General features: G+C 41.2%; 1 protein-coding gene and 1 long non-coding RNA gene across 2 annotated transcripts; one reads left to right on the top strand and one right to left on the bottom strand.

Annotated features, from left to right (window-relative positions):
• Positions 1-22,107: 22,107 nt before the first annotated feature.
• mc5ra (melanocortin 5a receptor) lies at positions 22,108-68,142 on the bottom strand. Its single transcript, XM_077196659.1, has 2 exons — positions 68,020-68,142; positions 22,108-24,685 (listed from the first exon to the last, which is right to left on the bottom strand). Exon 2 carries the CDS (start codon positions 24,611-24,613, stop codon positions 23,624-23,626), a length of 990 nt encoding a protein of 329 aa, XP_077052774.1. The 5' UTR covers positions 24,614-24,685; positions 68,020-68,142; the 3' UTR covers positions 22,108-23,623.
• On the top strand, positions 52,013-52,928 carry LOC143702609 (uncharacterized). The gene is made up of 3 exons (XR_013190468.1): positions 52,013-52,144; positions 52,231-52,317; positions 52,395-52,928. It is a non-coding gene; the product is annotated as an uncharacterized LOC143702609 (long non-coding RNA).
• Positions 68,143-72,089: the final 3,947 nt, after the last annotated feature.

The raw sequence follows: 72,089 nt of genomic DNA, 5'->3' as shown, positions 1-72,089 counted from the left end.
AGGCGGAGAAAGTCAAAACTGAACTAATTGACAGAACACAGACAAATTCCATTCATAGTTTGGACCGACCATAAGAACTTAGAATACATCCGCTCCGCTAATAGGCTAAATTCCCGGCAGGCACGCTGGGCATTATTTTTCGGCCGATTTGATTTTAACATCTCGTATCGCCCCGGTAGTAAGAACGGTAAGCCCGATGCGCTCTCACGGTTGTTTGAAGTAGAACCTGGATCCACCTCTCCAGTAGCCATCGTGCCCCCCAACCGGGTCTTCGCGGCGGTTACTTGGGGGGTGGAGTCCAGGCTCCGTGAGGCGTTACGCGACGTCACTATTCCCGCGGGGTGTCCAGCAAGTCTGTTGTTTGTGCCGGAGCCGGTCCGAACTAGCGTACGTCAGTGGGGTCACTCATCCAGTCTAACTTGCCACCCGGGAGCTACTCGAACATGTTCGTTAATCAAGCAACGGTTCTGGTTGCCTTCGATGGCGCGGGACGCTCGAGAGTTCGTTTCGGCTTGTCCGGTGTGTGCGGTGGGTAAGGGCTCGAATCGACCCTCAGCAGGGCTACTCCGGCCACTGTCTATCCCTTCAAAGCCCGGATCACACATAGCCATGGACTTTGTCACAGGTCTACCCCCAACTAGTGGCAATACCGTGGTCTAGGGCTGGACAATAATTCAATATCAATATATATCGCGATTATTTTTTTTTTTTCGATAACGGTGATATGATTTTTAAACACATTTTCGATATTTCAATATACATAGCAGCATTTGTCACTGACTGACGTTAGGCGCGCAGCCGTCAGAAAGAGCAGAACACAATTGGCTACTTTCCTGATGACGTCCACCACAGACACGCAGCCACTGCTCAGAGCAGCGGATCTCCAACGCGGCAAGTTTCAGCCACAGAATGAGCGCCCCTGACCGCAATGCAAATGTGACTGAACGAGCTTCCACAAGTGAGGAGAAAGCATACGAAATAGTTGATAAGAGAGGAAAGACTAATTCAGTGGTATAAATTCAGTGGTGTTTCGGTGTTTCAGCGTGCTGCAAAATGTGCCGGAGTGTGACTGCCGAGTCCGACTAGCAGCGGGAACACATCAAACGAGGATCAGGAGATAGACTGTGCCGATGCGCGCGTCCGCGGCCAGGAACATCGCGTCCACACTCTAAAAATAGCTCACCGAAAGTTCTAATGAGCAGGTATCGCTCCCTGTGAATGTCCTGACGCGCGCACACACACGCACACGACACACAGAATCCAGTTCTCTTTCTTTAGCGCTTGAATAATAACACACACATTTATGCCAAAATGTCCGTTATGTCAATTGTATCCTCACAAGAACAGTCTAAATGAGTTAAATAAAATCTTAAATGAAAGTTAAGAGTAGCCTAAATGAGAAAATTAAATGCGTAAGATCCTTTCATCAGCGACAGATCTTAAAGGGAAAGCAGCCAATTCTGTCTGTCAGTTAAGTTAACCAAAGAACAAAGGGGAACAGAGCAAATTACTCACTGATGTTGTCTAAAGAACTTCTGTAGCTTTAATAAGGATTAATCTATATTTAATTTATAATTTATGCAGTTCAGACTATTTGATAACCTTATTCAATTTCTGTATATTTCAGTTTTATTTACACACAAAACATTAATGGTGAACATTTTTGACTTTATAAAATGATTATCTCAAGTCTTGAAAAAAGTAAGACATGTTTTTGTTATACATAGTTTAGTAGCCTACTTTTATTTTTGGCAGAATTTATCATTATAAGCAACTTAATTATTTCCTGGATTTTGTAACACCATAGTCCCTAAATTTATGTAAATGCAGGAAATGGGATTTAAATCGGAAAAAAATTCCCCCATTTCGTGTACCAAATGTTGCACAAATGTTATAGCAAATGTAAATTTAAAAACAGAAATGCATTGCCATTTTACATATTACATTGTCATTTTGCATATTACATTTCAAACGGAATATTGCTACCCACATGCTTTCATAGTCTTGTAGCAGGTATTGAGAAGAGAATATTATTGTTATGATGGGTTATTTCATTGCTTCATGTAGTTTGTTATGGTGCAGTAGCGAAAGACTCCTGCAGATTTCATAGACTTGACAAATTCATTTTTCAGAAGATTGTAGGAACAGACATCTTTTATGGGCGTTCTTGGCAGTTTTTCTGAGGCTTTTATATTGTTCATATCGATATCGGAATTATATCGTATCGACCGAAATTAAGAAATATATCGTGATATAAAATTTGGCCATATCGTCCAGCCCTACCGTGGTCCTTACTGTGGTCGACAGGTTCTCGAAGGCGGTTCATTTCATTCCCCTCCCCAAATTACCTTCAGCGAGGGAGACAGTGGCAATTGTCTTAGACCACGTTTTTCGCACCAATGGCCTCCCGGTGGAGGTGGTCTCTGACAGGGGTCCCCAATTGGTGTCTAGGTTTTGGACAGAATTCTGTCGACAGTTGGGGGTGACTGCGACAGACTAACGGTCAGGCTGAGCGAGCAAATCAGGACTTGGAGAGAGTCCTGCGCTGTGTGGCGTCGACAGAACCGTCGACTTGGAGTTCTAGATTAACCATGGTCGAGTACGCACATAACTCTCTCCGGGTCTCGTCTATGGGTTTGTCGCCCTTCCAGTGCTGTTTAGGCTACCAGCCCCCGTTATTTCTGTCACGGGTCAGGGTCTGTCACCGGTCCCTCTCTGTTGTTTGTTTTGGTCCTGTCATTTCTGCAGCTTGTGACGGTGGCAATTAGCACAATCATGAGCTGATCTTCCCCACCTGTCTCTCGTTTCCTCTACCCTTTATATACCCAGCTGTGTCTACAAGTGTTTGTCAGTGGATTGTTTGATGTCGCGTGTGCGTTTCTTGTCTGTGTGTGTTCGCTATTCCTCTTACCAGTATCTGTGATTCAGGAAGCCTAGACGTGGGGATCGGTGCAGGTCTGTTCGCCTGCTGGATCCTGTTCTCATCTCTAGCTGGATATTCCTGGACTCTCCCTGTCGGTCGGTGGTCTCCTCCTCACTACACGTCCGTATGAGTGCGGGCTGTCCTCACCAGAACCACCTATCAGAGAGACTTCACCTTTATTTCACTGTGTCACAAGGACGTTACATTGTTCACAAAGTTTTGTAATAAACTTTCTTCACTTCTAACCTCTGCTTTTGAGTCCTCATCTCTATACCCCAGAGCTCATGACAACAATGTGACAGAATGCCCCCCTCCCGGAAGGCGTGTCCTCACGCTGCAAGGAATTCACAGGGGCGGGAGGGTTGGCATCCTGGAGGCAGACGAGGGCGAGGCCTAGCAGGACAGGAGGCCTCCAGGGCGAAGCCGACAGTTCAGGTGGCCCGGGCGGCTCCGTCAGTTCAGGGGTCCCGGGGGAATCGGCCTTCGTGGCCTTGCCATCAGGGCCAGGCTTGGCCACTATGGCCGGGGACCCATACAGGGACAATGTGACACAGATTTACGTGCAGTTTATAATATTTTCTGTGCATTTTGCATTTTAAATCATGTTTTAATAATCTTTTGCTGTGCATATCACTGTAGTATGTTGTTTGATTTTACATTTAAAGTTAATATGTTTTAAATGTACTAAATTGCAACTTTATCATTACAAATGTGTAATAACAAATATATTTAAATACACGATATACAAGTTTCAGTTCAGTATATTTTAGTTCAACATAAGTGCTTGTCAGTACATTTGGCCATTCACCCTGACCATATTTCAAATACAATAAAAATAATTATGAAATAACAAAAAGATTTTAAAAAAAATCAATGCATTCTTTTGTGCAGCATCAATAGTGTGTTACTAGACTACTGATAGGGATGTTACCAGAATCACAGTGGCTGATGGTCTATTTTAGATGAGTGTGAAACAACTCATTCCTTGTGCACTGAATATTTATTTATGAACATTAACATTTATTCCAGCACTATAAATTTATTTCACAATATAGGCTCTCTGTCACAGAACGCCCACTCACGCCACCCTCTGGTTTCACTCGATCTCTCTCCCCTGAATACTAGCACTACACTTCCCAGCATCCCCTCCGTCATTATCACCCTTATCACCGTCACCTGTGGATCATCATTATCCCCTTTATATGAACTGGTTCTTCCATTGCCCAGTGCGAAGTCTTGTTTTCACCCATGAACATTACCAAGCATTCTCTTTGTCTGTCGGTGTTATCCTGTTATCTCGACCTCTGCCTGAACCTCGGACTCGGTGAACCTTTGCTGCCCGCCCTGACCTCTGCCTGTGTTAGACCTTGTGTTTTGGATTACCCTTTGGACTTCTGCCTTACCTCGTTACTTACTTGTGTTCAATAAAAGTCTTGCATATGGATCACTCTGCCTCAGCCTCTGCGTCACAGAAGACTTCGCCACAACCAGATCCAGCAGACTTTATGCACTTGGCCAATGAAGTTTCAGCGCAAGCGTCTGAGCTGGTCACTCATCGTCAACAACTGGTTAAACTGACTTCACTCACCGAAGAGCTTGTGAGGTCTGTGCACGCATTAACTCCACAGTTTGCACCCGCTAATCCGGCGCCAGCCGCCGCAGCACCCGATCCTCCTCTGCTGGCCGTGAGCACCTCTTCCGGTCATCCCAGAATGTCACTACCTGAGAAGTTTGACGGATCACCAGCCACCTGTAAAGGATTTTTATTACAATGTGAAATCTATTTCAATAAGTCCCGAGAGCACCATACCGACCAGAGTCGTATCTATTTCGTATGCTCACTTTTGACTGGAAAGGCGCTGGAATGGGCAACGGCGATGTGGACTGGAGGTCAGATTTCCTCTTTCACCTATGAAGTTTTTAAAACTCACTTCAGGGAGGTGTTTGAACATCCCGCGGGAGGAGAGGATCCTGGGGAACTGCTCCTGTCATTACGCCAGGCTCACTCATCTGCGGCGGATTACACACTCACTTTCAGAACACTCGCTGCACAGACGGGTTGGGATGAGAAACCGCTGAAACTCCTATACCGTCGAGGACTCAATTCGGATCTCCAGGGAGAATTGGCATGCCGTGATGATGGAAAAAGTCTCAATCAAATCATGGAGCTCGCCATTCGACTAGACCATCTCATTCGGGCTCGTCGCTCATCTCACAGAGTTAATCAGTTCACTTTTCCCTCTGTCAGCACAGAGTATGAACCTATGCAGATTGGTGTCACACACATTTCCGTGGCTGAACGGGACAGGAGGAGACGTCTTAATTTTTGCATGTATTGTGGTCAACCTGGTCATTTGAGAGCCGCGTGTCCTGTGAGACCTCCAATGAGATCACCCCCGATGCATACATCTCCTGAGCCTATTGCGGTGAGTCCCAAAATTCCTTCCTTTAACTCTCTCATCTTGAAAATTTCGTTAATCCTGAATGGAGAGACTGTTGAGACGAGGGCTTTAATTGACTCTGGTGCTTCTGGGAATTTAATAGATCTTACGTTCGCACAAGCTCATTATTTGTCTCTTATTCCTTGTGAGTCTCGTGTGGCCATGACCGCGCTAGACGGGCGCCCCCTGGGAGCAGGAGAGGAGCAGTACATCAAGCCACCCCTCACTCTCAATATCGGACCACATCACACAGAGGAGATACAACTATTCACGATCGATTCACCTCAGTACCCAGTGATTTTGGGATTTCCTTGGCTAGAACGTCACAATCCACTCATTTCCTGGTCTGAGAGGAGGATTTCTCAATGGTCTCAGTCCTGTCGGGAGAACTGCTTGCCTGCTGTCCAGGGTCCTGAAACGAGTCATGAACCTGCAATAGAGTCGGATCTTCAAGGATTACCAGAGGTATACCATGATTTAGCTCTGGCGTTCAGTGAAAGTGAAGCCTCTCACTTACCTCCACATCGAACAGGAGACTGTGCCATCGAACTCTTACCTGGGGTTGTTCCACCGCGTGGGAGAGTATATCCGTTATCTCAGCCGGAGACTGAGGCTATGAGGAGTTACATCGAGGAACAACTCGCTAAGGGTTTCATCACTCGTTCCACCTCCCCAGCTTCAGCGGGATTCTTTTTTGTTAAGAAGAAGGACGGTGGGCTTCGACCGTGCATCGATTTCCGGGGTCTAAATGAAGTGACCATCAAGTATCGATATCCTCTGCCATTAGTGCCCGCTGCCTTGGAGATGCTTCGCACAGCTCGATACTTCACGAAGTTAGATTTACGGAATGCATACAACCTCGTCCGTATTCGAGAAGGTGACGAGTGGAAAACAGCTTTCTCCACCACTTCAGGTCACTATGAGTACCGGGTTATGCCGTTCGGACTGTCCAATAGTCCCTCCGTGTTCCAGGCATTCGTCAATGAGATCTTCAGAGACATGCTTAACCACACAGTTATAGTCTACATTGATGATATCCTGATTTATTCTGAGACTCTCGAGGAACACATCGGGGATGTTCGAGCTGTCCTTCAGCGCTTAATTGACAACCAACTCTATGCCAAAATTCAGAAGTTCGAATTTCACCAGACCAGAATCGCTTTCCTGGGCTACATCATTAGCGCAGACGGGGTTTTCATGGATGACAGCAAGGTCCAAGCCGTGGTAAACTGGCCTCAACCCACATCTATTAAGGAGTTACAGCGCTTTCTGGGATTTGCGAATTTCTACCGCAGATTTAGCCGTGGTTTCAGTGTCATTGTGGCCCCTCTCACATCCCTTCTCCAGGGGGGAGGAAGGCAATTCCGGTGGTCCGCTGAGTGCACTACGGCCTTTGAGCGGCTTAAAGCGAGTTTCACCACAGCGCCCATTTTGCATCACCCTGATCCGGAAAGAGAGTTTATCGTTGAAGTGGATGCTTCAAACACAGGAGTGGGTGCCATTTTATCTCAACGTCACGGAAGCCCGGCCAAGATGTTTCCTTGCGCGTTCTTTTCCCGCAAACTCAATTCGGCAGAGCGAAACTATGATGTGGGTGACCGCGAACTTCTGGCTATGAAGGTAGCATTTGAGGAGTGGAGACACTGGCTTGAGGGCGCGAGCCAACCGTTCTGCGTACTGACTGATCATAAAAATCTGGAGTACATCCGTTCTGCCAAGCGTCTTAATGCCCGTCAGGCACGTTGGTCTCTGTTCTTCTCCAGATTCAATTTTAAAATCACTTACAGACCGGGATCCCAGAACGGGAAGGCAGATGCTTTGTCTCGTCAGTACGACAGTCCTAATGAACCCTCCAGACCAGAATCTATCCTACCATCCTCGATCATTGTTGCTCCTGTACAGTGGGATATAATCACTGAAATCGCTGCTGCCCAACAGGAATACCCCGCCCCGCCTGAATGCCCCCAGATCGACACTTTGTTCCTCCTGCCCTCCGTCACCGCGTCTTACAATGGGTTCACTGCACCCCCAGCGCAGGACATCCGGGAATCACTGCGACTCATCAGCTAGTTTCCAACAAATTCTGGTGGCCGTCTCTACAATCTGACATCGTAACTTTCATCCACCAATGTACCACATGCAACACTGTTAAGTCCTCTCATCTTAAACCAGCCGGTCTTCTACAACCTTTACCCGTTCCTCAACGGCCCTGGTCACACGTTGCAGTGGACTTTGTGACTGATCTACCACCTTCTCAGGGCTTCACCACCATACTGTCTGTAGTGGACAGGTTTTCGAAATCCTGCCGTTTCATCCCCCTGGCGGGGCTGCCCACTGCTCTACAAACTGCTGAAGCTCTCCTGAATCATGTGTTCCGCCTCTTTGGTCTCCCTGAGGATATTGTCTCGGACCGCGGACCTCAGTTTACCTCTCACGTCTGGAAGGAACTTTTCTCTAAGTTGCACATTAATGTGAGTCTTACTTCAGGCTATCACCCTCAGTCCAATGGACAGGTAGAGAGACTTAATCAGGATCTCCTTCGTTTTCTCCGTACCTATTGTCACCAGAATCAGCATGACTGGAGCCGCTTCTTGGTCTGGGCAGAGTATGCGCAGAATTCCTTGGTAAAACCTGCTACTGGTGTAACCCCGTTCCAGTGTGTTCTAGGATTTCAACCTCTGTTATTCCCATGGACTGGAGAACCCTCCAATCTTCCCACAGTGGATGCGTGGTTACGTCGAAGTGAAGCTACCTGGGACTCTGCTCATGTTCACTTACAACGGGCCGTTCGTCACTACCAGCGGCACGCAGATCTAAGGAGACGTGCTGGGCCTCGATACAGACCTGGCCAATGGGTGTGGCTCTCCGCCCGAGACCTCCGCTTAAAGCTCCCCAGCAAGAAACTATCCCCCCGCTTCGTTGGTCCCTTCAAGATCCTTCGTCAGATTACTCCTGTCTCGTTCCGTTTGGACCTTCCCATTCATTACCGCATCTCACCTACTTTTCATGTCTCTCTTTTTAGACCCGCCATGGCCCCCAGGAGAGAGGAGTCCCAGGAAGAGATCGCTCCCGTACAGGCACCCCCAATTGAAGTCGGTGGAGCCGAGGTCTACCGAGTACGAGAGGTTCTGGACTCCAGACGCCGCGGCGGGGTATTACAATATCTCATCGACTGGGAGGGATACGGTCCAGAGGAGCGTTCTTGGGTCAGAACTCAAGATATTCTAGACCCTACGTTACTCACAACATTCCATCGTGACCATCCTGGCCGGCCTGCACCCAGACCCCGAGGTAGACCCCGTCGCGGATCAAACCCTCGCTTCCGGAGCCGCTCGCAGGAGGGGGGCTCTGTCACGGAACGCCCACTCACGCCACCCTCTGGTTTCACTCGATCTCTCTCCCCTGAATACTAGCACTACACTTCCCAGCATCCCCTCCGTCATTATCACCCATATCACCGTCACCTGTGGATCATCATTATCCCCTTTATATGAACTGGTTCTTCCATTGCTCAGTGCGAAGTCTTGTTTTCACCCATGAACATTACCAAGCATTCTCTTTGTCTGTCGGTGTTATCCTGTTATCTCGACCTCTGCCTGAACCTCGGACTCGGTGAACCTTTGCTGCCCGCCCTGACCTCTGCCTGTGTTAGATCTTGTGTTTTGGATTACCCTTTGGACTTCTGCCTTACCTCGTTACTTACTTGTGTTCAATAAAAGTCTTGCATATGGATCACTCTGCCTCTGCGTCACACTCGTACATTTCACAAAATGTAGACTAATTATTAAAACTTTTCATCAGTATTCCTCCGCTAACCGTTATGCACAGCATGCTTTTTGGGAGCTAATGAAGTCCAAAATAAAATGTATTCTGCTTAAGTAACCAACATCAGAGTACAACAAAAGGGAGGACATGGAATAGACCAATTGCACAAAAATTAAAGCGAATGTACTGCATTGTCCTGAAACTTTTTGGTCTCCCACATTTTATATTACTGTTGAAAAGTGTGTCATTAAATGGCGTGAGAAGATTTAATGTAAATTACATTAATTTTGTTCTGTTGTTTACACAAAGCTATCATATGGATTCACTCTACTTAGAATATTGAGTATGAGTCACAATGAACAATTGTATGCTGTTTTTGTCCTTTTTGGAGCTTATACTGACTTTTAAAGTGCATTTTTATGATGGTCTAATGGTTTATGGTTGATCCTGTTTTGTTCAGTTTTTCTGAAAGTAAATAACTCTCCCCATAGAAAAGCTTAAAGAAACAATTTTGTTGTATATTTGAAACTATTTTTCCTGACACCAGAATGCTGATGTACAGAACACATACTGTGTAGCTTTACTGACTGCAGAAAGTAGGCTTCATTATTTTTTCATAACTGTTTTTTTTTTTTATATTAAATTTTGTAGTTTTTGTTCTTATTGTGATAGGACTGTACAGAAATGACTGGAAGCAAAGTGGGAGAGAGGGGGAGACTCCGGGATTGGGAAAGGTCCACGAGCCGGGACTCGAAGCAGTTGCCCGAAGCAATGTGTGTGTGTGTGTGTGTGTGTGTGTGTGTGTGTGTGTGTGTGTGTGTGTGTGTGTCAGTGTTTTAACTAAAGAATCTAAATTGAACAACATGAGGGTATTAAAAAATTTTAACTTTCAGATGAACCAGTGACATGACAAACTCATTACATGCTATATATATATCATTAGTATATATCATATATCATTAAAGCTGCAGTCGGCAAGTCTGGCAGATTGAGTGGACTTAGGCAAAATTTTGAATGTTTACATCTATCATGTCCCTCCCCAACTATCAACGAATACCCTCCCACTGAGTTTGTGCTCGTCAGTGCGTGTGCAACAGATTTTCTGTGAACACGCCCGTCTCATCAGCATCCATCAACACCATGGAGTATTTGGAGCTAGTCAGATAGCACATACAATAACAGTAGCTTTACTACTGTTCTTACTCTGGTAAGAAAGATAGAGTAGCATGATTCTTCCAAAAAGCTGAACTTTATCCCTTCATCTGGACATGTTTATACACCTAACGTTACGTTCACACGGATTTCAGTGCAAACAACGCTAACAAACCTGCCCAACAAGTACATACGTTAGCTATCCATACCAACACATTTGGGCAAACATACTTAGATTACTAACATAACACTAAGAAATAAAGTAACTGATTGATAAAGCACAATTACCTGTCGAGAAGAAATGTTGCAAGCTCTGCTTCCAGCTTGAACCAAATTAAATCACGTAACGTTAAATCTCTCCACCTTTCAAATGCCGATCCGATGTTGATCCTGGTTTATTTACGGGCACGGTCACTTTCTTTCTTTACTTCTTTCTTTTCAGCAGGTGTTCTCTTTTCTTGTGTTGATTTTGACCTCCTAGCTCTTGAGGTTAACCGAGGAATTGGAATCTTTTCCGCCATCACTCTTCCTTACTGCGCGAACTTCAGGCGTGTGCATGTGATTGTAACGTGCGCGCAGGGTGGCGTGTGCATGACCTGTGATTGACAGTCAGATCTCACACCCCCCTGCGCTGATTGGACCCGATGATCCGGGAGCGGTGGATTTTTGCAAAACAAATAACACGCTCCAGGTGGAGTAAGAACCTCATTTTTTTTCTAAAACCACTTTATTAATGTTGTTCTGTCGGATTATAGTGTCGATTTCACTGAATATGATCAAATAAATGTTGCCGATGGCAGCTTTAAATCTTCTCAATATATATATATATATATATATATATATATATATATATATATAAAGAAAATGTAATGATTTAATATAATTGATTTAACGATTTAATATACCACATGTGATAATGAGCTGATGAGTGGAATCAGGTGTGTTTGATAAGGGAAACAAAGAAAACGTGCAGTGTTGGTGGTCCTTCAGGACAGGTTTGGGAAACACTGGCTTAGAGCACCTTTAAGGGACATGCTACTGCCAGTGCGGGAGAGAGACTTATTGTTTTGAGTTTGCCTTGTGCTGTTTTTTGTTTGATTTAGTTTTGTTAAGTGCTTTGACTGTCATGTTAATCTTGCCTATTTTGACTGCCCTAAAAACTTCTTATTTATGAGCTTTGAAAGTCTGGTTACACTTTATTTCGAAAGTCACTTTAGACATTCTACTAACTATAAGTAACTTTTCAACTACATGTCAACTAACTCTCATTAGAGTATTAGTAGGCTGTAGTAGACTGTCAGTAGACTGTTAGGTTACTGTTAGGTTATGGTTAGGTGTTAGGGTTCGGGTTAGGAGAACAAGTTGACTCGTAGTTGCTAAGTTACTTATAGTCAGTAGAATATCTGTGTGGGGACCAACAAAATAAAGTGTTAGCAGATATTAAGCAGACAGTCTACTAATACTCTAATGACAGTTAGTTGACATGTAGCTGCAAAGTTACTTATAGTTAGTAGAATTTCTAAAGTGACTATCGAAATAAAGTGTTACCGAAAGTTTTAAACAGCTCTTCAAAGCTGGGTTAAACTGGAAGGAGGAGAGGGGTTAAGTAAGCATGTCACGTGACATACATTTACATTTTGTCTATACACTCTAGGTTAGGGATTTGTGCCACACTCAATTTTATTTTTTTTGGTTTGAGTAGTTAAGTTACGTTTTTTTTTCTTTGATCTTTTTAGTTTAGGATTAGATAGTTCCATATCCTAAAACTTGCCAGTGTGTTTTTCTTTTGTCTCTTGATTGGTTTATTTATCTTTGCGTAAATATTGTTTTTCTTTATTCATATGTAAAATAGTTTTCACTTTACATTTATTAAATAGTTAATTTGACTTCTCGTCTCGTGTCTCTCGTTCTTCTCATTTCATTCAGTGCTTATTGGTGACAGGTGTCCGAATTGGTTTAATGTTCCCCTTCTCAATCCCTAGATTGTTATGAACCAAAGAAGGGTTGTAACATAATGGGGTTCATCCGGGATCAAATTGAATTAATATCCAAATATTGATTAATGATCCTGAATTAATAAAGAACCCGTTTGTGACACCGTCTCTTGTATCACTGGGTGTGTTGAGAATTTGTATGTGCAGTTGCACAGCGTCGTAAAGATGGTTTTGTTTATTTTGGAAAGGTGTCTTGAAAGTCCCTCACTAGAAGAATTAGATAGTTGTAGGAAGGTTGATTTGGTGATGATAGCTATTCATTTTCAGATTTCAGTAAATAAGAAGTCTCTTAAAAAAGATTAAGTCTGTGGTATATAATCGATTAGTGGAGATGAATGTGCTTGCGTTGCCGGAGAAGGTAGCTACAGTTGGGGACAGTGTGGAGATGGATACATTTGGTAGGAGTGAGAATGAGAGTGAGGAGGAGCTAATGCCTACGGCAGAGGCTGAGGCTAGGGCGGGGTTGCCTCAGTTTGAACCATTCTACCCTATGTCTGTTTGCTCAAAAGGGTAAACGAGACTTAAGGTCCGTTTGGCCTGTTTGCAACTTGACTCGCAGGAGAAGGTACAGGCTTGGGAGGCGGAGATGCATTTGCGGTTACAAATTCGTAAACTTGGGATCGAGGCATGGAGAAGCAGGTGAAAACGCGGCAGCTGGAGCTTAACGCAATGTGAATAGTGGGAGGGACCGCTGTGCTGCCTGATGTCCCTCGAGTTAGTCCCGCTGCCACTGTTGTCCGTGCTCCCTTTGTAGTGTCTACTCTTATTGTTTCCTCAGCGTCTGCTTCATCCGTAGCAACCGAGTCATTCAATGTTGGTAAAAATATTACCACATTTTCATGTCAAGGTAGATTCCTACTTTAGTGCCTTTGAGCGCATTGCTATGTCTTTTCGTTGGCCAAAAGAATGTTGGGCTTTGTTACTGCTGTTTAATGGGTAAAGCGTTGGAGGTTTTCTCTACTCTTTTCTTAGAGGATAGTTTGAACTATGACGTTGTAAAATTAGCAATTCTACGTGCCTACGAGTTAGTTCCAGAAGCATATATTTAGAGGCCTTAAGAATAATTCTTCTCAAACATTTGTTGAATTCTCCAGAGAGAAGGCTCTTCTTTTCGATAAATTGTGCAGTGCAGTCCTAAGACTGATGATTTTAATTCCTTAAGAGAATTAATTCTGTTTGAGGAGTTTATGAGATGTTTATCCGAACGTGTGGTCGTCTATTTGAATGAACAGAAGGTTAGTTCGTTGGTGCAAGCTGCTGTTTTAGCAGATGAGTTTATGCTCACTCATAAGGGTGTATTTTTTTGTGACGCGCACTGAAAAGAGCGACTGGTAGTCCGTCTCAAACTTCGGGTGTTCGGGAGAGGTCTGGTATGCCGAAATCGAAAGAGCTAAGGGATTGCTTTTATTGCCATAAACCCGGACATTTGATTGCTAATTGCCCGATGCTTATGCATAAGCAGCGGTCTAAGAACCCGAAAAGTGTTTCATTAGTAAAGACTGTACCACTGTCTGAACTATCATGTTGTACTGAGGTCTTTGATAAACATTACAAACCTTTCGTTATGCCAGGATTTGTTTCGTTACCTGGAAAGGAAGAGGATCGAAGAGAAATCTGCATTCTCCGAGATACAGGGGCCATGCAGTCAATTATGCTGTCTGATGTTTTACCATTCTCTGATGAATCATATTGTGGCTCAAACATTTTGATTTGTGGGATAGAAATGCAGGTAGCGTCTGTTCCTTTGCATAGTGTGCATTTACAATGTACACTGGTTTCAGGTGTTGTGCGAGTTGGAATTCGTAATTCACTCTCTGTAAAAGGAATTACACTCATCTTTGTAAACGATTTGGCTGGAGGCAAAGTTTTTCCTGAAGTGTTTTCTGCTTGTGCAGTTACTCGTACTCAGTCAGTTAAAACAGTGGGCGAAGTTGATTTGGCTGACTCACTGATGGGATCTGTGTTAGGGGATTCAGAGAATTTGCTAGAAAGTTTTAATCTGTTAGATCTGCCTGTCACTCATTCTCAGATCACTATTGCACAAAACGATGATCCCTCTTTGAATAAATGTTTGTCAGCTGTGATTAGCTCTGAGGCTGCTAAGAAAAGAAATACCACATACTTCATAGACAATGGTTTACTTATGCGGAAGTGGTGCTCCTAGGTTGAAGAGGACATTGGATTGGAAGATTGTATATCCAGTGGTAGTTCCAAGCAAATATTGTTCTCATGTATTGTGTTTGGCACATGAACATTTGCTTTCTGGACATTTGGGGGTAACGAAAACTTACCATCTTCAGCATTTTTGTTTGCCTGGTTTGAAGCGAGACGTTGCAAAATTTTGTCGTACATGTCATACTTGTCAAATTGCAGGAAAGCCAAATCAGGTTATCTCACCCGCTCCACTATCTCCTATCCCGGTTATAGGAGAAGCGTTTGAAGAGGTACAGGTTGATTTTGTCGGACCATTACTGAAAACAAAAGCAGGTAATCAATATCTGTGTATGATAATGTGTAGAGCGACCAGATTTCACGAAGCTGTTCCATTGCGGAAGATAATGGCTCCTGTTATTCAAAAAGTTTTGACTAAGTTCTTTTCTACCTTTGGACTTCAAAAGTTGTCCAAACAGACCAAGGTACTCTATACAATATCTACAATATCATGTTATGGCGCTCAGGTTACGAAACGCACCTGCTAATTTCCAGTGATTGATTTAAACCGCTCTCTAGCTGGGGTACCAAATTGTAAGGCATATTTGGATGACTTGTTCGGTGATTTTTTTTTTCTTTTTTTCTAATGACTGAAAAGAGCATTTGTGTTTGTTGTGTACTGTGTTTGAACGTTTATAACATTCGTATTGAACCCTTAACCTCGCTAAGTGTGTGTTTGGTCAAGCCACTGTGGCCTATTTAGGAAAGCATGTAGGAAATGGACGTAAAGCCGGTAGAAGAAAAAGTTGCGGCTATTACTAAGTTTCCTGTACCTGTTAGACGGCGAGAGTTAAGATGGTACGGATTTTTAGGTATGGTTGGTTACAGAAGTTTTTGTAAGAATTTTGCTATGGTAGTAACTCCTCTTACTAACCTCCTCAGCCCTAAGCAGACTTTTGTCTGGACTGAAGAGTGTCAGGTTCTATTTGAAAATGCTAAGGCTTTGATGTGTACCAGTCCAGTTCTGGCGGCTCCACAATTTGATCGTGCGTTTAAGCTGGAAGTGGACTCGAGCGCAGTAGGCGCTGGAGCAGTCCTGATTCAGGAGGGTAAGGATGGTGTGGACCATCCAGTCTGTTTGTTTTTCTTGTAAATTCAATAAACCTCAAGCAAATTATTCTACCATCGAAAAAGAAACCCTAGCTTTGCTACTAGCTTTACAGTTCTTTGAAGTATATTTGGGTAATTCTAGTTTGCCTACAATTGTGTTTGCTGATCACCATCCCCTTGTGTTTTTGTCCCGCATGTATGATGCAAACCAACGACTGATCCGTTGGGCTCTGTTTGTGCGGAATTATCACTTGGAAATTCATCACAAGATGTTCATCCTTGCTGATACTCTTTCTAGAGTTTGAATTTAGGTATGTAGGTACGTTAGTTCTTTGCTTATATGTTGTTGTTTAGAGTTTTTTTTGTATCAAACGGTGAGTTTGATCTTAAATATGGGGGTGTTACGTCCTTAGGGACGTTTAGAGTGTTTCTGGGTGTGTTTTGTGTTTCTCTCTTCGGTTCCTTTGGTCTCTCTATTACTCTCACTTTAACAGGCTGTCGCTGATCGGCTGTTTTGCCTGTCAATCATCCATGATGAGTTGATTGGCTATGCCCTGTGAGGGCGTTGATCCTCATCATCCCGATGCTTGACACCTGGGAAAGCGCTACTTAAAGCAGCACTATGCAGTTTTTTTTTAGCTTAACTGAACAGCTTCAGAGTTATTGGAATGGTTATATGACTCTTTTCGGGTTGAATGGTGGTCGTCTGTGGTGCCTGTGAGTGGAAAAACTGCACTTGCAACTTTGGGCCGGCGGTCTCGCGATGTAACAAATTGCTTTATGGCACTGCACACATTACACGCATACACGCCCCCGTCCAGATCCGGCTAGCTATAAGAACAACTATCGTCATGGCTAAACCGGCATATAAGAAGCAGAAAGCTAGGAAAGCATTGTCGGAGGAACAGAGAAAGTGGAAACGGCAGACTGACCGAGCAAGGAGTCAGACACGAGTAAACATCGGACCTGCGTGTTCAGAATGGAGAAAAAAACGAAGAAAGCGCGGTCTGAAGAGTCTAGAAAAAGGTAACGAAAATCTGACAGTGCGAGGAACCGGACAAGAGTCCTACGCGCTCAGGCTTTCACTTTTAAAGTTGATTCCTGCGATTATCATGAGAACAGTTGACAATATCTCACATAATTATCAGGACATAAATAAGCCTACACGTTGTCAATTGTGTAAATGAGCGCAATTTGCAAACTATTATGATAAATTGCAATAATCATGTCTAACAACATCATAATAACCGACATTGTAATGAAATAATGCGACGTACATGATGTAACTTTATTGATGTCATCTGGCATTTAGGCTCAGGTTAGCCTAACACGGTAGACTACTTTATTATTATAAAGTGGAGAGGCCGTGAGTGCAGATCATAGACTGTCACGCTTTGCGTGAGTTGTATTTACGACAGTAACGTTAAATACAAGTACTCTACAGCGACACTAGGGGTCGCTGTTTGACAAAAACGGAATTCCTGCATAGTGCTGCTTTGGGACATGCTACTGCCAGGGCGGGAGAGAGACATTTTGATTTTGCATTGTGCTGTGTTTTGTTTCAGTTTTTTTAAGTGCTTTGACTGTCATGTTAATCTTGCCTATTTTGACTGCCCTAAAAACTTCTTATTTGTGAGCTTTAAAAGTTTTGAACTGCTCTTCAAAGCTGGGTTAAGCTGGAAGGAGGAAAGGGGTTAGGTAAGCATGTCATGTGATATACATTTAGCTTGATTTTGCCTATACACACTAGGTTAGGGATTTGTGCCACTCTGTATTTTTGTTTGGTTAGTTAGAGTAGTTAAGTTATGACGTCGTGGACGTTGAAGACTTTTTTTCTTTGATCTTTTTCTTTTGAGTTTAGGATTAGATAGTTCCTTTTTATTTTGTTTGGCATAATCCAGTTTTCCCCTTTGTTCTCCCCAGTTCCTAAAACTTACCGGTGTGTTTAGTTTTCTTTTGTCTCTTGATTGGTTTATTTATCTTTGGGTAAATATTGTTTTTCTTTATTCATATGTAAAGTAGTTTTCACTTTACATTTTATTTAATAAAGTTAATTTGACTTCTCGTCTTGTTCTTATTTCATTCAGTGCTTATTGGTGACAGGGGTCTGAACTGGTTTAATGTTTCCCTTCTCAATTATTATTTAATGCTTACTGCATGCATTTGAGTACAAAAATACAGATAAATAATATTAATGCAGATACCTCGTAAATATGAAACATTACTTTAAAAAACATTTGTGGTTCACATTAGATCTAGGTAGCATTCTTCCCACACAAATTATCCTATCATCACTTGTGGCAATGTGTGATGAAGGGTCATATGCTTCAGACTACTACCACTTCATATTGAAGGTCATTGCAGAGCTTTCAAATAGTGCTTTGTGGACCTCATGCCCTGAAGCACGAACGACGTGCAGAAATGATGATGGCTCATCTACAGTAAGAAACATCAAAGGAAGAGTCCACAGGGAAAGAACACACACTGAGACGTCTTGCTACTGCAAATGAAAGGGGGATGTTTACTCTTTTATTACGTTTACATAACTCACATGATGTCTTCTCAGGAGAGTGCTTATCTGAAGCCCAGGAACAGAAGAAAGCAGCATTTCTGTGAAATGTAATCACCTTCTTATAAGCAGTCTAAAAGGTCTTGCAATATCTAGAAAGATCTGAAAAGCTTATATAGGAGAGGCCGTGATTTGATTGTAATGCTCAGTAGGAACCTAAAAAACGATGCAATACACAATTGAATTAGTCTTAAATGAGATTCTACTCTGTTAAAATGAATGGAAAAAGATTATTCAATTCATTTCATGGCTTTATTACTGTACCAGCAATAGTCTGAACCCCCTAATGGAGTAACCAAGAGCAACCTTTCTGTACAATGTAAAGAAAGTTAATCATATCATAATGATAAGAATATGTTCAAGCAAAATCATATTCATGCTCTGCACATATAATTGGTCAAGCTCGCAACCCCATTAGGATTAAACCCAAGGATGTCTATTTAAAAACAAAAAAACAATCTTGCCTAAATATCACAAAAGCATTTGACTTAAAAAGCTTAAATAATATTTTTACACACTTCCTACATGGTTTTCAGTAATTTAAACCAGTTGATGCTTCATGGACAAGAAGAACATTCATTTAAAATGCACTGCATCCGTACATACACTGTATATATATATATATATATATATATATATATATATATAGTCTGATCAGTCATTTCAGTGATATTGGTCAGGTATAGCAATATATTTTATGTGTGATATAAATACATAGGACTTTATCAATATAAAGCATGGTACATTAAAACATTTGCATTAATGCAAAGTTCTGTCATAAAACTCTAGACGGCGCAGGTGTCACAGTCACCAGCTCAGTCACCAACTCTGTAACCTGTCTGCACTACACTTCCCAGCATCCCTTCTGGTCCCCACCTGCACACAGTCAGATCATCACCAGATACTGATTCCCTGCAGCTGCACTCCCTCATCAACACAGCCTATATTAACCTGGATCACCCTCACAGCAGAGTCTGGTCTCATCAGTGTTACTGCTATGCAAACAGTCATCCTTACCTGAATCCTCACCTGAGATCGTCCTGTCAAGTCTCCTGTCTTCTGTCTGTCTCCTGTCCATCATCCAGATCTCCAGTCATCGTGTTCATCCTTCACCTGCACAGAGTTTCCACTTCAATCTTTACCAGCTAAGTCTTCATCAACCATCCTTTCACCATCGTCTGGTTCCTGCGGTTGTCCCATCACTCAGCTTTTACTTGAATAAACCATTTCACCTTACCATCTGTCTGTTCCCGTCTGTGAGTGTGACAGCAGGCTGATAAGTACTTAACTCAATCTGCAATCACATCATTCTCTATAGGGCACAGCAGATTGGTTATTGTTGTATCAGTAACCAATGAGCTTGCTGCTCAATCTTCAAATACTGTTCAGCATTTTCTAGAGGAGTTGCATTGTGCTTTCAGAAACCCTCCACCTTTCCCAGCTCCACCTGTGTAGATTTGCTACGAGTAAATCATGTATGCTTCTCTTTTTTTTTTACAGCAGCAGTATGCTATTTTTAATTTTTTATTCACAGCCGCATGTCGAGTATGTATTGGCAGTAGCAAGTCGCTTACTTGCTCTGCAGCAACAAAAACCAACAGCAGCAGTGTAGCATATTCACTATATTGCCAAAGGTATTGGGACACCCCTCCAATCATTGAATTCAGGTGTTCCAATCACTTCCATGGCCACAGTTGTATAAAATCAAGCACCTAGGCATGCAGATTGCTTTTACAAACATCTGTGAAAGAATGGGTCGCTCTCAGGAGCTCAGTGAATTCAAGCGTGGTAACGTGATAGGTTGCCACCTATGCAATAAATCAATTCTTGAAATTTCTTCACTAAATATTCCATGGTCAACTTAGTGGTATTACAACAAAGTGAAAGCAATTGGGAACAACAGCAACTCAGCCACGATGTGGTAGGCCACGTAAAATCACAGAACGTGGTCACCACATCCTGAGGCACACAGTGCACAGAAGTTGCCAACTTTCTGTAGTCAATTCTTTAGAGCGCAGAATCTTTAGTACTTATATTACTACCTCAATCACACATAGATGTTCTGTTGTTGTCTTTTGAGCATAGAATCTATTTCTCAGCTGCGCAGCATATACCTAACACGACTCCCCAAGTTGTTCTTTGTAGAAAAACAAAGTTTGTTTACGCCCGGGAGATCACTGACCACAACAACCAAGTGAGTCTTCTAAATAGAAAGATACATGTACATTTTAAATCATACAGTTGAGTAAAAATCAGTGTCACTCAAGTCTTCACTGTGATTTGTTCTGGTCATTGGTTTGTAGTGATCTAAGCTAATCATATGATTATTAGTTCTACTGTGTTAAGCACTTTTTGGTTAAATATGGCCTTTGACCTGAGAATCAAAGGTGATACAAAGTGCAACTTTTTGAGCAATGTTGCTGGGTAATATTGGCGTCAACGAGCAAACAGATGAGTCTCATTGCCCACGACCGATCTAAATTATCCAGATAGAAATGTATTGCCCATTTTCAATAGGAAAGTGCCTAAGCAACAATCGCTCGGCAAGATTGCCCAGCAATCAATTAAAATGTTTAGACATTGCTCAAAAATTTGCCCTGTGTATCATCACCTTTATTCTGCATTTCTCTGTATATTTAATATTGAAAATACCCATTACATAAAATATTTCTATCACAGCTTCTAAGAATGGTGAAAAACTCCCATAAACACACTCCTAAACATTGTGGAAAGCCTTCAGCGTTCAAGCTGTTGTAACTGCAAAGGGTGAGCTGACTGCATATTAAACTCTACACATTAAGAATAGGATGTCATCTATTCTACCAAATATAGCGACATTGTCAAATCCATTACCATGCCAAACACTCCGAGAGTTGTCATGACAAAAATGAGACTGCATGATTACTTTGTACACATGTACTTTGTTATGCAAATTATTATTATTATTATTATTATCATTTTAATATTGTAAATTGATGCAAAAAACATGTAACAATACAAAACTTTCATAAGAATGAACTTTATTTTTATATTTTAATTATACATGCATCCAAACACATGAAAATAAGAGATTATACAGCATAACACAGATGCACAGAGTATTTATCACAGTGAGGAGCATTACTCCTGTTCACTCAAATCTAAATTACTTTCCAGCTGTATCACTGTTTCTCACAATACAAGAATGAAAAACTTTCTTTCTATATATATATATATTAATATATATATATTTCTGTAGTGAGTAGCACTTTGGATGTTTGGAATTAATGATACTTGTCTAATAATTGTCTGTGTATGTGAAACCACTCCAGAACAAATTATTTTGTGAGTAGGATTCAAGTTGTTTTCTGTTGAAACAGTGAAGGGTTTAGATATACACTGTCATTGATTCTTCATGGAGAGCCAGCAGACCTGAGCAGTTAATGTACCACAGAGAGACCGAGAGGACAGATCAGACAACCACCGGGTCATTTTGACAGCACAAAACACATTGAAGGAACATTCTATTAATACCATCATGAGCATATGTAAGGACGGTTGACATTATGCTTAAGTGTCTGGATGGTGATTTGAACTGAAATGAACTGAAGCACTTTGAACCAGAGTGAAGAGAAGGGGGTAATAAATTGGCAAAAATCAAGCTGACAAACAACCTAACTGAACATATTTGCACAGTCTGAGCAATTACCTATTAACACTTTTAAATTTTGGCTCCATTAGAAGTCAATACAAGACAAGAATCAATTAGCCTACTACAGGAGTCCTACTGCAAATTATATATAATGTAAATGCTTCATAGAATTTACATAGCATGAACAGATTTACATTTAGATTACATATACTTCAAATGTAAGCCATTGGGTAAGTGTTTTAACCATAGGGGAAACAGGGCTATAGTTGTCACAAGGACTATATCTTAGTACCTTTAAGGTTTGAGTCAAAATACCTATAACACTGTTTAGCTCTATAACATTCATGTAAAACCCTTTTAAATGGAGACAATTTTTATTATTGTAATTTTATCCAAACTAAAATATCAATATTTCTGATGTAGCTGATGAGTAACAAATGAGGTTGTCATTTTATTAGGATGAGTTGTATTTTATATTTTCAGAATTTTGTATATTACATTTAACTTTTTTGCTGTTTTGCTAATTGTTTCATCTTTTATCACCGTAGCACTTTATTAAAAATACATGCATGGGAAATATTAACTGAAGAAAAACCAACAAGACACTTGCTTTTACCCCTATAATTTCAAACAGATTAATTTATGCAGCGACTGCAAACAGTAAGCAGCATGATGACAAACATTGATTCTCACCCTGAAATTGTATAGCAAATACAAGAAATAAAAAAGCCATAGAATTTAATGTCATTACATTTAAATGGGCAGTACTAAATTCTTCAAATGAGAATAACTGCAGACCCCAAAATTCAAGTAGATGTTCATACTTAGAGTAATATGTAAATTGCCAATATATCCACAAATGCTTGTAATTGTGAGGACAAGTCAGAAATATTTATTCAAGCTTTTTATTTTAGTAGTTGCAATATTTATTTTATTTAGGTAAAACATATTTTTTCTGTTGTTTAATTGTATTAGTTAATATACAGTATAAGTAATAATATAATTTTGATTTAGTTTTTTGCAGCTATAGATATACACAGATTATGAGACAGGCATTTGTGAAGAATTTCTATTCAATTAAAACTATATTACAAAACTCCTGATGCCTTTAAAGACTAACAAAAATGCGTTAGTGACATGATACCAGAAATGTTGACATCCTCTTTGTCATGCTGTTCGTAAAATGTCGACTTAAGGTTTCAAGGACTGTAAATCTATTTTTGTCACAGTCAGTCTGGTTCCATTCTTTTATTTTATGTAATTTATGTTATGTATTAATGTGTGTAGAAATTGTGCCTTGTTTTTAAAAATTGTAGTCTGCTGCAGCAGTTTTGTCATTGAATTTCATCTTAGGAATCAATGCATTCTATATTACATGCATTTTAATTTTAATACATTTTAATTTTACCTATACAACATTAATGTCTAGACAGGCTTTGTTTTGCATTGTAAATTTGTCAAATGATTGCACTTGTTTTTTCCCATAGGCTTTGATCAAGAGCTCCTCCGTGTCCCTAGAGTCTGTGTTATTAAATCACATTGTTCAACAAGGATTATATTGTTCCATAGAACTAAGGCCTCCTTAATTCTCCAACAATATTACAACATCTACATATATTCATAATATCAAAAATTGTCTCATTAGATATTCTATTTTGCATCTTTGTGCCCTGAAGAGTTAATTAATACTCCAGCTTTTTTCAAGTTTCAATTTCTGAGTGTTTGCATTATAGAGGACAAGGAGTAAGTAGATGGTATACATGGTCACAAAAATCGTATTTTTCATCTAGATCAACAGGGGGTTGGCACATTCTACTCTCAGACTTTATGAATCGAAAGATTTCTTCTTGTGAAATGATAATCCACCTATCATTTTTTGGTTTGGCGCTACCTTGACATTCCAAAAATGTTCCTCAGGCTATAGCAGCAGATGATTTCCTTAAGCGTTTTCCGCATTTCCTGACTCCTGAAAGCATAAATGAGTGGGTCGATGACAGAGTTGCACATGATGAGGATGAGGTACATGTTGAAATGAGACATGAAGCACATGCAGTAGAGGTTTCTGGGGCAGGAGATCATAAGGATGAGGTGGAGAAAGAATGGAGCCCAGCAGACGATGAAGATCCCGAGAAGAATGGTCAGTGTGACGGCCGCCTTCATGCTGGCTCTCTGGTGGATGGAGTTGTAGCCCGGCAGGGCGGCAATGCGTTTGACATGAGAACGCGCCAGCATGAACATGTGGCTGTAAAGAGAGGCCATGAGTGCTAGCATGATGAAGAACATGGAGACCAAGCACACGATGACAGACGTGTTGTCAGAATAGATTATGAACACTATTCCACAGCCGGTGCAGAAGGTCCAAATCCCTCCAATGATGAGCACGGCCCGGCGAACCGTCATGATGTTGTGGTATCGTAGAGCATAGAAAATCGTGACGTATCGATCAACAGCAATAGCTAGAAGACTACACATGGACGCTACGACAGAGATGCAGATCATTGAGTCAAAAACGTTGTCCATCTGTCTGATGAAATGGTCCTCCACCACCAACTGGCGGTTAGTGAGTAAGTAGATGACTATGGTCTCCCAGGCGTTGGAGACGCTCACCAGCATGTCGGCCACGGCCAGGCTGCAAACGAAGAAATACATGGGCGAGTGTAGGTTTTTGTTTTTCACTATAGCGCAGATTACCAGGATGTTTTCCAGTAGACTGACAATGCCAAGGATGAGGAACACCTCAGTGGCGATGTTAAGCTGCTCGCATGCTTTTGGCTTGGCATGAGATGAGGTCTCTGTAACGTTGAGGAGGTATGAAACAGGACTGGAATTGACATGGATGGACCAGAGGGAAAGAGTGGTGGTCTCTGAAGTGTTCATCTTGAGGAATTGAATGGGAATGTTGTAGACTTTTCTTGGAGTCACTGTGATGGTGGGTAAGGCATCTTTAACCTGCAAAAAACGGAATGAATAATGTTTAATTTATTTATTGGTATTGATGGTTCCTTGAAGAACCTAAATTACATGGCTCTCTGAAATGCTTAATTCTGATTGGCCAGGTACATAATTCTGAAGTCCGTAATTCCACGATAATGACTGGTGTCTTATAAAGACGTAAAGCAATGCCTTATAAAGACTGCTCATCCAGGCATTTGAGGCCAGCGCTTCTTTTATCTCTTGTATCACACCGCAGACTCACTCTCTCCCATTTTTTTCAAACGCAACTGGTGCCATCTTGCACCTGTTATCGACTGCATTTACTGTAAAATATAACTGGAGGACTTCAGTATTAATAGGTTTATGGTATTATTGTTGCTAGAATTATTATTATTTTTCACACTGTAGTGGATTCTAAGATAATAAACAGGTAAGATTTTAAAACAGTTTCTTCTCAAATCAATGTTTCATGTCCCTGAAATTACTGATGTGGTGAAAAGCTGCATAATAAGGGATATGAATACATTATCCCTTAATGTCCATTTTGTTTGAACTTCTTGTTCTAGGCTCTAAGCTACTTGCTTTGAACTGTATTTCTTCACAGAAGCTTTGCATTCAATGAGGTAATCAAATATTTCAACTCAAACTAGTATTTTGTGTCTAATTATTTCCTTATGTCCACTTCATGTCGGGGCCCTGGTCACCCTGTCAGGGTTTAAAGTTTTTCTTTTGCTCTTTTCGTGAACAGATGACAACCTTGTCAAAATGATCCCTGTTCATACGGATACACGAAAACGACTAAAAACACACATGCCAGTCCAGTAGTTGGCGATGTCACTTTGTAAAGAAACCTTACGTGCCTATAGAATGAACAAGTAATACACAAGTCAATGTCACATTATTTAGATTACAATTTAAAACAACAACTATTTACCAATGTGCTGTACATAGAATACAGAACTACATACAGATTGGCACACAACAAACAAGACAAAATAGGCACTGCATCATTGATTAAAAGCTATGGAAAACAAAACAACTGCATTTTGTTCCACTTGTAGCCAAGAAAGAGTAGCCTGACTAATTCCTATGTAGAGTGAGTTGCAGTAGTCAAGCCTCGAAGTAAAAAGGGCATGAATAGCCCTCTCAAATTTCTTAAAGGACAAAAAAGTGTTCACCTTTGCTAGTGCTCTTAGATGGAAGAAACTAGATTTGACCACACTGAACTGACATTTATATCAAAGTTAAGAGCACTATCCAAGTATAGGGGAGAGCGGGACACATTTTGGTTTTTGGCTCAATTATTAAAAAAATAATTAAGGTATATTCATCTTTTTTTTTTTACACAATCAGCATACACATCTCGGTTACAAATGAACACTTAAAGTTTTTTTCTAGAACCTACCATTTTCGTACTGTTGCACTGAAAGTGACAGAAGTGCAAATGTTACAACTTACCCCATATGCAGGGTTAATTGTAACAGACAGAGGGGTAAGTTGTAACACTTGTGTGTAACACACATAATTTAGTACTATTTTATCTGTGTAGTTTGATATTGTTTGTGCATCTGTATAGATAGATATCCATCCATCCCTCATCCAATCATCCTTCTATTATGGATCAATATCATGGATGGATATATAGGAAAAGGCTGCACAGTTTTGCAATAAATAAATAAATAAAATCATCAAATATTGTAATTGTAATTGCAATTGAATTATATTTGTGTGTGGTAGCTGCATACAAAAGTATTATTATTATTATATTAATAATAATAACAGTAATAATAATAAAAATGAGCTTAAAATCAAAATTTAAAGGGTTTATTGCATGAAAAACAGGCTATAGGCCTGTAGGCCTAAGTGATCAATGCATAGTAAAAAATTTTTTTTTACAAATTAAAAATTACAACATTGTTTGTGAAAGTCCAACAAAGTTAAATATATATATATATATATATATATATATATATATATATATAAATACTCAAACCTGAAAAGTTGTGTGGCTCCCTGTTTTCATTTCATTATCATTGTACACTTGGCGGCTTAGTTGTAACACTGTGCTACAACTAACCCCACTGTGTAAAATATATTTAAAAGCCTAGCTAACAGTTGCAAGGAGTTGCTGATATATTTCAAAATGGTGATATATTATCCAACAAGACTAAGGTAATATAAAGTTAGATCTGGTGACGTACACACCCAACCCAGAAACCGAAATAAAAGTATGATGAAAAAATGTACTTGCATGGTGTCAAAACACTCTTTGTCCAGTATCTTCACGAAATCTTATCAAAACTTTCCACAAATTCGCGGGAGACCGTCTCCTGGCAGCGAGAGAAAAAGAGCAGAAACACAACCTGCTTGATCCTGACTAACTATGTAAAAGCTCCGTGTTACATTTAACCCAATGTTAGGTTGTGCCCTGCACTCCCCTACTCCCAAGTTTTTTACACAAGGTTTTACATATTGGGAAAGAGAACCAAAACTGACATTGGATGTTTTTTGGCCTCAGAAGGCCCAAGTACAATAATTTCAGTCTTACTTTCATTTAAATTTAGACAATTTAAAGATATCCAAGCCTTTAAATCAGTGAGGCACACTAGTAGAGAACACTTGATGAAAATTCACCAATATTCACTGGAATTATTCTATTCTTTAAAAAAAGACAAACCAATTCAAAGCTTTCCCTTGGATGCCTACAAATTGCTCTAAGCGGGAAAACAGGACAATATGGTCAACTGTGTCAAAGGCAGCACTTAAATTTGAGAGCACAAGCACGACAGAGCTACCAGCATCAACAGTTAACAGTATTTTCATGTATCTTTATCATCTTAACAAGTTCTGTTTCTGTATATGTTGTCTTTTAAATCCCGATTGAAAAACGTAAAAAATAAAAAAATTCTTCCAAGAAATTGTACAATTGCTGGAAAACTGATTTCTCTAGTATTTTACAGATGAATGACAATTTAGAAACAGGTCTAAAATTGATACAATTGTTAGGTCTAGTTTTGGCCATTTAAGGAGGAGTTGAACATTTGCATGTTTCAAATAATGAGGTACAGTTCCTGATTTAAGACATTTATAATAAACTCGATGATTGTTTATTATCGAAGATTGGGCCCTATCAAAAAAAAAAAAAATTGGCTGGGAGCAATGTTCCCTCTAATTTTTTTTCTTGCTGAGCAAAACTTTTCTATTGGGTGGACATATTTCGCCACCTGAGCAAAAATATGCTTTATACCTGACATGTACAGCATACATAGAAACACAATGGTTTCAACATTCAGTTGTAACTTTTAACTTAAATGTGGCATTTCTATTTTATTTGACCCTTGATGTAACTTATTGGTATTAAATCATATTTTTGAAAAACAAGCAGTTAATTAAGAAGTCACTAAATGAAGCACATTCTAGGTTACCTGATATTTTTTTCACAGTGCTGTTAACTGTACAGTCTTTACCAAGAAATCCTATGAAAAATAATTTACAAAATCTTCTGCAGGACAGTTCAATTCTTTACAATAATAGAATATAGCATGAAAGAAAAGTAAGCTGTTACACTGAGATGGTTTGGGAAAAACATAGTGTTTTTGTCCAGTCAATTAATTGTGTACAGGAAGCATTAAACCATCAAAGTTAAATGAATGTTTATTTCTTATGAATTTCCAATATTTTCTTTAGCAGGGGGTTTCAAAGTTTTTAATGGCAATGAGCCTGTGAGATTCTTTATTTAGGCTTATAATATAATAAAATATAGGCCTAATATAATATAATATTAAAAAAACGAATTGAAGTATTTGAAGTGATATAATATATCAGTTTAAATGCTTCAATTTGTTTACATATTATATTATTATAATAGATAAAAAACTGAAGCATTTAAATAGATCGAATAGCTAAATATTTTCAAGAAAAGTGAACATGTGAACTCTTTTATAGTAATCTAACCATGCCTGCACCCTCAAACAAACGTGAAAGCACCCTCAGATGAAATTTTTAATAGCCCACATGTAAACCAGATTTTACCGACAATAGAAACACAGACGGATTTCACACTCATACATATACACAAAATAAATCCATTAACACAATTTTTCAAATCAGAAATTATTTCATAATGCTTTATGCATTATGTTTAATGCATTTGATTGGTTGTGTGTCCTTTCGCGATCCGCATAGGTGAAGCTGTCTCTTTAATTGCCCACTTTGCTTGCGTGTGTGCGTCCCGCTCAGGAAATTCGTTAGCTGACTTTCTGAGACGGGGCTTTAGGTAGCCTAAAAATACTAATAGTCCATTGTTAATCATGGACATACGAAATTGGCTCAAGCAAGCTCAAACCTCTACATCACAAAAAAAAGACGATATTACACCGCCTGCCGATGACAGCAGCGAACCCCGCCCTACAACCTCACTCTCAACGCATGACACCCACTCAAACACCGGCGATAAATCCCAGCAAGTGCCGCGGCCGATGGCGCCGACGCCGCCGAGTGACCTAGGTGATGAAGAGCCCTTACAGGTGATGTGCTTGTTATACCCCAGTCGATCTTTTAGTGGCAGTGGAAATAGTGGTTCATTTAGCATTTCTTGGTTTAAAAATAGAGATTGGCTCGAATATTCTGTTGAACGCGATGCTGCATTTTGTTATGCGTGTCGTAAATTTGGCTCAGCTGGGACAGATGATGCCTTCATCACCACTGGTTACAACAATTGGCGCCATGCCCTCGTTCATAACAAGGGACTAAAAAGGCCATTCTAGCTGCATTTAAACCGTGCAGTAAATCACTAAATGCACGTGCCATGGTCTGAACAATAGGGTAACATGGCTATGCCTGGCATGTTTTTGTTTGTTTTCTGCAAAGTGAGGGACATAGGCTACTCGATCATGCCAGATCTTATATCGTTTAACATAAAAGCAATTACAATATTGTCGTAGACAATAGGTGTCGCTCAGCCCTATTTTGAGGTACTATTTTCAGACTGATAACAACTTTGGGAGCCATTTCCTATGTTTATGTAAGCACCCTCACTATTTTCAGAAGCACCCTCAGTGATTTGGTTCTAGAACCGGGCCTGGTTATTTCTACCACTTTAATCAATCCACTCTTCTTTAAAACATTATGATGTGATTTTATGTAATATGTCTGCTTTTCTCGTTGCCTCTCGTATTGAGCTATTTGGTCCGCATGCAAGACTCACTGCCAATCACACGTGCTCACATCATTCTCTTTCTATGAAACCTGTAAACTGCATTCACCAGTTTTCACTCTATAGCGGTTGACCAGAGCACTGAAATTATTTACCACTTAAACTACAATCAAATGGATTTCCCCACACATTTCGCGTCAGTCCTCTGCGTGGCATTTTAATCTTTTCTGCGCGGCCGCGGCTTCAGAAGTGCGCGGCCTCAGCATCAGAAGTGCGCGGCCGCGCACGCGTGCAGCTTAGAGGGAACATTGGCTGTGAGCAATATCAGTAAGATTGTATAAGTTCAGAAAGCGGGCTCAAGTCAACACTCATCCACAGGTTTTGGTAATGCATAGTACTGTACATCAAGACCACATGTGGCAAAAAAGTAATTGAGAATAAAAGTCTTATTAACAACTGATATGGCGTTAATCAAACCAATATTCAACTTTACAGATTCAGTGTTGACTTGTGAAGCATGACAAAGTTGCTGTGATATAAAAATATACTTTGGGCTTAACAATATGAGTTCTGTTATCTAATCAACCAATCACATGGCAGTTGCTTCAATGCATTTAGGGGTGTGGTCCTGGTCAAGACAATCTCCTGAACTCCAAACTGAATGTCAGAATGGGAAAGAAAGGTGATTTAAGCAATTTTGTGCGTGGCATGGTTGTTGGTGCCAAATGGGCCGTCTGAGTATTTCACAATCTGCTCAGTTACTGGGATTTTCACACACAACCATTTGTAGGGTTTACAAAGAATGGTGTGAAAAGGGAAAAATATCCAGTATGTGGCAGTCCTGTGGGCGAAAATGCCTTGTTGATGCTAGAGGTCAGAGGAGAATGGGCCAACTGATTCAAGCTGTTAGAAGAGCAACTTTGACTGAAATCGGTATGCAGGTATGCAGCAAAGCATACCTGCAAGGTATGCAGCAAAGCATTTGTGAAGCCACAACACACACAACCTTGAGGCGGATGGGCTACAACAGCAGAAGACCCCACCGGGTACCACTCATCTCCACTACAAATAGGAAAAAGAGGCTACAATTTGCAAGAGCTCACCAAAAATGGACCGTTGAAGACTGGAAAAATGTTGCCTGGTCTGATGAGTCTCGAATTCTGTTGAGACATTCAGATGGTAGAGTCAGAATTTGGGGTAAACAGAATGACAACATGGATCCATCATGCCTTGTTACCACTGTGCAGGCTGGTGGTGGTGGTGTAATGGTGTGGGGGATGTTTTCTTGCCACACTTTAGGCCCCTTAGTGCCAATTGGGCATCGTTTAAATGCCACAGCCTACCTGAGCATTGTTTCTGACCATGTCCATCCCTTTATGGCCACCATTTACCCATCCTCTGATAGCTACTTCCAGCAGGATAATGCACCATGTCACAAAGCTCGAATCATTTCAAATTGGTTTCTTGAACATGACAATGAGTTCACTGTACTAAAATGGCCCCCACAGTTACCAGATCTCAACCCAATAGAGAATCTTTGGGATGTGGTGGAACAGGAGCTTCGTGCCCTGGATGTGCTTCCCACAAATCTCCATCAACTGCTAGATGCTATCCTATCAATATGGGCCAACATTTCAAAAGAATGCTTTCAGCACCTTGTTGAATCAATGCCACGTAGAATTAAGGCAGTTCTGAAGGCGAAAGGGGGTCAAACACAGTATTAGTATGGTGTTCCTAATAATCCTTTAGGTGAGTGTATACTGTGAATGTTGTTTTTGAAAATACTTAATATGCAGTAACTTTTACTGTAAAGAAATGTATTTGTATTATTATAATGTAATTTTCATTGACATAAAGTAATGTGATTACATAATATATGTGACTTGTAATCCATTACTTTACTTGTTAGATCAAAAAGTAATCTGTTTACGCAATGCACATTACTTTTAATGCATTACTTTACTTGTTAGATCAAAAAGTAATCTGATTTCGTAATGCACGTTACTTGTAATACATTACTTGTAATGCGTTACCCCCCAACACTGCTCATTTCAGATGAGATTGAAAACACCTGATCGCTAGGTTTTCTCAGAGGAGGGCTATGTTAGAAATGTGTCCATCTTGAACATAATCAGAATTATCAGCTAATTAGGGTAAATTGACATACCCTGGAACACTGGAGGGAGCATCTGAGTGGTTTCCACAGTTGTACCTTGACAGGCTGTAGAGATTTCTGATGGAATCATGTCCTCATGTTCTGATATCAAAGATACGCAAAGTTCAACTTGTATGAAGTTCAATTGCCTTTGCAATATTTCGCTGTGGCGAGCAGGACGAGGCCCAGGGATGTGAGAGTACCGGTGCGTCTCACAGTTGACGTTCATTATCCTTCACGCCACCGGCCTCACACCGTTCTCTCACGTCCCTCAGCCTCGTCCCGCTCGCCATATTCGCATTTATATTTTTTGTATGTTTTATAGTTTTCACATGATTTTATGTAATTTTATTGATTGGTTTGTTAAATACACACAATATTGCTGTGTTATTATTGTATTATATTTAATACAGTATCTCTTCAGTTTAAACCATAAATGCATGCTGTCCACTCAAGTGGACATCTGAAAATCTCTTTGAAAATTATGTTATATGAGTAAAAAAAAAAAGAAGTCAAATCTTGTTTTTCATGCCTAAGAGCAATACAAACAAAAAGTCAGTAAGAAAAATCCTGACTGAGGTTATCATAATTCATGCACGAAAGGGTAAAAACACATTTCATTTTATTTAAAACACGACACTGCAAATGACAATATATATGTTTTTCACTTTATCGAAAAAGAAGAAAAGCCCATAAAAACGACAGTGTAACAAACAATGGTACAGTCCTTCATAATTCTGTTTACACTAAACACCTTAAGTTATCCTTTTTCAATTATAACTCTGGAAATTCCAAGTGCTTACTTATGCAAAACTGTTACCCCATCATAGCAGTGTGGGGCATTTACTTAAAGCGGCACGGCATGTCTTTCAAGTCGGAGTGTTTGAAAGAGAGGATCAAAAACAGGATAGGCAATAACTTGTTATTGCTTATTTTATTTAAAAATCTTTTTGATATTTTAAGTGGACCTCAGAGAACATTATACAAAAATGTGTGACCCCTTTAAATATGTTACAGTTTAGCAGTAAATGCACACTAGTCTTAAAAGGGGCTTTTTCTTCTATCTTATCCTAAGCGGTTAGAGGGGTTTGTTTAAATCCTTACATTTAAATATAATTTATAAAAGTAGTGAAGCTTATCTTTAACAAACCTCACTAAAGAGCATATAGATGACACAGAATAAGGATCCATTCAGGATGAAAAACAAAATGCATGCATGTGTCTAACAGAAGCTATTGACTAAATATGGCATTTTAAATAACCAGACCTTTCAAAACCAGACCCAGAGGATACCTAATTACGGTTATGAATTCTTGCCTTGCACTAATTCATCATCTCTCACTTTATTCTCTGAGATAACACTTTAAAAGGTAGAAGGAAAAAAACATGATCATGCTCCAAGGTCTTCAAGCTACTGCACGACATAAAATCTAAGCACTAAACACATCCTCAAAAGCATATGATCATCTGTTTCATGACAGATGGCCAGTAGGGTTTTGAAACAAGCACATTGTTCATAAAAACAGCCCTGCAAGTAATTTATCAGTGAATTACTTTTCCTGTAAAAGAGAAGATTTATTGTGCCTACTGGTGATCATCAGTCAGGTGTCTGGATGAAGGGTCTTTTATCTGAATGTGTGCGTCAGGAGGCTATTGCACAATAGCGTGTCATCTACTATCTGCTGATAACTGTGCGGTAAATTAGTCATTGCCTGCACAGACTAAATACAGAGCTTTAGAAAACAAGAAAGAAAGAACTACACAGTTTTGCAACTTAATCAAATGACTGTAATGATGGGCTGATGGTGGGAGAGCAGAAAACAATTCAGGGTTGGACAGAGAAATACTGAAATGACAAAATTGTATTACAGGTCTTTCCTTCCTACTAATGACTTGTGATTGTGTGCGTGTGTGATGCATGATGCGTGTTTGATGCGTGCGCGCGCTGTGTGTGTGCGTGCGTGCGTGCGTGCGTGCGTGCGTGCGTGCGTGTGTGTGTGATGCAGGCATGAATAATGCCTCAAATTATGTAATGTGTTGTGGTAAGGTGAAAATAGGCACAAATCCCATAGATTTACATTGACAGATATGGGACACATATCTATGAGGAGGTGATAAGCAACCACCCAGCACAGCATACAAAAGCTACCTAAAAGGCTTAGAACAATGCATTCAATGGTGTATAACATTTTAAAGACTATAGTCCTAACTAAGGCCAGCTTCAAAATGCACTGCAATGGTGACGCTCATGCCATCAATAAACTTGGGTGAACTTGAGTGAGTGTGAGACAGCAACAGTGTTTCAGTCCACCAAACATTTCCTCTGGTACATTCTGTAACATCTTCATTGTGCAAAGTAGCTCATTTCATCTAAATAGGTGACTGCTAAACATCAAATTAAATGCATGTTCAGCATAATGAATGCGATTATGACAAGACTTGTTCCTGGAGGTTCATTCATTAAGTACCCTTGCAATCAGAGGGAGAGGATGTTTATCCATGTCTGTCTTGCTGACAGGTTTAGTTGTTGAAAGCTAGTTATAATACATATGTCATAATGTAATCTGAATTTATTCTAATCTGATGGACAACTGGCACATTTTCAAAGTTGAGGCAGAGGTAATTAAAATGATAACTTGTCAACATTACACAACTGTAAAATAATGTCAAATAAAATGAAATGTTTCTGTGTGAATACTTCCATTGCAAACTTTAACAATGTCAGATAAAAAAATAAATAATAATGAAATATAAATCCCTGCAGGTCCTAGGTGGCAGATAAAAAGAAAATCTGGGATAGATTCTAGCCTGGTGCAAAAACTGTAATATCGATATCTGACATTCAAAGGATTTAATGCAATTGTTTTTTCCCCCGAAATGTGCCATCATTGATAAAAGAAAAGCCCACCAACTTCGATTTATGCAAGGACTTATATACATACTGTAGATCAGAAGCTCAAATATTAATTTTAGTTTGAACCATAATTCAGTCGTGATTCAGTGGCTTCCTTACTGTATTTTCCATATTCAAGAGCTTCAGCTTCAGAACACAGCCATAGCAGTGGGCTGTTTTCTTTAGTCCCTTGTCTAGTGTTAACATTGTGTTATAGTGTGTAGAGCTTTGTTTTGAACATTTAGTGCTTTGAACATTTTGTTGCAACTTCATTTCATTATGTTTAATCCACTTAAATTGGTAAAAACAATAGAAGAGTTTCTAAGTTTTTACCAATTTGCAGAAGAGCGGAGCTTAATTATCTATAACATCCCATACAGAAATGTAATATATGTCAATATATGTAAATTGCATATACAGGTCCTTCTCAAAAAAAATAGCATATTGTGATAAAGTTCATTATTTTCCATAATGTAATGTTAAAATTAAACTTTCATATATTTTAGATTCATTCCACACCAACTGAAATATTTCAGGTCTTTTATTGTTTTAATACTGATGATTTTGGCATACAGCTCATGAAAACCCAAAATTACTATCTCAAAAAATTAGCATATTTCATCCGACCAATAAAAGAAGTGTTTGTAATACAAAAAAAGTCAACCCTTCAAATAATTATGTTCAGTTATGCACTCAATACTTGGTCGGGATTCCTTTTGTAGAAATGACTGCTTCAATGCGGCGTGGCATGGAGGCAATCAGCCTGTGGCACTGCTGAGGTGTTATGGAGGCCCAGGATGCTTCGATAGCGGCCTTAAGCTCATCCAGAGTGTTGGGTCTTGCGTCTCTCAACTTTCTCTTCACAATATCCCACAGATTCTCTATGGCGTTCAGGTCAGGAGAGTTGGCAGGCCAATTGAGCACAGTAATACCATGGTCAGTAAACCATTTACCAGTAGTTTTGGCACTGTGATCAGGTCAGGCCCGGTTCTACGGGGGTGCTTGAGGGTGCTAAGCACCCTCAAACAAACGTGAAAGCACCCTCAGATGAAATTTTTAATAGCCCACATGTAAACCAGATTTTACCGACAATAGAAATACAGACGGATTTCACACTCATACATATACACAAAATAAATCCATTAAAACAATTTTTCAAATCAGAAATTATTTCATAATGCTTTATGCATTATGTTTAATGCATTTGATTGGTTGTGTGTCCTTTCGCGATCCGCATAGGTGAAGCTGTCTCTTTAATTGCCCACTTTGCTTGCGTGTGTGCGTCCCGCTCAGGAAATTCGTTAGCTGACTTTCTGAGACGGGGCTTTAGGTAGCCTAAAAATATTAATAGTCCATTGTTAATCATGGACATACGAAATTGGCTCAAGCAAGCTCAAACCTCTACATCACAAAAAGACGATATTACACCGCCTGCCGATGACAGCAGCGAACCCCGCCCTACAACCTCACTCTCAACGCATGACACCCACTCAAACACCGGCGATAAATCCCAGCAAGTGCCGCGGCCGATGGCGCCGACGCCGCCGAGTGACCTAGGTGATGAAGAGCCCTTACAGGTGATGTGCTTGTTATACCCCAGTCGATCTTTTAGTGGCAGTGGAAATAGTGGTTCATTTAGCATTTCTTGGTTTAAAAATAGAGATTGGCTCGAATATTCTGTTGAACGCGATGCTGCATTTTGTTATGCGTGTCGTAAATTTGGCTCAGCTGGGACAGATGATGCCTTCATCACCACTGGTTACAACAATTGGCGCCATGCCCTCGTTCATAACAAGGGACTAAAAAGGCCATTCTAGCTGCATTTAAACCGTGCAGTAAATCACTAAATGCACGTGCCATGGTCTGAACAATAGGGTAACATGGCTATGCTTGGCATGTTTTTGTTTGTTTTCTGCAAAGTGAGGGACATAGGCTACTCGATCATGCCAGATCGTATATCGTTTAACATAAAAGCAATTACAATATTGTCGTAGACAATAGGTGTCGCTCAGCCCTATTTTGAGGTACTATTTTCAGACTGATAACAACTTTGGGAGCCATTTCCTATGTTTATGTAAGCACCCTCACTATTTTCAGAAGCACCCTCAGTGATTTGGTTCTAGAACCGGGCCTGGATCAGGTGCCAGGTCGTGCTGAAAAATGAAATCTTCATCTCCATAAAGCTTTTCAGCAGATGCAAGCATGAAGTGCTCCAAAATCTCCTGATAGCTAGCTGCATTGACCCTGCCCTTGATCAAACACAGTGGACCAACACCAGCAGCTGACATGGCACCCCAGACCATCACTGACTGTGGGTACTTGACTCTGGACTTCAGGCATTTTGGCATTTCCTTCTCCCCAGTCTTCCTTCAGACTCTGGCACCTTGATTTCCGAATGACATGCAAAATTTGCTTTCAACTGAAAAAAGTACTTTGGACCACTGAGCAACAGTCCAGTGCTGCTTCTCTGTAGCCCAGGTCAGGCGCTTCTGCCGCTGTTTCTGGTTCAAAAGTGGCTTGACCTGGGGAATGCGGCACCTGTAGCCCATTTCCTGCACACGCCTGTGCACGGTGGCTCTGGATGTTTCTACTCCAGACTCAGTCCACTGCTTCCGCAGGTCCCCCAAGGTCTGGAATCGGTCCTTCTCCACAATCTTCCTCAGGGTCCGGTCACCTCTTCTCGTTGTGCAGCATTTTTTGCCACACTTCTTCCTTCCCAAAGACTTCCCACTGAGGTGCCTTGATACAGCACTCTGGGAACAGCCTATTTGTTCAGAAATTTCTTTCTGTGTCTTACCCTCTTGCTTGAGGGTGTCAATGATGGCCTTCTGGACAGCAGTCAGGTCGGCAGTCTTACCCATGATTGCGGTTTTGAGTAATGAAACAGGCTGGGAGTTTTTAAAAGCCTCAGGAATCTTTTGCAGGTGTTTAGAGTTAATTAGTTGATTCAGATGATTAGGTTAATAGCTCGTTTAGAGACCCTTTTCATGATATGCAAATTTTTTGAGATAGGAATTTGGGGTTTTCATGAGCTGTATGCCAAAATCATCAGTATTAAAACAATAAAAGACCTGAAATATTTCAGTTGGTGTGCAATGAATCTAAAATATATGAAAGTTTAATTTTTATCATTACATTATGGAAAATAATGAACTTTATAACAATATGCTAATTTTTTGAGAAGGACCTGTATAATGTCAGTGCCCATGTATGTCTGCTGCCTATCCATAGTCAGGGGTGTGAAGTAACGAATTACAAATACTCACGTTACTGTAATTAAGTAGTTTTTTTCAGAAATTGTACTTTTTTGAGTAGTTTAAAATGTTTGTAATTTTACTTTTATTTGAGTACATTTTAAGTGATGTATCGGTACTTTTTCTCCGCTATTTTCCTTCTTTTTGTGGTCGTTACTCGTTACATGCTTGTTTTAAATGTATTTTATTTTTATCCATCAACGTGATTGGATTGAATAAGCGGTCTCGTGACTGTCATCAAATCAAATTAAGCATAGACAACTTTAACCGCCTATTCCTGCTGTTACTCGTGACTGCTGTGGAAGTGCATTCTTCACGCATCAATCCAGATATCAATCCTCTAATAAGGTACATTTCACATTTCTGCTTAATATGATATTTATATAGGCTGGCCTGTCTACAGGGCCTAACATTTGGTCTGAGGTTGGGGGTATTGCGTGACGAGTGCATAATGCGGTGAATTCCCGCTCCCATTTACTTCAAAATCACATTATAGAGAGACGCGCGTCACGATCTGTGCACTGCCGCGTCTCGTGTACGTCTCCATTTGTTTTATATGGAGACGTACACGCAAATATCACGTCACGTAGACACGTCAATAACGTGTAGCTGTTGATCTATGCAGACGTCACGGCGGCGTCACGCTAGAAGTTAACGTGTGGATTACGTCTTAACGTCTGCCCGTCTGCACGTCTGCAACGATCTAAGTTTACAAACGTGACTACGTGAAAGTGAAAGTGAAAGTGACACGTGATGGCCAAGTATGGTAACCCATACTTGGAATTTGACCTCTGCATTTAACCCATCCAAGTAAGTGCACACACATTAGGAGCAGAGTAGTGAGTAGTGAACACACACACACTGCAAACGTGGATACACACACCCGGAGCAGCGGGCAGCCTTGAGTGGCGCCCGGGGAGCGATTGGGGGTTAGGTGCCTTGCTCAAGGACACCTCACTCATATTCCTGCCGGTACTGGAATTGAACCAGCAACCTTTGGGTCACCAGTCCAACTCTGCTACCATTAGGCCATGACTGCCCCCGGTGCGTCTGCCATACGTCTGGAAACATCTATTTTTCCTGATAGATCTTTTTCCTCATAGATTTACTGTTATGAGAAAAATACCAAGTAAAACACACATTTGTATATAATATTTCTTTTAATGTTTCTGTAATGAGCAGTCTTTAGCTTTTAAAAAAAGAATCATTAGAAAACCAGAATGCTTGTAAATAAACAATATGTTAATGACATTTCATACAATAAAAAAAATAGTTCCAAACAGCACCACAGCAGAACAATTGCAATTGTCTAAAAGCAGTAGTTGTGTGGATATTAAATATATAGCCTCTTTGTGTTTTTGAAAGAATAGGTTGAACATTAACCAGTAATGTCAATAGAACAGTGCTTGCCGCCATCTCCTGGCGGTTTTATATATTTATATTTAGTAGTTTCATATTTGTTTGGCCGTGCTCCTTTCATTTCGGCATTTACAACACGGTTTAAATGAGCTTGCTAGAAGTTAGAACGATTTTTTATAACGTAGAAATTCAGAATATAATTCCATCCACTGCCACTCTACTATATATATTTTTTTGTATTATTATTAAATAGCCTATTCCCATGCATGCTCGTGCATAATTGATACAAAACGAAATTCACTTTAAAGAAAGTCTTTCACAAAATGAAGTGGTCAAAATCATGTCTGACCCACTTCATGTCTCCCGTCATATTTCGGATCCTATGATGTTGCTCTTACTCATGCTGTTCACTGTTCATAATCAACATAAATGAAATAAAATAACAAAAGCCTATTATAATATTTAAACAAATGTGAAACTGGCAAAGTGCGGATATTGTAACTTCCGTTAAGCTGTAAACAATCAGTGAAAGGCTTGCTCTATGAACGCAATAGGTTAAAAAAGTGTCACAATGAGATGACATTAATCTGCTCACCCTTCAACCATCGAACATTAAAGGGAAATTTAAAAGTGTAAAAGCATCAACAAGGTAGGCTACTTTCAACAGACCAAATAACCCTAAAAGCGCGAGTCTTTGGTTAAATAAAAAAAATTATGTTACCTTAATCAAAAATGTTCATTAACTTCAGCATAATGTGATACTATTTCAAAGTAATTTCCGTCATTTTGACAGATTATAAATTGCATTTACCTGTGAAAACAAACCTGGGAAGAGACGTGAGGATTTTGAAGAGAATAACGAAAGATTCTTCATGCATTCCAGTGAATTATTAATGGAATATATCGTAAATTAAATTCGGGAGAACAGACCACAAATGTGCAGTATATGTTGTCCTTTTTCATACATTTACAGCGGATTGCAAAGGGAAAAAAGAAAATAATCATGAGTAAAAGAAAGCAGCGACTGAAAAGAGCTCTTGCCATAGATGTTCTTGTTGTAAAATGTCACGTTAAAATACCAAGTATAACGTTGTTCTCATGATGTCTGAAAATAAATTATGAAAGAAAATTGACAGCTCATCCAGTCAAAACTGACGGATCAGCTTTATTTGTAGGACAACCTTATGATTTGAAATGATTCGTTTCAGCGTTTTTGAATGGAAACCGGAAGTGCCACCCATAATTCAAAACGACTCGGTTACTAACGTTACCTCGGTTCCCTGAGAGGAGGGAACGAGTATTGCGTAAGTAGCTTACGCTATGGGAAAACTCCTTTTCTCGAGAATACTGAAGTCTTTATGTAAAATGCATTGCAGTTGCACAGCTGACAGCAATGAACGAAGGAAGCTCGGTCATTGGCTGTGCTGCGGCAACTTGCTCGAACCAATGACGGGGCGACTCTGAATGCGCGACCAATGAGCGCGCTTCGCGCCCGCGCGCGTCAGAGCCCGCCAAGATGGGCGTGGCCAAGAGCTATTTATTGGGCGCCCCGTCATGAGAGTTCTTTAGGTTAAAACGACTGAAGCGAACTAACCAAGCACAAGCACGGCAGCTTACGCAATACTCGTTCCCTCCTCTCAGGGAACCGAGGTTACGTTAGTAACCGAGTCGTTCCCTTTCGAGAGGTCTCTCCTATTGCGTAAGTAGCTTACGCTATGGGAACACCATTCAAAACGCCGTGCATGCTGAACTTCGCCTTATGATAGCCAGAGGCAGGTGCCTGAGCTGAAAAGCAAAGTTATCATCCAACTAGCCGGCAGAGGCGAGCTTTATATGTGGGAAAAAATACAGAGCGGCTAGAAGGCGCTCAGTGTGACACAAGCACATACATAATCTAGATACGAACTCGTAGTTCAACTAGCATCATGCTGATAGTACATTGGAATGCAATGTCGGGACATGTAATGTGGACGGTGAGGCCCAGCCTGCCGCCGCACAAATATCCTCGATCGGTATCCCGCTATACCATGCCCAGGAAGAAGCTACACTCCTGGTGGAGTGTGCTTTGACTCCCCAGGGGCATTGAAGTCCCTTAGCTTCATAAGCCAGTGCTATAGCCTCAACTATCCAGTGAGAGATTCTCTGCTTTGAAACGGCGGAACCTTTCGTACGGCAGCCAAAGCATACAAACAGTTGTTCTGTCTGTCTGAATAGGGCAGAACGCTCCAAATACACTCTGAGAGCCCTAACGGGGCAGAGTAGATTAGCGTCGTGTTCGTCTGCTGGAGACGACAGCGCAGTTAGGGAGATAACCTGTGCTCTGAAGGGAGTGGTTAGCACTTTAGGAATATACCCGTGTTTCGGTCTAAGGATGACCCTGCAGTCGTTAGGTCCGAATTCTAGGCAGGCAGCGCTTGTCGAAAGCGCGTGCAGGTCGCCCACTCTCTTGACCAAGGCGAGTGCCAGCAAGAGCGCAGTCTTAAGCGAGAGCTGTTTAAGGTGCACGGTTCGGAGTGGTTCGAACGGGGGCCCTTTAAGAGCGTCTAGGACAGTAGCTAGGTCCCAGATCGGCACTGAGGGCGTGAAGGATTCATCCTCCTAGCGCCCCTTAGGAAACGAATAATTAGGTCGTTTCTTCCAAATGGACGTTCCATTACAGGGTCGTGTGACGCTGTGATGGCCGCCACATATACTTTGAGCGTGGAGGGGGTGCGGCCCGCCTCCAGAAGCCCTTGTAGAAAAGTGAGTACGTTCGTAATCTCGCATGTTTCAGGGTTCAGGCCCTTGGCATTACACCAGTCACTGAACACTTTCCATTTCTGAGCATATAAGCGTCTCGTGGAGGGCGCCCGAGCCTCAGCAATGGTTTTTAGTGCTCCGCTCGTGAGGTTCCTGAGAACCCGTTGAGGGGCCATGCATGAAGGGCCCACAGATCGGGGCGGGGATGAAATATCATCCCGCTGGCCTGACTGAGGAGGTCTGGCCTCAGTGGAATCGGCCTTGGTGCAGATTGCATTTGCATCAGATCTGGAAACCATGTTTGGTTCTTCCAGAGTGGGGCTATCAGAAGCACTGCGTTTTGCTCCTCTCTGACCCGACTGATGACCTGTGGCAGCATCGCGATCGGGGGAAAGGCATATAAGGGGCGGCTCGGCCAGCTCTGGGCGAGTGCGTCCGTGCTTTTCGTGAAGAAAAGAGAGCAGTGCGCGTTCTCCTTGGAGGCGAAGAGGTCGATCTCCACTTTGCCAAAGGTTTTCCATAACCACTGAATCGTCAGCGGGTTGAGAGCCCATCCTCCTGGGAGAATCTTGTCTCTGGATTGCATGTCTGCCCCCTGGTTCAGGGCGCCTGGCACATGCGCTGCTCTCAGCGAGCGCAAGTTGTGCTGGGACCATAAAATGAGTCTCCTGGCCATTGAATGCATGGAGCTCGACCTGAGTCCACCCTGGCGATTTATGTACGACACTACCGTCATGTTGTCCGTTCGGACCAGGACGTGTTCGTTTTTAGATGTGGAAGCAGGGCTCTGAGAGCCAAAGCGACCGCTTTCATCTCCAGACAGTTTATGTGTAGGCGCTTTTCCGGGTTTGACCAAAAGCCGGAGACAGGCCTGCCCTCGTAAAGGGCCCCCAAACCTATTTTGGAGGCATCTGTCGTTATCATCTTTCTCCTTGTGTTCACACCCAGACTCACGCCTGACTGGTACCAGTCGGCGGCTTTCCAGTGCGTCAGGGCTTTTATACAGCCGTGGTTCGCTCTGATTAAAAGGTGGCCTGAACGCCACGCGTGAGTAGGGACGCGGCTCTTGAGCCAGCGTTGGAGAGGGCGCATATGCAACAATCCTAGCTGGAGTACGGCCGATGCTGAGGCCATGAGACCGAGCATCCTCTGAAACCGCTTGACGGGGGCGCGCGCGCCCGCCCTGAATGATGTTGCAAGGCGCCGGATGGTGAGCGCGCGCTCTGATGAGAGACGCGCTGTCATTTGCATCGAGTCTAGAACTATTCCCAGGAAAGAAATCCTCTGGCTGGGAGATAGTATGCTTTTTGCAAAATTGATACTTAGACCCAGGCATTCTAAATGGCTGATAATCCAAGATCTGTGTGTTATTAACTGACTCTCTGATTGTGCTAGGACCAGCCAATCGTCGAGATAATTCAGTATTCGCACTCCCCTTCTCAGGGGGGAAAGTGCTGCATCCATACATTTCGTGAATTACGGGGAGCCAGGGACAGGCCGAACGGAAGTACTGTGTACTGGTAAGACTGTCCCTCGAAAGCGAATCTCAGAAACGGCCTGTGATGAGGCGCTATTGGAATGTGAAAGTAAGCATCTTTCAGATCCACTGAGAGAAACCAATCTCCTGGGCGTACTTGCGCGAGGATATGCTTGGTTGTTAACATTCTGAACGAGCGAATCATTAGTGCTTTGTTCAGGTGTCTGAGATCTAGGATGGGGCGGAGACCGCCATCCTTTTTCGGGACGAGAAAATAGCGGCTGTAAAAACCTTCCTCGCTCATAGAGGGGGGAACAGTTTCCACGGCGCCCTTTTCTATTAGTTTGCGCACCTCGGTGCGTAGAACATGTGAACACTCCTTTCTCACTTTCGTCTCGACCACAGTCGTAAAACGTGGTGGTCTGCGAGCGAACTGGAGCGAGTATCCGTGCTTTACTATATCCAATACCCATTTCGGCATATCTGGAATGTTTTCCCATGCCGCTGCGTGTACAGATATGGGCTGAATACAGGCTAGGGGCGGGCCGCTGTGACGTAGGGACCCGGCCAGCGAATCGCCTGAGCTCGTAGCTCTCAGAAGCGCGGGCGCGCGCTGAGCAGCTGAGTGAATGGGCGCGTGTGTGATTACAACAGCGCGCGCTGTGTCTGTAAAACTCGCAGCCTGAGCTGGGGTTGTGTTTGACACTGTAAGGACAGTGTTTATGAGTGGGGGTGCATAAACAGTGGTAGGCACACTCGTCACTTTTATAATGTTTCCCGCTTTTACTGGGGGTGAATTTATAACTGTGTGAACAGTGCTTGTGTGTAGTGGTGCGTACATGACCGTAGGCACGTGATCTACATTCATGGGGCGCGCAGCCTGAGCTGGGAATGAATTTGGCACTGTTTTGACAGTATCTGGGAATGCACACTTTGTGGACATGTGAACCCTTAGTGACACAGGCAGAAAAATACTATTTTTGTGTTTTCTGTGCGTCGCCGTAAAAACGGCGTTTGTTTGCAGGTGAGCGAGCTCTTTGACTGGCCCATTATCTGCTTATGGACATATCCAGCCGCCTGTAAGGGGACTGGGTAATGTTTGAGCTTTTGCAGAGAGAGTGGTCCGGCTTTTGCGAGACACGCACTCTCTCTTCTCATTCCTGTGGCTAGGACGGCTTTCGAGGCTCAGGGTTCAGCACAATCTTGGGCCGAGGACCCCGTCGCTCAGACGGCGGCTTGCGGTTGTGAGAGCGCGAGCGGCGTCGAGTGTCAGCCTGTGACGCGGGCTGAGAGGCGGTGGGAGCTGTTCTAGCCTGCTGCGGCTGTAGCGTTCTCTGTCTGCTCTGCGATGAGCTGGAGCGCTTGGGCAGGAAATGGCGCATAGCTTGTGAAGCGTTCTGGGCCTCAGTGAAGCGTTCGGCGAAACCCTTAACCGCCGGTCCAAACAGCCCGCTGGTGGAGATAGGCGCGTCGAGAAATGGGGCCTTATCCACGTCCTTCATCTCCGTCAGAGTAAACCACAGATGGCGCTCGAGAACAGTCAAATTAGCCATGGCACGGCCAATAGACTGGGCGGTGGCCTTCGTGGCTCGCAGAGCTATATCAGTTGCGCTGCGTAGGTCCCTGAAGGCTTCGGGTTCGGGGCCAGACTCGTCCATAGAGCGGAGAAGTTTGGCTTGGAACACTTGAAGTACCGCCATTGAGTGAAGCGCTGATGCAGCTTGGCCGGCGGCGGCGTAGGCGCGACCGGCGAGAGCAGAAGTAGTGCGGCAGGGCTTCGAGGGGTGGGAAGCTTTGGCTTTCCATCCGGTGGTGGAGGGCGGGCAGAGATGATTGGCCACGGCCTCCTCGAGGGGCGGTGTTCCCTCGTAGCCCCTTTCCTTCGCGCCGTCCACAGAGGAGAGCGAAGAAGAAAAAGAAGGCTTTAAGAGCGTCGACGGGGCGGGGTCGAGAGTGGAGCCCGGCCAGTCGTCCGATGCAGCGTCGATGGACAAGCTGTCATCTATTCCCCCATCGTCCTCGGACGCACCGAAAGTCACAAGGCCCACCGCTCTGCTAGAGGGGTGTAGGTCCGGCTGGGTGAACTGAACCGGTGGTGGGGAAGGCAAGAACGGCGGTGAAGCACACGGAGACTGGCTCGGCGTGACGTCACTGAGCTCCGGTTCAGGAAGCCTCTGTGAGCGGCGCTTTTTCTTAGTGCGCGGCTCAAACAGAGGGGTGGCGGCGATGGGCTCGCTCACGGCGAAAGCGGCGAGGCGAGCCCGCAGTGCGGAGAGACCCAGGTCATCACATTCCGGGCATCCGCCCTTGGTCAAAGCAGCTTCTGCGTGGTCCCGGCCCAGGCAGCGAGCGCAGATGATGTGACGATCCCCGTCCGGGAGAAGGTCTCTGCACGACGCGCAGGAAGGCATTTGAAACAACGCCTCAGAAAATTTGCTCTTCTACAAGTGTCGCGGGGCGAACAGATGTAAAGATACTTGCGTGTGTGGCACGCCGGATGGCTCAGTAGGATGGCGTTCGAAGGCGGCTGAAGGTGCCGACGTCCTCGTAGCAATCCCGCTGGTATGCTTTTCGACGGCGGCGAAGGCTTCAATAATCCGGAGGATCCAGCGAAGAAGGTGTTCGCTGAAGGAGATTAAATCTAAAGAGCTCTCATGACGGGGCGCCCAATAAATAGCTCTTGGCCACGCCCATCTTGGCGGGCTCTGACGCGCGCGGGCGCGAAGCGCGCTCATTGGTCGTGCATTCAGAGTCGCCCCGTCATTGGTTCGAGCAAGTTGCCGCAGCACAGCCAATGACCGAGCTTCCTTCGTTCATTGCTGTCAGCTGTGCAGCTGCAATGCGTTTTACATAAAGACTTCAGTATTCTAGAGAAAAGGAGTTTTCCCATAGCGTAAGCTACTTACGCAATAGGAGAGACCTCTCGAAAGGGAACGCAGTAAGGTCGTCAGGAATAAGGTGGATATGAGATTATGCAAAATTCATATATATAAAACACATAGACATATATGAAACATATATTTCAAAATATAGCAAAAATGGCCGTTTTCATGTAAGTGCCATATATTTTCCCGTATATGCACATAAATGTTAAATATATGTAAGACGCATATATGTATATGCATAGGCCTATATGTACACCATAACCATATGCCACAGCTTTAAAAATGCATCAGTATCACATTCATGTATCTTCACATACATTTATTAAATATGTTGGAAACAAATATGTATGTGACATATTTATACTTAAAGTTGTCCATATATGCGAGAAACCAACACTATACTGTAATATATGCAGATATATGGTATCATATATGGATGAACTGAAATATTTTCTTCACATGTTTGGACATATAAATGTTCATTTTGTCACAGTCCTCGTCTGCACCGCTCTGTCTTCGTCTGCACTACACTACCCAGAATCCTCCTTGTCTCCACACCTGAACTCACTCCCTCAATCACCCACCTGTTCATCGTCCTCATCATCTGTGTCACCTGTCCTCACCTTGTTATTGTTAATTTGTATCTGTATTTAGTCTATTTCTGTTCAGTTAGTCTTGGTTGGTTCTTGTCTATGTTATGCTGTTGTGTTACCTACCTGCTATAGCTCTGAGTACTTGTTAAATAAACACTTTGGATTTGAACCTTCAGCCTTCCTCGTCATCTTATACCTGCACAAAACACGGACACATATATGTTGCAGGCATATATTGTGTTCTCAGATAAGTCAAATACATGTATAGATATATGTCATGCTATTTAAAATATAAGTACATATATGGACAAAAATTACATTTTTGTATGGGATGTTGTTTTTAGTTATTATCTTACAGAGGAAGACAAAAACTCTAAAACTCGAAGAGATCTCAACATCACACACTGCTCAGATTTTTCTCCTTAGCTAGAGAAACTGGTGGTCTCACATTTATCTCTAAAGATTCAGAAGAAACCTCAACATCACAACACACTGAGCTCATATGTATGCTCTTAAAAGTATAGCCTATCTAAATCTATTTACCATTAAAACATTAGGCTAAATAAATACATTCCACTTTAGAAAAGAGAATTGTGTAGCTTTATTTATTTATGTATTTATTACATCAATTGTAAAAGAAATTCTAACAATCACTAATGCAACAAGGTCTGCTAAACAAGGATGAGTCCTCTGGATTACTCACTTAATGGAAATCAATTAATATATAATAGAAAAAAACTTATTGCAAGCTGTGCACCAGAATCAACAAGAGGGACAAACAATCTTGGTATGATACATGTCTTGCTGAAACTCTCATTTTAAATAAATAATGGCACCACTGTGCTGCATCAAAATGTAGAAAGTTCCTATTTTTATATACTACCACTTCAGAAGCGGTTTCTGTGCTGCTTTTATGTTGTTAAGACAACATTAGCTTGAACACAGGTGTATGCAGTTAATTGTTTATTGCACTACATGTAGGTTAAGTATTAGACTTTGATTATTAGACACACAATATTAAAACAGTAAATAAAACTTGGAAATAGAAAAATTGAAGGACAACTTAAATGTTCAAATATTAAATAACTTTAAAATAGTTTTAGTATTTTCTGCATATCATAGTTTGAGAACCACTGTTTTAAACATAAATAACTAATTAAAACCAAAAGTTAAAATCCAAAAAGCTAATTTGCACAACAACTTAATGCACTTAAAAAAGAAAAACACCACGGAAAGAAGGTGAATGTGTAATGGAATTATTTAAATGGACGTGTAAAAATATTTTGCCCTAAACTTTGCCTTGCATCCTGGTGAGAATTTTAAAATAGTAGAGGGTTTCGGGCTCCTCATTAAAAAGGAGTGTTTTGACAGCAAACATATATTCTATTCACTCCTGATCTCCCCCCTTTGCTCTCTCTCTCTCTCTCTCTCTCTCTCTCTCTCTCTCTCTCTCTCTCTCTCTCTCTCTCTCTCTCTCTCTCTCTCTCTCTCTCTCTCTCTCTCAATTTTAGATTTCAAATGAGCTTTATTAGCATGACTGTGTATCACAATGTTACCAAAGCATTAACATATTATATATAAATAATAAAACAAACTTATAAGTATAGATAATGCCATATGTAGCATTGTAAAAAAAAAAAATACAATCCATCTTAAAAAAAATGAATAAATAAAGCTGGTCTCCCTAGAGAGTTAACTGTCTCTGACATTGTGAATGGCTAACACATATTTTCCAGCTAGTGCAGCTGTACTATCATCATCTCCAAGAAAGGCCTTTTATCAGTATCGCTAAGTTCAATGAATGATGAAATCAACCTCTCTCTCTCTCTCTCTCTCTCTCTCTCTCTCTCTCTCTCTCTCTCTCTCTCTCTCTCTCTCTCTCTCTCTCTCTCTCTCTCTCTCTCTCTCTCTCTCTCTCTCTCTCTCTCTCTCTCTCTCTATGTTATCTATTATGTTATATTCTTTAGCAATTGAGCCTTTGTTAAATCAAATAAGGTGTAAACTTCAAAGTGTAATTTTGCCAGAATGTAGGAATAAATTCATCCTGTCGGCATATGCAGATGATGTGACTATGTGTATCAATGGACAAAGTGATATTCAGGCTTTGTTAAATTTGTTGAAAGCTTTTAAAAAAATATCTTCTGCTAATATAAACTGGGGAAAAAGTGAAGCTTTATTAATAGGGGATTGGAAACATAATAAACCAAAACTTCCTATGGGTCAGGGTGGGGAAAAATTGGTTTTAAATATTTAGGAGTTTTTATTGGAGATGAAGTAGTTACACAAAAAAATTGGGAGGGTATAATTGAGAAAGTTAAAGGTCGACTTGGGAAATGGAAATGGCTGATTCCAAAAATGTCATTTAGAGGGCGAGTTTTAATTGCTAATAATTTGGTGGCTTCTTCGCTGTGGCACAAGTTTGCTTGTCTAGAACCCCCGTTAACTTTGTTAACAAAACTACAGGCACTGCTTGTGGACTTTTTTTGGGATAAGCTGCATTGGGTCCCGCAAAGTGTCTTATTTCAGTCCAAAGAAGAAGGTGGTCAGGGACTGATACATCTACAAAGTAGAATAGCTGCTTTTAGATTACAATTTTTGCAAAGACTTTTAACTGCCTCAGATGTTTTTAATTGGAATGCTGTAGCAAGATTGATTTTGAATAGGTTGGGTAATTTTAATTTGGGCGGGACAATTTTTTTGATGGATCCACTGAAATTAAGTTTTCCTACATTACCTGTTTTTTATAAGAATGTTTTCAAAGTGTGGAATCTTTTTACTTTTCAAAAAGTGGAGGGCTCAAAATCTCTTTACTGGTTATTAGAAGAACCTTTAATCCATAGTAAGCGTTTGGACTTAACGAACAATTTTTTCCTTCCCGGACTAAACAAAGCACTTATTGACAACAAAATAATGACTCTTGGCCGTTTGCTGGAAGTAGCTAGACTTGATTTTAAAAACAAGGAAGCAACATCTCGACGTCTTGGAATCAGTTCTACTCGTGTTATAGGTCAACTTCTTCAGAAATGGGAATCTGCTTTAAGTGATCAAGAGAGACTTTTGTTATTGGATTATAAAAACGAATTGTGTAATCCAGACTCGGAAGATTGTTTTCCAGGTTTGAGGTTTGCTCTTAAATTGGATGGGTGCTCTGGTTGTTATTTTGAACAAGCTGATTCTTTAAGTGTTGATTTTTTTTCCTGTGACAGAAAGCTTTTGTATAAATATTGTGTAATTGTTTTTAACAAGGTAAAGTTAAATAATAGGATAGATACACCTTGGCGTGGTTTTTTCAAGTTGAATGAAGACAAAAAAACAGAATGGAGAGTTTTTTTACAAACCGCCATTGACCAAAAAGACAGGAGATCTACAGTGGAGAATTGTTCATGGTGTTATTGCAGTCAATGCTTTTACTTCTGTTTTAAATCCTGAAAGCACTGATAAGTGTCCTTTTTGTGATGACAGAGAAACTATTTTTTATGCTTTTTTAAACTGCTATAGACTCGAACCATTGTTTGCTGTTCTAAAAGATGTTTTTAAAAAATGCAATGAGGTATTCTCACAAGAGATTTTTATTTTAGGATGTAAATATGTCTTAAAGAAAAAGGTTGTGTGTCAACTGCTTAATTTTGTGGTGGGACAAGCAAAAATGGCCATCTATTTGAGCAGGAGAAAAAAAATTGAACAGGATGTAGTACAAAACATTGTTGTATTGTTTTTTAACTTGGTACAATCTAGAATCTTAATTGATTTTTATTATTATAAATGTATTGGTGATTTGCTTTCCTTTGAAAATATTTGGAGCTGTAATGATGCTTTATGTGCTATTTTTGAAGATGAATTAATTTTCACACTTTATTGATTTATATTAAGGTTTGTTTTTGCTGTTTTTTTTTTCATTTTGGAGGCTATGTAATTGTAACAAGATGAATTTTTGTAAATAAAAGCTTTGTGAATTCTCAAAAAATCTTCTCTCTCTCTCTCTCTCTTTCTCTCTCACTCTCTCTCTCTCTCTCTCTCTCTCTCTCTCTCTCTATTAATTAAGATCATTATTAGTTCCAATGAATGGAAAATATTTAATTAATTCACACAAACATTCTTTTGCAGGGATCCAATTGGTTTGTTCTGCTCTATGTATGAAATACATCTAAATCATGGAGGGGGCCTCTGAGCCTCTGTGATGCCACACAAAGACTGCAATTGATCAGCCAGTATTGTACAATTTCTCAATGCAATGAATGAAATTCAGAGACAGATTCCTTTTAGTATTTCATGGCCTGTTCTCAAGGATAAACATTAACCTTCTTCTAAGAAAGCTTGTAATACACGTTTCTTCTGACAACGGCAGAGATCGCACTGTCTGCAATGCGCTGGAGGATGAGTCACTAGCTGGAGAACACTGATACGACCTCCAAAGTAGACAAACACTGATGTTTTTTTCATGCAAAACTTGAATGATGTGTGGTTAAAGAAGCATCCTCTGGGTCACTTCTGTTGTGGTAAACCCGCGCTGGATCAGCCCAATGAGAATCGTCTGACCAGCGGGTGAAGGGCTCGCGTGTTACTGTTTTTTCTCGCGGCAAAGTATTTTTGATTAAATTCAATACATTTTCTCATATGTATTAACTCGTTATTTCATCTGACTCCTTAAATGAAAAAGGTTTTAATGATATCCGTGTGTAGCAGGGTGACTGAATCCTCTTAGGAGGATATCATTCACCTGTGCTTAATTTATTAAGCCCCCTCCCCTTTCTTGTTATATAAGGGATGTGTAGTGGCCACTTGGTATGCGTCTTGGTATCGCCCTTGTGACGTCATCCGTGGTCGCTGCAGGTATGTGATTTGTGTGGAGTGAACTCGTGTTTCTCGTACTATGCAGGCGGGTGATGTGAATTTCTCTCATTGTCAGGCTTAGACTGTAAGATGGTCTTTCCATCTGCTGTGTGCTGGCTGCTCACTCCTCACAGGTATTTATAGCCCTTGGCTTATAACAATGCGCATTTGACCACGGTTGGCTATTTATGATTTGTTTTGTCCTCAGTGGCATTGATAGCACGTCACTTACATGGTCCTGACTGAGCCACTGTATTGCAATATGGTGTGCGACTACGAAGCGGTTTGTGTGCAGGATCATCCCGTGGTATGTAGGATTATAGTTTGTATATTGGTAATGTGTTTTTTTCTTTAATCTAAATACAGTTTCTTTATGCTCTGCAGGTCTCCCCTGCATAACGGAGGGTCTCTTGGGCTATTTGTTGGAATTGAGCATCAACAATGAATTGTGATCACGTATAATTACGACTGCGTCGCTGTTTTGCCTCAACCTTCATCACGATAGCAACCATTAAGCTACTGTGATTCTTGTTTACGTTACTATTTGAGGATTGTGCACACCATTGCGGGTTGGCTGGCCGTTTCTTCTGGCCGCCACCTATTGAATTCCATCGGTTTACACTTTGAAATCAGCATCTTGTGTGTATCGTTTGAGTACCGTATGGTCTTATGTTTGATTTTTTTTGTTTTTGTTATTTATGTTTATTCTGTGTCTCATGTCTGAGCACTGCAAACCCGAGTGAACTTGGTTTATTCTAAATTGTTCACTTGCTTTTGTTATATTTTGAGTCTTACTTCCGTGCTAAGGGGTAAATTCTTGGATTGTATTTCCCTGTTTTGTGTGTTTCTCATTTTTGTGTGTGTCTTTGTTACAGGAGCTGGGGGTTTCTGGAGGGTGAAGGCGAAACTGCCACTTGTGTTGTGTGTCATTTTCCAATTTGGCAGCTGGCCAGGACCTCGAGATACCTCTCCTGTTGGTTAAATTGCTTTCTTTAAATTGAGTGTATTTACTGTGTGTATGAGTAGATGCAGATTGCTGGTGTGCATTATTATTATTATTATATGGTCAATGCAGGAGTTTCACTTTGAGGTTTTAGCTATAGAGGGAATGCATTAACGTCACTTTCCCGCCGGAACACGCCCCCTCAGCCGGACTGAGTGGCAGAAGAGCTGCTGCGTGACTGGATTTAATAGGGGAAACTGCGAAAACGCAAGTAAAACAAACGATTATCAGTTTAAACTAAAGATTGGACTCAATATAGTGTTCCTTACAACTTACTAAAGATCCAGTGAACCATTGATATTATCATGCAGCCAGGAATCGTGTTTCCTGACATTTATATGTGCCTGATTTCGAAACCAGGGAAATACATACAGCAAATTTGCCTGTGAATGCTTTATATAAATACAAAATAGGCAGGTCTAAATCCAGGTGATCACTTATCAATGTTATATATATCATCATATCGTCTAGAGACTTAAAACTTGTATCATTTTTTGTCAGTGTTTATTTAAAAATGTCAAATTATACAGAATATACAGTGGTAAATATTTGATTGATGAGTTGTCACTGCAATATATAACAATACAATATATAGAGAATGATTTTACCACTAAATTCAGCATATTGACACAAAAATGATAACTGCAAATCCACCTTTCGCTGCCTGGAGTCCAGTTGTTTCTATGAATTGCAGCGATCTATTTGCTTCTCTGTTCTGTAGCTTTAGGTAGTCTGTAAAAATATTCCTCATATTTCTTGTCAAATCTAGTTGTACAGTCAGTCTCAAAGCTCTTTCCCGTTTTAGACGCGTTTTGTGTGTTTTTCCGCAGCATTCACACTGAAAACCAATGCTGCCGCTCAGTCTTTTTGCCACTTGTGGGCGTAACTGCAGTCACTGCGGCCAACGGTGACGTCACATGCATTCCCTCTATTCATTAGTCAATATTGACAAACATAATAAACTTTTCTACTTTTATACAACCCATGTCTTCTCACCCACTCATTCAAAACGAACCTGTGTGCCCTTAGGGCTATTATTTCCCCGGTTGTCCGGGGTGGCGTAGTCGATCTTATATAATCATTGCTGGCCTCTTTCTTTTTAAGAGTGTGGTAAACACACCTCTCTAATAGCTCGCAACGCTACACGTGCATCATTAAATGTGAGCAAATGTTTGACTATTCATTTTAACTCTGTCAAAGTCAGTTAGAATAATCAAATGTAACAATTTATGTCAGGTAAATGTATCATAACAAATTCATAATCAGTTCAAAGATAATCAATACAAAACTTCAGATGCTCTTGAATATAGAAGAAAAATGTTAACCCGACATTTAAGAAATACATGAAGCTGAGAGTTTCGGCAACTCTCAGCCTCACGGGCTGATCTGAGGTAAAGAAAAGGCCCTGATCTTTTTGCTGCATTACATTATATAGCCAGAACTCATTTCAAATGTAAACATGAGTTCACAGTGGAAATTCACCTTAATCACTGTCCCAGACTTACTGGGGCAGAAGTTGATTTACATTGAACCATTTGCTTAACAGTGGAAATTTGCATTGAGTTAACACCTTCTGACCATTTGTCTGTAAGACACACCCTTCTGTGCGCAAGATATTTCTAAACTATTAAGAACTTTATTACCTTTTGGTTTACTTCTTTGGGAATGAGACATTTGTACCAGTCGCACTGAGACATTTCAAATGATACTAAAATGTATAAAACTGCATGATAATTGATCACATTAAAACCATAAATATTTTGGATGAATTTCAGATGATTTCAACATGAGGAAAAAAAGTGGGGGGAGAATGGGGGGTCAAGGTAGAAGATGTAGATTAGAATTATGGCACGGACGAAGGACTCCTATTTAGCACAGGAATACCAAGGTACACTGGGGAGCATCCCATAGCTTAGAGGAAATATGCAATTATTGCCAACCCAGAGGGGGGGGGACTTAGAGAATACACATATGACCCGGAGGGATGCATATGGAGAACACTGGGGGTGTCCAGCCGCAGGTGGAATATTTCAACCCCAGGGGTGGCAAGGTGGCTTGCCAAGGGAAAGAGACATGCTCAGAGAGGCTTACAGTGGAAATTCACATGTGGGGGTCGCTCAGAGGAGGGACCATGCACACGGGAGGCACCTAGCCAACGTGCAGGCAATAGACACTGGCGCCGACGTCAGGAGTGCTGGAGGAACTCAGGGCTTTCGGAGAAGCTCACCTGAGGAGAAATCGCACGTATCCAGTCTGTGGAGTGGAATGGCGAGCAAGCGAAGACACCTGAGCGGGTCCAGTACTAGCTGGTTGAAGCGAGTACATTAGAGGACACTGGCTCCACTCAGAGATTGTAGAATCTGGCGAATGTGTTAGGTGTCGCCCAGCCTGCAGCTCTGCCGATGTCTGTTAGCGAGGTGCTATGCGCTAGAGCCCAAGAGGATGCCACACTCCGGGTGGAGTGGGCCGTCACACCAAGGGGGCACGGTAGACCTTGCTGCTGGTATGCCAAAGCAATGGCGTCCACTATCCAGTGAGACAACCTTTGCTTGGAGAGAGCCTTTCCCTTCAGCTTCCCACCATAACAGACAAAGAGCTGGTCTGAGGTCCTGAAACACTGCGTTCTGTCTACATAGGCGCGGAGAGCGCGTACTGGACAGAGCAGTGCAAAGGCTGGGTCTGCCTCCTCCAGGGGCAGCGCTTGCAGGTTCACCACCTGGTCCCGGAAGGGAGTGGTAGGAACCTTGGGCACATATCCAGGCCGGGGTCTCAGGATCAGGTGAGAGTAAGCAGGCCCGAATTCCAGGCACGCTTCGTCAACAGAGAATGCGTGCAGGTCCCCTACCCTCTTGATGGAGGCCAGTGCAACCAGGAGCGCTGTCTTCATAGACAGGAATTTAAGCTCGACTGATTGCAGGGGCTCAAATGGAGCACTCTTCAGGGCAGTTAGAACCACTGAGAGGTCCCAAGAGGGAACGAGAGGAGGGCAAGGCGGATTTAGTCTCCTCGCTCCTCTCAGGAACCTGATGACCAGGTCGTGCTTCCCCACCGACTTACCTTCGATGAGGTCATGGTGTGCGGCAATGGCGGCAACATAGACCTTCAGGGTGGAGGGAGACAGCCTTTGCTCCAACCCCTGTTGAAGGAAGGAAAGCACAACACTGATCGAGCATCTCCGGGGGTCTTCTCGGTGAGAAGAGCACCAGCTGACGAAGAGGTTCCACTTCAACGCATAGACGTGTCTCGTGGACGACGCCCTAGTGGAAGTGATGGTAGCCACCACCGCTGGTGGTAGGGTACTCAAACCTGCCTCGTCCCATCCAAGAGCCACACGTGGAGGTTCCAGAGATCGGGACGAGGGTGCCATAGGGTGCCCCGTCCCTGAGAAAGAAGGTTCTTCCTCAGAGGGATCGGCCAGGGAGGTGCTGTCGCGAGGAGTACTAGTTCGGGGAACCAGGTCCGGTTGGGCCAGTAAGGGGCAACCAGAATGACCTGCTCCTCGTCCTCCCTGACCTTGCGCAAGGTCTGCGCAAGAAGGCTCACTGGGGGAAACGCATACTTGCGGCCCTGCGGCCAGCTGTGCGCCAGAGCATCCGTGCCGAGCGTGCCCTCGGTCAGGGAATAAAACTGGGCGCAATGGGTCGAGTCGTGAGAGGCAAACAGATCTATCTGTGCGTCCCCGAACTGATCGGACTAGTACGTGTTGACCCCTGAGCAACGCCCGGAAGCGGTGCAGGGCAAGGCGTACTGCCAGCAACTCGAGGCAATAGACATGCCATACTGCTCAACACTACATGTGAGAATCACTGAGCTTCAGGAGCAACCTTGCTCAACACCTAAGTGTGAAGAAATTCACTGAACTTCAGGAGCATTTCTGCTCAACACCTGTTGTGATAATTCTCACTGAATTTTTCAGGCTCATTTCTGCTCAACATGAGAGTGTGACAGCATGTCCATTGCGCATGGTGCCCCAGCCCGTGAAGGCATCTGTTGAGACAACAACATGCCGGGAAGCTCGTTCCAGGGGCACTCGGACCCGTAGAAAACTGAGGTTCGACCACGGGGTGAGTACTGTCGGCAGGTCGGAGTAACTAGTACTCGGAGGGTGCCGTGTTGCCATGCCCACCTCGGGACTCGGTCGCGAAGCCAAAGGTGAAGCGGTCTCATATGAAGCAATCTGAGCGGCGTACCGCGGCTGCAGATGCCATATGCCCCAGGAGCCTCTGAAAAAACTTCAGTGGAACCGCACTCTTGCGCTTGATAGTCTCAGGCAAATCAGCAATGGCTGAGTGGAGAAGGCGACCAAGTCCATACCGAGAAAAGAGCTCCTCTGCATGGGGGAAAAGTTTACTCCTTTTCCAGTTGACCCGAAGGCCCAGACGAGCTAGGTGCCGGAGCACTGGGTCCCTGTATTCACCAACCTGGTCTCAGGAGTGAGCTAAGACAGCCAGTCACTGAGATAGTTCAGGATGCGAACCCCGTGTTCCCATGGAGGAACAAGGGCTGCCTCAACAACCTTGTGAAAGTGCAAGGAGACAGGGACTAGTCCGAATGGGAGAACAGGGTACTGATATGCGCGCGCCCTGACAGCAAACCGTAGGTATGGTCTGAGTCGAAGGAGAACGGAGACATAAAAGTAGGCGTCCTTCAGGTCGATCGCTGCAAACCAATCCTGTGGTCGCACACATCCAGAAATGCGTTTGGCCAGGAGCATCTTGAACGGCAGCCTGTGAAGGGAGCGGTTCAGATGCGTAGGTCCAGGATTGGCCGTAACCCACCAGACTTCTCCGGGACAATGAGGTAGGGGCTGTAATCCCGGACCTCATTTCGGCTGGATGGACAGTCTCAATCGCACCCTTCGCCAGTAGGGTAGCAACCTCCGCTCTCATGATAGGGGCATAGCCATCTACCAAAGTGGAGCGGACTCCCCTGAAGCTCTAGGCAGGCTCCCAACTGTGCCAGCGGCGTCAAGAACCACAGACGTCCCCCCGGTGGTGCAGCGAAGCGGAATGACCGGCCCAATGGTGTCTGTGTCCTCAGTGTGCTTCCCGGCGCAATCCTATGCACCCGTCCAAAGCCTGTAGTTCTTTTCGTCTACACTAATCTGTGGCGAAATCCTATAGTGCCACAGGACAGGCAGCCGCCTCACTGCATCCCATGAAACGCGGGTTAAGCGGCACTTTTGAGATGGGCTGCTCAGAGATGAGACTCAGTTCTTTCCAGGAGTTGGTAGCAGGGCCACTCCTTTCCCCGGTGGAGGGCTGGGGAAGAATCCTTATTCAGAAAGAGCTGACTCTATCGTCTCTGAGCATACAGAGTTCTCGGACGACACAGAGCGCCGCCCACAAGCCGAGCTCTCCTCGTCCCCCTCTGTCCCAGAGGCGGTTGACACGGCGTGCCGTCAACGGACCGCTTCGCCCCTGTCCCCCTCTGTCGCCAGACCCCTGACAGAGCAGGCCCCCGTGGAATGCTGGTCCTTCCCTGGCCTCCTCTGTCAGGGTGCGGTTTTGACTTTGCCCCCACACCGGGCCGCTATGCACACCAGAGGGTGGCAGCTGTGACGAGTCGTCATTTCCAGAAGAATCAAGCCCACCTAGTGATGCTGCTACAGACAAAGCATCATCCTCTGTAGCTTCAAATGAAAACACACGGGCCACCCGAGGGTAGACTCGTGGAACCATCAGTTCGCTAGCGGGCACCGTCATTAAAGAGGAGGGCTGGGGTCACGGACACAGAGTTGGCGCCTTTTTCCAGACCAACACCCTCAGGTCACCCTGGCCACCAGCCGAAGATCTCGACCTATATATGACGCGATGATCACGTTCCCAGCGAGAACATGAGTCACCCACGAGCGCTGTTCAAGCATGATCAAAGCCCAAACACACTAGACAGCGCTCGTGCCCATCAGAGTCCGATACCAGTCCGCTGCAACCAGAAATGCACGGGCGAGCCATCTTTAAAAAGACGTGCCGCGTGCAAGCTCTTTTATGAGAGGAGAAAAAAACTCTGCGATGTTGAAGCGCACAGGGAGACACACACACACACTGGCAGATCACTGCACAGATCAGCAGGCACTGTGAGCTCGCTGTAGATCGCCGTCACACCAACACCGGAGAGAGCAGCTCGTCTCGTAGAGCGAAGTCAGAGATGACCGTGGAGTGAAGAAATACTCTTGGCTCCGAAGCGAAAACATAGCTGCATGTTGCCGGCTTCCTCCTTTTAAACCCACGAGGTGGGGCTGAGTTACGCTATGCAAATTCCGCAGACCCATGGCATTTCTTTGCCATTGGCTCGTTTTGTAATACTCGAAGTCGATAGGTGTTCTAAGCGAAACCCCATTCGTCGTCATCCGACGTAACTCGGAGTGACAACGAAAGGGAACACACCCTTCCCTTCATTGCTCCAACATCCAAAATGCACGAACAATGAATGCATAGCTGGTGCATTTATAGCTGAAGCGAAGCAAAACAATGAACATACAGTACACAACAGTATACACGCAGGAGTTTGTTGTTAGTCACCAGCACAGCTCCAGACAAACAATGAATGTCCTGTTACAAGCTACAGCGTATCTTAGCAAAACTAATGTCACTCACATATGGAACAGAAACAACACAACCTCAGCATGCATTTTAGGCTTTCCCGGTTAGGTCTCCAGTGCTGGAAAACTTTACTAATATTAATGCGGATCCTAAAGCTCTTGCTGATCATAACCTTTCTTTTTCCTGTGATATTTTGACCTTTCTCTTTTGTAATATCTCTCTGTCTTTCTACCGTCTTTCTCCAAACCTACTTCTTGCCCACTCTCTCTCCTCCTCCATCATGTGTATACTCCCCCTACAGATGATTGGCTAAAATTGTGTGTTGTGGTTCTCAGTCCGATCCACTTTCAACAGGGTTTCTCAGAAATTGCTTCCTGCTCCTGCTTAAAAGTATATTTTAAAAAAGCTGTACCTGCAGATAATGAAATAATACCTCTTAAAGGTATAGTTCACCCAAAAATGAAAATTCTGTCATCATTTACTCACCCTGAAGCTGTTCTAAACCTGGATGTAACATTACATTATCCCGCTTATTACACGGCTACTCGCCACATAAGTAAATAATTAGACATGAAATACTGATCTGAGATCTCATCTCTTTAAATGCAAAGCTTCCACTGAGAGAGCAGTTGCTAGCAAGCGGCAAGTTCAAACTAGACAGACATTTAAGAGATATGGTACAGTCATACCATTTATTTCACGCCATTTCGACACATAAATAATTATGGGGATAAGAGATATTGATCTGAGATGAAACTGTTTTAAAATTTTACCTGTCTCTTATATTATAATCCAACAGTGAACAAAACAATAGTCACGAAATGGCAACAGCTGCGTTTACATGAAATAAGAGCTCTCTCGTCAAGTCAGCAATACCGGATGACAGAATTAAATAACTGTAAAGAAAATATTGATTTGACTGAGTTTTAATATTTTATTAGCTCACCAAACAAGGAAAACCCGTTTCTAGCAAGCATATAGCACTGCTGACTTCAGTAACCCGGATGAGCCTGCGTTGTCTGTTTTCAGTGGTTGTTACAGGGGAATAACGCTGGATGGCTCGATTGACCAATCAGAATCAAGCATTGCATAAGTTGTGTATTAAACAGCCATATCGTGTGATATTGCTCATTTATTTATTTGTATTCCTATAAATACTAATAAAAAAATCTTACATATAAATACTAAATAATAATGTAAATCTAAAAATATAATAAATTTAAATATAATAATCATAAATGTAACTGTTTATTTTAAATGTGAGTTTAAATATTTCATCTAATATAATAAGATTTTGGCAACATGAAAATTTTGGGATGGTTCACCTTATAATTATAATTCACAAGCACAAAGATAAAAGTGAATGTGTGAGAATGATTTTAGATTGATAACTTTATCAGTTTCACCTTGAATTAACCTCAATGCACATGAATGTGTCATATGAGAAGCTATAATAACCGTTCTGTGCGTCATCGGTTTCAGATCATCATGTTATGAAAGCACAGAGATCTCCTCACATTTAATGCCTCATTCTTGTGGTGTGCTGGTGCCATAAACACTAGGCTTGTTTAAGATCAATGTTTGTTTGTTTGTTAGATGAAGTGTTAGAATATTTCATAATGAATGTATTTACTTTTTGTTGTCTTTTGTTGTTGATAACCATAAAGGCAGCTTCCTTACTAAAGAGAGCTTCAAAATGTCCTGGTGTGACACTTCATGATTAAAAGATGATGGGAACACATAGTTCTCCTCCAATATAATAACGCTGATACCACGTTTCTGAGTGGTTGGATAATGAACCGATGTCTTGTTTCTTTACACAATCCTGAACCCCTCTGTTTTTGCTGTTGAATACAGAAAGGGAAAAGGCAGACATATATAATGGATGGATCACAGAGACATGTGCTACAGAAAGTCTTAAGAACAAGCATGAAAAAACATGGTAATCAAGGTACATTTCTATTCAAAACACTTTAAGGTGTGCTCATGAGGCGCACTTGAATTTAAAGTAACATGCCACAGGAATGGACAAATAGCTGCTGTTATGCATAGTAAAACACAGAAACATTCAAGAGACTATTTTCACTAAACTGTTCTCTGCAAACTTCATTTCAGAGCTGGGCCACAACATCTGAAAAGACTGATGTCATGTCTGTTCTAGATTATGGTTAATGTTCATGTTTTGTGATTCCGTGTTCCCCTCATGTGATCTTGTCATGTGGTTCCTTTGGTTCATTGTTTTGATTGCTTTCAGGTGTGTCTCTTGTTTAATCATTAGTCCATGACGTGTGTATACTGTATATTGCCCTCTTTTTCTGTTGTGTCTAATTGTCTAGCTGTATTTGTGTCAACCTACTGTCAAGTCATTGTTTATTTTGGTATATGTTCTATCTATAGGATAATAACATGGATGTTCAATTAAACTATTAAAAAAAACAATCTGGACTGTATTTTCCAAACTAAAATGATAGTGTTATATTTAAATTTGCTCCACCTTTAAAAAATAAGACATTATAGAATATTGTTTTTAAAAAGAATACTTATTAAAGAAATATATATATATATATATATATATATATATATATATATATATATATATATATATATATATAGGCCTGACAAATTTTATTTATTTATTTATTTAATACTTTATAAGTGCAAACTTAACGTTATGTTTTTGGGCCCTTAATTGCAGTTAATTAAAAGTTTATTATAGTTCAAATTCATGCTAAATGCAATTAGCTGAATTTCAGAGTACTTTTCTGTTTCATATAGAATATAATTATTTAGTAGGCCTACATCTTTGTGTAATTTCATAATTAATTAATCTCTGGAATATGGTTAAAGTGTACTGCAAAATGTCTTTTTTATGGAAACTTGAATGTTATTTAATTAAATATATTTGTAATTACACATTTGTAATGATGAAGTTAAATCTTTATGAAAAGATTATTAAAACATAATGATTTAAAATGTACTTTGAAGTAAAAAAAAATATATTTGATGTTAATACAAAGTGCACTTTTTAAAAGTATACTTAAGGTACGTCTACGACTACATTCATCTGATTCTGGATAGATTTGAAAATGGCGATTTCATTTCAAAACACTCCCTGTCCACACTAGTGTTTTCTCAAAGTTGCTCTTATTGCACATGCAAAAAAACGTAATACAAGCTCACGAGATGATACAAAGAGATCAGGCATAATAAAGTTATTGCGCTATTCTTCTGGCACAAACATTTTATTAGCAAAATATCCAGGTTGCACTCAAAATCGTTTGTCTAAAATGCAATTTGTCATCATGTTTTGCCGCAGGACAGCAATTGCTAGTAAATTTTCTGCCATCTTTGCAGGAATGTAATATGTATGGAATTCCAAAGCTGCCAAAATAATAAATAAATATGTGAAGAAATATATATAAAAAAAGCATATATAAATATGTAAATAAATATACAAAGATACAAAAATAAATGAGTATTTATACTTTTATGTCCTTATTTATGTATAATGACATTTTATCACATTTATTTATTTTTTTATTTATAAATGTATTTCCATGTATTTATTTCTATGTATTTATGCATTCATGTCTACATTACACCAGCAGCCATATCACCCTGTAGCCCAAGATTGGTTGCCCACTAAAGCTAAGCAGGGCTGAGCATGGTTAGTACTTGGATGGGAGACCTCCTGAGAAAACCAGGTAGCTGCTGGAAGAGGTGTTAGTGAGGCCAGCATGGGGTGCTTACCCTGTGGTCTGTGTGGGTCCTAACGCCCCAGTAAAGTGACGGGGACACTATACTGTCAAAGAGCACCGTCCTTCGGATGAGACGTTAAACCGAGGTCCTGACTCTCTGTGGTCACAAAAAATCCCAGGATGTCTTTCGAAAGAGTAGGGGTGTAATCCCGTCATCCTGGCCCAATTTGCACACGGTGGCCTCTATCCATCATGGCCTCCTAATCATCCCAATATATATACTAATTGGCTTCATCATTGTCTCCTCTCCACCAATAAGCTGGTGTGTGATGGGTGTTCTGGCGCAATATGGCTGCGGTCGCATCATCCAGGTGGATGCAGCACATTGGTGGTGGTTGAGAAGATTCCCTCTTCTATGTAAAGTGTTTTAAGTGCAGAGAAAAGCGCTATATAAATGCATGGCGCTAGATGCGTGTTTCAACTGTGTTTACATGAGCACCTTTGGTTTGATTGAAACAGAATAAATACAATTGAGTATTTAGCCTAGATTTAGACGTGTGATTAATCAGTATCTAACATTTGAACTGTCACATGTTGTGCATGCAAAATAAGGAAACGCAAACATGAAATCTATTTGCAGTCGCGTTTCAAACGTATGGATCAATATGCTTGCATTGACTTCTCTCTGCATTCTGAGCTGATCTGCGAGTCTCATCAACAATAAATGCAAGATCTTAGCAGCCACACCCAGCGCATTTACTGTTTTATGTCATGTAGACTACAGAATAAAGAGTTTATATCGTCAACCAATATACATACATTTTGAGTGATATTAAATTATTTAAACCATGATATAAGATTTTGGCCATACATATTGCCCATCTCTAAGTCATTAATTCCCTGTGTGACTTGCAAGGGCATGTCTACAAAGCACAAACCTCTTGCGTTTCTATTGGTCACACCACAAGGTGTCACTGTGGCCTCAAAGCTACAGCACTGCCACTCTGAGCTTGATTGCTATGTCTGTGGTAAAACACGCCCCTCTTTACCATACAGACAAATACATGTATAAATAAATAAATGTATAAATAAATAGACGTAGAAATTAATAAATGTGGGAATAAATAAATGTTAAAATAGATAAATGTAGAAATAAATAAATGGAAATTTTATGTAAATAAATGTAGACATAAATAAATATATACATTAATAAATATAGAAATAAATAAATGTGGCAATAAATAAATGTGAAAAAAATGCAATTATACATAAGGAAATAAATGTATAAATGCTCTGTTATTTATTTATTTATTTCACATTTCTTTGTATATTTATTTACGTATTTATTTGGTTTTTGTTTGTTTGTTTGTTTACATTTCTTCTTATATTTATTAATGTATTTATTTATTCATCGATTTTGGCAGCTTTGGAATTCCATAAATGAAGGTTCTACAAAGGAACATTTATGAAAACACTATGAAAGTAAATAGCAGGGACAACAATGCCAGTATAACCAGAGATTTGTCAATCATAGACATAGAGCCATAAACATATGTATTCAAATATCTCCGTTTTCACACACTACAACATGAAAATTTATCCACCTGGGAGAACATTTTCAAAAAGCTCCGTCTTCATTGACAAAAACAGCGTCTCAGTGAGGACAGAAAGCCAAAACAGATAGAAAAAGGCTGTTTAATTGGCATGTTCCATTATGACAATTTAGATATCTCCTGGTCAATAATAGTAAAAATGTTTGTCATTATTGGCAAGACTTATCAAGACAAATAATGCATGTGCCTTTACAGAAACAGTACTTTCACAACTAAACAAATTCAGCATGGCAAAATGTGGGACAACTAGCCCCGGTCTCCTCTGTATATTGGTTTTGAAGGACAAAAAAAGATGCAATGTAACAAGTCATTGTTAATATTTACTGACTTGTAGTTTTTTAACATCTGTTGTCAAAAGATTTTACAATAGAGAAAATTAAATGCACTAATCCAACATTTATTTACTGAAATAATAGATAAAATAATAGATTTGCAGCAATGTGCTATATATTTGCGATTTGGTAACAAATTGAGCATCTCACAATTCTCCTAAAAATGTCAAGGACACAAATTCTGGCCATTTTTCTTACACAACACTGAGGGAACACAGAGTCTTTAAAAGTAGTGTGGTATTTATCAGCGTTCTGATGCAGTCATCGGTAGACTTTTGTGGGATCTGTGTTCATTCCCCTGGGCTCATTAAAGCAGGGAGTGTCTGAGCCAGGCCTGTGGATTTAAACCCCACGCCAAATAAACAACTTCAGCTATGTGTATGTGTATTGCTTTTTCTATTAAATAATCTCATAGGATCCTCTTGACCTTCAGTCAAGACTTATGTTCCTTGCTGTGGTTTTGTGTCCATGCACCACTGCAGTGGGCACACACACACAGAGAGAGAGAGAGAGAGAGAGAGAGAGAGAGAGAGAGAGAGAGAGAGAGAGAGAGAGAGAGAGAGAGAGAGAGAGAGAGTGGCATGATCCATGCACACACACACCCACGCAGCTCTGACTCAATCACAAACACGCTCTGCAATGCCTAACGCAGGATGTGTCTCAAAACCTATTGATCTGCCTACTTGCATTTTAGGCATCATTGGTGCTTTCCAAGTCAGTAAATTTCAAAATCTAAAATCTATTTATGCACTACTTATAAAGACAATACAATACAAAAAAATAAATAAACCCACCATAAATAGAACAGATATATACACAGAAACACACACACACACACAGCTGAACTGACTCAGATCGCACCTAGCCAAAAATGCTGTCTTTTAGCACTAAAAAATGCCAAGTGAGAGATCATTGTTTGTGTCAATATCAATATGAAAAAATTAGCCAATTCAGCAGTTCATATCAGCCCAGAATTCCCAGTGCAGCATTTTGCATGTAATTTTTGTACTGAAATATTTAGTAAAAATTATGGTTCCAGCACGTCACCTTTTACACTCAAAGTTTTTACAGTTGAGTATTTTACATTGCCATTTTTTTATAATTTAAGGAACTATATGGCTGTTATGGCTAAGTTACATTGTACAATGTTCGTTCGTAGCATCTGGCCGTAAATTGTTTTTTTAAAAACAATTAGGTAACGCATTATATTACACATCTTACATGTTACTACAGTCAAAACAGTAATATACATAATTAAGCAACTAACCCTAAACACTACTCTTAACCCTAACCCTATAGATGTCCATTAATACTTCTTAATTGTAAAATATTGCTTTATCAAGGACACATTGTACAAAATAAAGAGTTTATACCTAAGCCTATATAGGTCTAGTTTAACACTTAATTATTTTAAACTGAATGTCACATCACTGATTTACTCCCAAACAGAGATTTGAGCGATAATTGATTCAACTCATTCATTTAAAACAATTGTTTTGTTTAACTCGTGAATAGCTCGAAAATAACTCGATTTTGCTTTAATCATCAAATCCCACTGTGGTGGCAGTAGCGAGTGAATAACTAGCCTAATATTTAAATTATTCTAAACACCATGTACAATGCTACAGTTTGTACATGATGTGCAGGTACAATTAGATAGGACTATATCGCGATTCGTTTTCTGTTTTATCTGTATTGATAAGGTCTTTTGACAATTTACATGTTTTATTTGTGTATTTATCAATATCATTATAGCCTATAGTAGTAAGCTTTAACTGCGGACAATGTAGAAAAGTGAGTAGAACCAGACAAGAGTTGCATAATATACCAATCCTACTGTACTACTTCAGGCATATCTTAAAATGGAAGAAATAGTAAGAGTAACTAATTTCGAATTTAGCCACGGCAATAGATCCAGCGTTTCACCGTCTACAAAACGATAAAATTGAGTAAGTTGCGCATCGGACATGTTGCTTTAAGAATCCTGCTCGCTAGAGATAGCTATAATAATCCACAACCACGCCGTGATTTACTGAAGCAACAATTCAGTAAATTCCCTCAATTTTAGCAACACTATTCCCACTTAAATTCAAAAAACAACAAAGATATATGAAAACAATCCGGTTCATAAGCTTTACACAACATCATTAAACAAACAGCAGAATCCCATAAAATGCCAGTTTACTTCAATTACAGCATATTTTATGTAAGCTATAGGGCCTATATTAGTTACATTTTGGAGAGTTATCAGTTACAACAGTAAACTACATTAACAACATTCAACATTTACAACAACATGATAGCAGGGTTTCTTCTTATGATACATTTATAGGACATAATAATGTTTCAACGTTTGAAAAGTTACAAAATAGTCTTTCGTGTCATTAAATTACAGTAAACCATACGCGATGTAGAGTAAATCCTGATGAATTAACATGAATGAGATTTCAGCACTAGTTGGTGGACAGCGCCGAATTAATGATCGATCTGATCATTGTCACTTATTCAGTAAATTAATGGATTGTAGTATTAGAATAGTAGTAACCCCGTCATGAAAAATTCCATGCTTTACAAGCTAACTAAACATTAGGCTATTCAGCATCTACCAGCTGCTCTATTACGAGATGGTGGCGCCTTTAGGCTTTGACATTGTAGAAACAACGATTTAGCGAGTGAATATATTTAGCGCAGTGCAACGAATAAAAAATATATTCTATATTCGTCAGAATAATGTTGCATAAGTTTTGGTGGGACGTAGCGCACCTCAGACACATTTAGGCTAGATAGAAATGACAAAGCTGAAGTTCAGCAATTGACTCACATGTTTGGTGAAGGAGTTGTCTGTGCTGAATCTTATCACCACTAAGAATCTCAAAGATTGTCTGTTTATTTCAGTCCAGAGCCGTTTATTCGCGCTGGAGGAGGATATTTGAAGATCTCCATGAAGAACGAGGCTCTGCTGCATCAGATAAATATATAGGATCGGGTAACAGCGACAGCTCCACCTCCAAAGCTTCTGAAGCTCCTCTAGACCCCATACTATACCACGCTTAACACCAACCAGGATTCATTAAACACTGCAATGAAACTCAAATTCTGCGTTTTACATATTGTAAGACCAGAATACTTGCAACATAGAAAAACACACATCATCCAAACAGAGGTTTGACAGGTTTGAAGTTACCTGTGCATATGTATAATGCTACAAATGGTATATGTATATATATATATATATATATATATATATATATATATATATATATATATATATATTTAAAAATCCAGTTTTATCAGTCTATTATCAACACGTTTTTCTTATACCATTTGTAGCACCAAATTTAACTGCAAAGAATGATAAATAAAAATGTAATCCAAACAATTTTCGTTATTGCCAACATGTTGAATAAAAGAAAGCTGAAGAAGACTGCAGGGGATGCAAACAATTCGATCACTGAGAGATTAATGTGGAGTCAACAGAGAAAATGAATTCAAAATGGTAATCAATTTGTTTTGATAATTTAAAAGTAGACATATAGCTGGCAAAACGCAAAGGTCTGACTGCAGCATTCTACTATTTCAGCAACACAATAATTTGCATTATTTCTCTCTCTCTCTTCCGCTCTCCCTTTTTTTGGCTTATTTTATCTGTAATAAAATCAATTAAAATAATCAAATAAAGCCTACAGGAGACTTTGTAGCTTAATTGCTGCAATAATTGTCTTTTATTCAATTTGCGGGCAACAATTTTTTATTTTATTTTTTTATTTAGGTATCTAAAACAGCCAAATCTATTAGAAATGTCTCTTTACTTTCCCCAAATGAATCGGAAACAGTGATTTTTTTACCCCTGGGTTGGCAGGGCCTATCTTACAGACTGTATTGTTCAAATCACATTTCAATTCGCATTTATTTGTATAGCTTTTAACTATGCATATCGTTTCAAAGCAGCTTTACAGAAAATGCTTGTGTCTATTACAATTTAGAGTGATCTGTTATAGAGGTGAATGGGTCAAAGTTTTGTATTTCAGGAATGTACATTCAAATCACACAGTTAGCTAATTGTCACATTTGTGTTCTGTTTAGTTTGTTTTCATTGGACTTGTCTGCCTGTCTCACGTGTTGTCTTCTCTGTCATTATCAGTTGATCTGTATCACCTGTGTTTAGTTAATCATCATCATCATCTGTATCACTTCTGTTCATCAGTGTCATCTGTGTTTGTATTTAAGTTCTGTCTGTTCAGTCAGTCTTTGTCTGATCTCCGTTATATTTAGTGTGTGTTGCTGCCTGTTCTGCTGTTCTGTGTTTAATTATCATTAAACCTTCATTGTGGAAACTATCCACGTCTCCATCTGCCTTCCTGCAACCACCCGTGACACTAATAATGTATTAGTTTAAACAATGTATTTATTTGAGGCAGAAACAATAAGATTACTGAAGTAATGAATACATGTTTGTTAACAAATGATTAGGATATATTGAAAAAACATGCATTTGTGCATGTTGATTCAGAGCTTGCTTGGCACTCTCTTTTCACAGGTGTTGGGACATCTGAAGTCTTCATAAGAGGTTGGAAACAAACTGGATATACTCTAGTTACCCCAGGATGGGCATCCCATGATAAAACAGAAAAGCAAATGGAAAATAATTAGCATAGCTGCTGATAATAAAAGATAATCATGTGCATTTGATCCGATGTAACTGGAGTATAAGGTTATGATATGCATTATGTGAATGTTTGGCTGAAGAGATGTGTCTTTAATCTAGATTTTAACTGTGTGTCTGAGCCCTGAACATTATCAGGAAGGCTATTTCAGAGTTTGGGGGTAAATAGGAAAACGCTCTCCCCCCCTTTAGTGGAATTAAATATCCTACTACCAGAAGCCCAGAGTTTTGTGATCTAAAAAAGTGTGATGGATTGTAGGGTGATAGAATAGTTAAATACACAGGAGCTAAACCATTTAGGGCCTTTTAGGTCAGTAGTAATGCTTTGTAATTGATATAGAACTTAAAGAGATGATAAAATTGTTGTTATATGATCATATTTGCTTGGCCTAGTAAGAACTCTAGCAGCTGCATTTTGGACTAATTGTAGCTTGTTTATTGAGGATGCAGTACAACCAGCTAGTAATGCATTACAGTAATCTAGTGTAGAGGTCATGAATGCATGAACAAACTTTTCGGCATCAGAAACATATAGCATGTTCCATTGCTTAGCGATGTTTCTGAAGTGGAAGAAAGCTATTTTTGTAACATATATAATCTGATTTTTGAAAGACAAATTGTTGTCTACTATAACACCCAGGTCTTTAACTGTAGAGGATGAAGTTACATTACATTCTTCTACATGCAAATTGTATTCTAAAAGATTTTGTGTACAGGTTTTCGGTCCAATAAGTAATCCCTCCATTTTATATGAATTTAATAGAAGAAAATTACAGGTCATCCAATATTTTATATCTTTAACACACTCTGTCAACTTGGATAATTTAGAGATTTCAGGTCTGAAATAATATAACTAAGTTTCCCTTTCGTTCAGTAACTTGACAAATGGGGTTTCGCTTAGAAAGCTTATCACCTCGAGTATTACAAAACGAGCAAATGGCGAGGAAATGCCATGGGTGTGTGGAATTTGCATAGCGTAACTCCGCCCTACCTCATGGGTATATAAGGAAGTATGCTGGCAATATGAGGTTATGTTTCTGCTTTGGAGCCAAGAGGTCCTCTTCACTCCTGCAAGCCTGTTTCTCTGAGTGTCTACTTCGAGTTTCGACGAGAAGAGTAGCTCTCCAGTCTGTGTTGATGTGACTGTATTTTCCAGCGAGTTTCACATTCCTGCCTGCTGATCTGTGCAGTGGTCTGCAACAGCGTGTGTGTTTCTCCCTGGGTGCTTCAGCACAGCTGCTGAGTTTGCATGTGGCACGTCTTTTTAAAGATGTTTCGCCCGTGCACTTCTGGGTGCGTTCTGTCTTGTTATCTGATAGGCACGATCGCTGTCTTGCATGTCTGAGCTTAGAGCACGCTAAGGCAGCGTTCATGGATGATTCGTATTCTCATTGCGGGAACATGACCATCGCGGTGCTGGAGTCAAGACTCTGTGACCTCACTAGAGTCAGAGTCCCCTCTGCCACACCCCAATCTATCCCCTCCACGGGAGGTGATACTTTGGCTGGTGGCCAGGGTGATCTGAGGGTTACGGTGTGGGCTAATTCCCCGTCTTCCAATTGCGATCGCGGAGCCGCCTACGGACGTTCCCCGTGTCTCATTCGGGGCTCCAGATGATGAGACGATGTCGATTGCCGCATCACAAGGTGGGCTGGAGTCTTGGATGAAGATTCAACTGTGCTGCCACCTTCGGGTGTGCCAGCATTGTCCGAGTCCGACCCGGAATTGACAGCCATGCTTGCCCGGTCCACCGCGAGCATCGGACTGGTTGGATGATTGGTTCTTGGTGGCTGCATGCACTGACACCTGTCCCCCCAGTTCCTTTGCATGAGGAGGAGCATGAGGAGGTCACAAGATCTTTTATTCACCCTAAGACAGTACTGATTTCCCCATCTCTGAGTCCCCAGAGGGTGCAGACGGCAGTGTGCGCCGCTTATGAGCCTCGCCACTCTCATCCCCCTCTGTCGCCAGAACCCTGTCAGAGCATGTCCCAGTGGAACGCACGTCCTTTCCTTGTTTCCTCTGTCAGGATGAAGCTTATGACCATGCCCCCACACCGGGACGCTCCGACTCCCACGTCCGGGCCGGTCATTCCGCCTCGCTGCCCCACAGAGGGTACGTCTGTGGTTCGCATGACCCAGCTGGTTCAGTTCTTAGGAGCATGGGTAGAGCTTCACAACCTGTTCCGCTGGCTCGCGAGAACCATCCGGCTCGGCTATGCGACTCAG

Source organism: Siphateles boraxobius, unplaced genomic scaffold (assembly GCF_051911475.1).
Source record: "Siphateles boraxobius isolate OS27281-9 unplaced genomic scaffold, OSU_SipBor_1 35, whole genome shotgun sequence".
In the NCBI taxonomy this organism is placed as follows: Eukaryota; Metazoa; Chordata; class Actinopteri; order Cypriniformes; family Leuciscidae; genus Siphateles; species Siphateles boraxobius.
This window is presented reverse-complemented; position numbering and strand designations above follow the sequence as displayed.

What these genes read in the sequence shown, in the direction of transcription:
- mc5ra (XM_077196659.1), bottom strand. Translation starts at nt 24,613, where the DNA reads ATGAACACTTCAGAGACCACCACTCTTTCCCTCTGGTCCATCCATGTC.